The sequence below is a fragment of the Acomys russatus genome, chromosome 5 (assembly GCF_903995435.1).
Source record: "Acomys russatus chromosome 5, mAcoRus1.1, whole genome shotgun sequence".
NCBI classification, from domain to species: domain Eukaryota; kingdom Metazoa; phylum Chordata; class Mammalia; order Rodentia; family Muridae; genus Acomys; species Acomys russatus.
Window position 1 is genome coordinate 47,064,354 of NC_067141.1, and position 72,089 is coordinate 47,136,442.

At 42.4% G+C, this 72,089-nt stretch overlaps 1 protein-coding gene across 1 annotated transcript; it reads left to right on the forward strand.

The window, feature by feature from the left end:
• Positions 1 to 41,102: 41,102 nt before the first annotated feature.
• Kcnv2 (potassium voltage-gated channel modifier subfamily V member 2) lies at positions 41,103 to 53,058 on the forward strand. The gene is made up of 2 exons (XM_051147118.1): positions 41,103 to 42,500; positions 52,777 to 53,058. The coding sequence occupies exons 1-2, from the start codon at positions 41,103 to 41,105 to the stop codon at positions 53,056 to 53,058; spliced, it is 1,680 nt and encodes a 559-aa protein (XP_051003075.1).
• Positions 53,059 to 72,089: the final 19,031 nt, after the last annotated feature.

Here is a 72,089-nt window from a genome sequence, read left to right on the forward strand (position 1 = left end):
ACAGGATCACTCCTACAGTGTTACAGTGATGATTATTTTTTAAGTAAGAGTTTGCATAAAATTAAGAATTTTTTTTCTTTTTGAGGAGTGTGTGTGTGTGTGTGTGTGTGTGTGTGTGTGCGCGCGCGTGCATGTGTGCTTATACATGTGCTACATACAGCACACAGGTAGAAGTCAGAGGACAACTTGTGGAAGTTGGTTCTCCCCTTCCAACATTTGGATTCAGAGGACAGAGCGCAAGCTGTCAGGGTTTTCAGCAAGTGCCTTTACCCACTGGGCCATCACTGGTCATCATCATGTGTGCTTTATAAAAGATCCATCTTTTTAAATGAGTAACATGAGACAGCCATGGTTATAACGTATAGGCACTAAGGGATGTTCACACACAGCACATTCTTTGCAACAGGACCAGATGACTCAGCTCCAGGATTAACATGCCAATATCAGTTTTGAAGACAGATATGGCCTAGGGCAACGATCTGCCCTGAAACTTTTGAAGCATTCAATTCGTTTCTCATTGCATGGAATAAAAAGGCCTTGATACTCCCTGTCACCTGAGTGCTCTCTTCCTCATTATGCACTCAGTGGTGCACAGCCTAATCACTCTTCCAAACACACAATGTCAGAGAGAGAACAGCACCAGCAGTCAGGGGTGGGATTGGCACTCATGGGCAGGTCTTGCTAGTCCTAGGAAGCAATGTTAGAAGGTCACTTATCACCGTAATGAAGTGAGACTAAATAAGCCTGTCACACAATCGTGTCTGAGTACACACAAAAGTGACATCATCAGAATCACCACCAGACTCTCTCCCGACTCTTACGAGTTTCATAATTGTCACAGTGTTGGCCATGACTCGTCCTTTCTGCCCTCTAGAGCAAAACTGTAGATGCACAGTCAGAACTGCCCAAATTCCAATGGTACTCATTTCAGAGCATGCTCTTGCTTCTGGGAATTCTCTCTCCAAACCAGTGTGTGTATGCGTGTGTGCGCGCACGTACACACACACACACACACACACACACACACACACAGTGAGACCCTGTCCTGTGGACCCCTTTATACCTTGTTCCTATTCTTCCACATGTCTATCCTCTTCAAAGCATTTTGAGTCCAAGTGTGTTCCTGGCCTTTGGCTTCAGAGCACTGACAAATGGAACAGTATCTTTGTTTATTGGCTATGTACCCCTCGAGAGGAATCACACAGAGTTCAGCTGGTGATCCAGAATGGCACTATTGCCTACTGCCATTACTGAATCCATTGCTTATTTTTGCACAGTTGTTTTTAAGCCTGGCTCACCTCTCACTCTCCAGTAACATCAAAGCTCAATGGAAACAACATGAGGAGCTGCCCCATATCCAACCCCCTCCCCGTCAAAGTCCAATCAGACTTCTCCTCCATCCAAGGAGCCCAGCAGAAACTGCTGTGCTTCAGTCCTACCATGTGGCAACTGCTAAAATTTAATGAGGGACTCTCCCTCCCTCCCTCCCTCCCTCCCTCTCTCTCTCTCTCTCTCTCTCTCTCTCTCTCTCTCTCTCTCTCTCTCACACACACACACACACACACACACACACACACACACATACACACACATACACACTTTGTGAGTGTAGGCTCATGAATTGAGGTACGGTTCCCAGTGTTGCACTGTTCAGATATGGAGCTGGGAGGTGCTGGGGGTAAGGAAGACCCCGACTAGCTTGTGATTCATCCTTGATGCTGTAATACATCGGCGTTATCAAGATGTGGTAGAAAGCAGGAAGAGAGGATGGTTTGGAGGAAGTGATCGTTGGGGTGTGCCCTATGACCCTGGGCCTTTGTCATCTCTTTCATTTTCTAGCTTTCAAGTTCTGCTGCCCCACTCTATGCCCAGAAACAATGGTGCCACCCAAAAAAAAAAAAAAAAAAAAAAAAAAAAAAAAAAGTTCTGAAACCTCTGACACTATGAAGCAAAATACACTTTCCCTCCTTCACACTGTTTCCCTCAGGTGTTTGTCACAGCCATGACAAGGTAACTAACAACATCTGTGCAGCCGCCCTTGCTGACTCCCACTTTTGTTTAACTGTGAGAACACGCATCGAATCTCATTACCGGCGGGGCTGTTCCGTATGGTAGATAGCTCCAGAACTCTCGGGAGAGAGGCTTTTCTTTGACAACACGAAGGACAATTATCCTTCTCTTGAGCAATTGGTCTGTTTCCATCCTGTAAATCTCAGAACGGTGAAGCCTCTCTTCTCAGATGGCTTCTTCAAGTGAGCCAAATGCACCGCCAAGACGCAGCTTTCAGCTGTCTGCTCCCATGCCGGCTCCCTTTTATAGCTTTGCCATTGCTTTCCTTTCTCTCCTGTGTTGAAATTATGGGGTTTTGCTACATTTTATGACTTGTGTAAACTACTTCAATTTTTTTGTTTACAACTAGGTAGACTGTAAAAAAAAAAAAAAAAAAAAAAAAAAAAAAAGGAAGAGGAAGAGAAAGTTGAACTCCAAATCGTGCTATACAAATTACAATGTGGGAAGTACACATAGAAAATAGAAAATGAGTGGGATGAGCTGGACCCTGGAGGTCAGGTGAGCAGAAGAGCAAGGAGGGAACACCCCAATCTGGAGAAGCAAGACTCCCAACTGAAACCAGAACATCACAGAGCATATGGCAGGGGCAGAGAACATGGCGTCAGGAGACACTCCCGACTACCGTGCACTGTACGGGATACACACAGGTGGGATGGAAGAGGAGCTTAGAAACAAGAAGAGGGAGTGTAGGCTCAGTGTGGCTCATCTGTGGCCTTTGTATGTGTTTACCAAACACAGTTGCCCTGTCTCTCTGCAGATCAGGTGACAGAAAGAGTGCTGTATTACTGATCTGCTCTGGCTGTCATAAAGTATCATATAAGAGAGGAATGTGTTTCCTCACACTTCAGGAAGTTAGCGGCCCAAGCTCTAGGTGTGAGCAGGGCTGTTTCTTGAACCTCCCCACACCTTTATGGATAGCCCGCTTCTTCCCTGTACCCTCACATGACCTCTCTTAGTGTGTCTGTGTTCTGATCTTCTCTGATAAGGACACCAAGCATGTGAAACCACTCTTGGGGTGTCATTTACCTTAATTGCCTCTTTAAAGTCTTGCCTGTCAAACACCAAAGGTACAACCAATCCAAAGCAATATAGTTCCAGCTATTAAATGCCCGAAGGTTTAAAGTCAGTAACTTCTAACATCCTGCAAGTCTAGGATGGGTTCCAGAAAGTCACAGTCTTAAAAAACAAACGTCCTCAACATTGAAATATTAAAAGTACCACAATCTTATGGGAGCGCACACACATGCTTGTGTGTGTGTGTGTGTGTGTGTGTAGAGAAGGAATTACCCACGCAGTATGACAACAATGAGAAGTTCAGGTAAGAAATATATCTATTACACATTCCTTCTAGCCCCTGGATTGCCTCCGCACAATCACAGTTCTTTACTATCTGTATAACATCTTTTCAAAGGACAACTGACTTTTTAGTTCTTTGCAGGCTTCATCCCCAAATTTGCCTTCTACTATTTAAAATTGTCAATACTATTCTTGTATAATTTTCCATGCTTTATATTTCATCTTTCCATCATTTCCAAAATTGCACACACATGCATACAGTAAGACTCTTGGAGAATTATAACTTGATTTATAGGATTTTTTTTTTGAAATTTTGTCTCATTGAAAGCGTATTACTACAATGGTACCTCTATTGTGCAGAGACAGAATCGTACTATAGCTCAGAATGGCCTGGAACTGTTATTTAATACTGTCCTCAGATGTCACTCTTCCCACCTCAGCCTCCTGAGTGCTGGGATTGGAGACATGCACCGCTATGCCCAGCTCACCAAAAGCACCAAAACTACCAACAAAAGAAGATGTGTTCTTCGTCCACACATGCACATGCACATTTCAGGCTAAAAATCTTCCACATTGCAGTTTCACCTCTTTGGACAAATGGAATTGGCAATGGCAGCCCAACACAGTTCAGGGGTAATCATCAAAATGCAGAGCATTTCAGATGGAGGCAGACTTACAGGAAGATGTACACGATTAATACCCATCATAATACACATGTTTGCACTTTGCTTTTGAACCTGTGTCCTTTTTGGGGGGCGGGGTTGTTTTGTTTTGTTTGTTTTGTTTTGTTTTTTGGTTTTTCAAGAGAGTTTTTTTGGTTTTTCTGTGTAGTCCTGGCTGTTCTGGACTCACTTTGTAGACCAGGCTGGCCTTGAACTTACAGAAATCTGCCTGCCTCTGCCTCCCAAGTCCTGGAATTAAAGGCATGCACCAATATCTTTATGAATACATTTCACATGTTTATCACTGAGGCCAAGAGGCCATTTTAAGCTCACATGTATATATTTGCAATGACATGTATGCTGTTGTCTATTTTGTTGTGTAAAATATTCTGCCATGCTCTTTTGTTTCTCAAGTAAATCCCCATTAAAATGTAAGTAAATATCTATTAAATAATTATTTAAATTTATTAGCTCTAGAATTCTATTTTTAAGACTTTCATCTATTGAGATTTCAACATTTGAGAGGCTTTTGACTTTGGAAATTGGGGCTCATACCACTTTAAAACCTGCCTCCAAACCTAGTTACAACCTGAGGTTTTGGAGAGAACTTCAATTCAGCCCATAGGAAATTCTTGGAGGATCTTCTGGGAAGGCCACAAAGCACGTGACAGCTAAGACAACTAGGCTAAAATGGAAACTGCACTTTATCTCTGTGAGCCTTGGCACCTCCTGATGAAGTGCTGGGGTGAGTGAGTGGTGTAAAGGAGTACTTCCCACTGCCCTTGGCCCCCTAAATCAAGTAGGGTTCCTGTTTTCAAACACTGACCAATATCAAGAGGAAAGGGTGAACTCAGGCTTAACATAGTTGACAAAAAACCTTTAGTGACTGTGATGATAATCAAAACCATGTAGTTTGTTATTTATTTCTCAATGCTTTGAGAGATACAGGGCATGCAGTGGCTGCTTATGAGTTTGCAATTTCTCCACCACTCACTTGCAGAGACCACAGCCCACTCTTTCTTTTTTAGGTTTGTTTAATTTATTTTATTTTATGTGTAATAGTGTTTTTCTTTCATGTTTATCAGTACACCATGTGCATACCTGGTGCCTGTGGAGGACAGAGAGAGGTGACAGATCCCCTAGGACTGGAGTTACAGAAGGCTTTGAGCTACCATATGGATACTGGGAATCAAACCTGCATCCTCTGGAAGAGCAGCCAGTGCTTCAAAACACTGAGCCATCTCTTGGCCCCTGTGACTTGGATGATCATTGCCTGTCTTTCACAGACTCCTGACCATCTGCCTGGGATAGCCAATTGTCCCTTTAGACAGTGTTGTAGTGGAGATCAAATTCCGGACTTTATAAGTGCTAATCACACACTTCCAGGACCTCTACTCCAGCCCTGAATTCTCCCTTTTTAAATTCTCTGATGATGTTTCAGAAGCTGATCATAGATTCTGCTGAGCAGCATCTCAACCTCTGCAGCTGAATCTGCACCATCAGTTGGGTTCTCTGGGTCACTTGTTCTCAATAATATCTATAGGAAAACGCTGGCTGCTTTTTTATGTGATCCCAATTTCCACCGGCCATCCAATGCGAGACTGAGTCCCTCTCCCTCTCTTAACCTGAGCTTTAGCTTAGCTTTGGCAGCTGTGTGTGCATCATAGGAAGGCTTTCCCTCCATGGAAACAACATTTCCAACAAAATCCCCAAACTGCAGCTAGCTCTGCACATGGGAAGGAAATGGTGCATTCTTTGTAACAGGATGGATCACTTCCTGTTATAGATCCCAGTGGAAACCAAGTGTTTCCTTCAGAATAAGGCACATCTGTGACATTGCTATACTACCCACTGAATAATTCCTTTCCAGAAGTAACTAAGATGTTACAACAGCATCACCTCAGCATCAGGTCTGTTAGATTAGCAACGTACGTCCTCTTCCTGCCATTACAGTATACTAATCCCTCTGGGCAGACTTTTGCCTTTCTGCAATACTCTGTTTAAGTAACAGCTCACGAGTTAACTACTTTTCCTAACCATACTGCCCACTGTAGATTCAGCTGATTGATGTTACCCTTTATTGTTCCAAATGAATGTTTTCTCTTCAGATACATATGTTATACACGCACAAAAGTGGCAATCAGATCCAACTCTAGAGGGCTTACATTTGAGAAAGAGTAACTGACAGCTTTAAGTAAAAAATTAAAGCTCAGACCATTCTAGTCATAGCACTCAAGGCTGCACAGCCTGGGGGTAGGGAGGGGGGAAGACTGAAGAGAGCAGATGCCCTGGAGGCATTTTCAGTAATCCAGCCCTGTGGTGATTGCTTAAATGCTTGACCCTTTCAAAGTTGGGAAAGGAGGGGAAAAAAAGGACCATAGACAAAAGAATTTTAGAAAATGACGAGAGTCAAAGAAGGGGGAGCAGTCACATGGGTAAGCAAAGGCCATTGGGAAGCGGTGACATATCCAAAGTGGTGAGCTACAAACTTTTATGACCTTATAGGTCACCTGCTTTAGTTTCAGTTGAAGACTAAGGACTTTGCGGTTGACTCAGTTTCATAGGATTTGGTCGCAGACTCCACACCCCCATGTTACACTGTGAGGTCACAATGTGTAAGATACTCCTAAGAGAAGCTGTTGGCCTTTCAGCATCTTTCCATGAGTTGCCAATGTGATTAGCTTTCTGGCCTGTCCCCACTTGGATACTGATGAGCTGAACAACTATGATTTACAGTGTCATTGACTGCTCAGCATCACCTCCTGGCTAACTCCACTGACTGGGTGACTCTGATTTAGTGATATTGCCCTTGTTGATGGGAACAAACAACCACCAAACGCCTGACACAGAAATAAGTCAATCACTTCCATTTCGAGAGAAAAAAAAAACTAGGAAAAGACAGGTCATATACTAAAGTATACACACACACACACACACACACACACACACACACACACACACACGCACACACGCATGCACGCACACACACACACACATACACGCACACACACAAATACCCTCCTCACCCTTACTAAGCAATACAATAAACATCTTTCTTCCAGGAAAACTTATGTGGTAGGTCCACTGTACAAGGACAGATTTGGCCCTGAGTGTTCCGGGGTGAAGGAAGGCTGGTGAGCATTAAAGAAAGCAGATACTGCCTCTCACATTCTGTGACCTTGGCTGCTTCGCAGAGATTCAGTTTCCTCACCTACAAAGCCAGAATCAAAAGGATTCCTTCACAAGTTGTAAAGAAGATATACAATCATTCTGATAAGCTGGAAAGGGCCTTTAAAAACAAACAGTGGCCATTATGGTCATTTAAGAGAAATAATATTTTAAGATAAGCCATTTGGTCAATGAGTATTTACCTTGTTCTCTGCACCAGGCAATTGCACATGAGTTACCTCTTTGTATTCCCATATCTGCTTTGTAGTATAGATTTTATTTTCCTGGCTCAGACAGGTAAAACTCTTAGCCTAAAGTCTTTTGGCCATAGTTGTCATCCCAGGCCTGTTTTCCTCCAAGCTGCTAGATGACAGGTTTAATTAACCATGTTTGGTGCCCAGGCCAGGGCATTTTTAGAGACTTTGCTATTTTTCTAGGCTTTTGTGACTTTGTTGTTTCCTGGATAATCCTTTGAAGACAGTCTAGGTGTTGTATACATTCCATTGTCTCTCACAGGGAATTAGACATGCATTTACATGAGACTCAAGTCCCCTTACAAGCAAACTCCCGCCTTCAAAATATTTAAAAGAGGACTCTGAGAGTTCTTCGCATTTGGATCAGGGCAGAATCAGGACTAATATTTAGACTATGCATCTGTCTCTCTACTGATAGGTAGGCAGGCAGGCAGATAGACTGATGAATGGATCGATTAGTTAGGGCTCTTCAGAGAACCAAAGCCAATACAATTGATGACATATACATACAGAAATTTATTAGAACTGGCACAAATGCTTAAGGAGACTAAGCCCCACCATCCACTGCAATCAGTAGAACACGGGAAGTTACTTATGGCATCCTAGTCAAGTCCCAAGTCTGAGAACCAAGGGAGTTGGTAATGTAAATCCTACATCAAAGACCGGAGAAGACTCATGTCCCAGCTCATTAGACAAGCAAGAAGAGAAAGGAGCCCATTCCTTCTTCTCTTTTTGTTCCATTCAGGCCTTTGGTAGATAGATAATACTCACACACACACACACACACACACACACACACACACACACACACACACTGGGAGGCTAATTTTCTGTACTGCATTCACTTGTTTAAAGGATTACCTCATTTGGAAGCCTTCTAATAGACACATCCATAAATGAAGTTTAATCTGGAAACCTCATAACAAAGTAAGCTGATAAAACATAAAATTAACCATTACAGCAGCTATAAGATATTGTGATCTTATATATATAAATACATAAACTCACTAGGATACTGTGTGTGTGTGTGTGTGTGTGTGTGTGTGTGTGTGTGTGTGTGTGTACACCTGCTGTTTATCTTTCTTTTTGGGCATAACATTTACGACATAGACTTTGAGATCATTTCCTAAAGTGAGAAGGACCACAAACCCTCATTATTTGTTTGTGTGGCTAATATATGTCCTTGTAACTTCTATTAGTAACATCTTCCTGTTTCCTTCCATTTTCTATAGCCAACTCTTCATTTCCTATGAGTAATTGAAGTTACTGAGCCCTGGCCTTTCTAATCCAGCTACAATCCTACCTTTCTCTTTCACATGAAATGAAAGAAGAAAGGAGTCGCCACAAAATATGTTTGTAAATTATAGCACTGGAATACAAAAATAAATAACAGCTCCCCAAAGAAGCCATGTGAATGTGTTTCTGGTCTTAGAGTTCTTGTTTGTAATCACTGTACTCTGCTTCTTTTCACTAATGCAATCTGAGGACCGTGAGGAACAACACTGCCTAGAAAGTAAAATAGAGAATCCCGGGGCTGGGGCAAAGAAAATGACTTGTCTCAGCCCCTGTTCTCTTCTCGTGAGGAGACACCATGATCAAGGCAACTTATAAAAGGAAGCATTTAATTGGGAGCTTGCTTACAGTTTTAAAGGGCTATTCCATAATTGTTACGGAAGCAAGCGGATAGGCATGGTGATAAAGCAGTAGCTGAGAGCTTTACATCCTGATCCTCAGGCAGCCAGAAGAACGAGAGAAAACTGGGCCTGGCATGGACTTCTAAAATTTCAGAGCCCACCCCCAAAGACACATTTCTTCTACCAAGGCCACACCTCCTAATCCTTTTAATACTTTTCAAATAGTTACTCCCTGGTGGCAACAGATCCAAATGTATGAGCCTTGGGCCCGTTCTCATTCAAACCATCTCATTCCACTCCAAGGCCCCCAGAGGCTTGTAGCCATTTCATAATGCAAAAGTAATTTAGTCCAACTTCAAGTCTCCATAGTTTTTCATAGTCTCAATGCTGTTTGAAATTCCAAAGTCCCAAGTCTCTTCTGAGACTCAAGGCAATTCCTTAACTGTAACCTCCTATGAAGTCAAAATCAATAAGCAGATCACATACTTCCAAAATACAATGATACAGAATATATATATTACCATTCAAAAATAGAGGAAAGTAAACATCATGAGGAAATACTGGGCCAAAGCAAGACCAAACATCAGTTGGGTAGACTTCATGCCCTATACCTTCATGTCTGATGTCAAAGCACTTACATAAGGAAGATGACTCTTCCCTTCCAGCATTGCTTACTTCAGCACATTTTTTTTTTCTCTTGGAATGGCTCTACTCCTTGTTACCAGCTCCCGCTTGGCAGGAATCCGACAACTCTGGCATTTACAACAACTCAGGGGTCTCCAGTGCAACCCAGGCTTCTCTTTCACAGCTTCACCCAATGGGCTCTCCATGGCTCCCTGCATGGACTCCCTCATACATGCCTGGCCTCAGTGGCTTTCTTTAACTATGGAGAAAATTCCACAAACCTTTTACTCCTATATACTTCTTGACTCTAAAGCCAGAATCACATAGCCAAAGCTGCTAAGTTCTTCTGCATGCTGGGACTGAAATCTAATCCCTTCCTGAATTATATTTCTATAAGCTTTTCATTATTGATGGTTTCCTTTTTTTACCTTAACTTTTCCTTTTAATTCCTTTTCAGAAGATGTAAGCTTAGCTGGATAGGGTAATGGCCTGAGGGCACTGCTTCCTTTATTCCATTTAGCATCAAGCTCTTCTTTAAATTTTTCATCTCCTTGAGCACAAGACTTGACAATAACATTACACTCTCTGGTGCTCTTTTTCTGTTCAAATTATGTTTTGCATTTTTAAAGCCCACTTGATCCTTTTCATTGTAGATCTACACAAGAATGATCACTTATAACATGACACAGTCAATACTAGACTGTCTTGAAATCTCCTTTACCAGTGACATTAGACTCTTCAGTTTAGCCCCAGACAGATTTTTATAACAAGGCCATAGACCAGGGACATTCTATGCCAAAAATATCACAGCCCCTTTGAAACATCTTGAGATGGGCCCTCACAGTTACACATTGCTCTCAGCACTACTATCTTCCATGTTCCCACTAGGATGGTCCATTAAGCCCCACTTAAAACATTCCATCCCCTTTCCAGCCCCAAATCTCAAAGTCTTCCCATATTCCTCCAAACAGCAGCATGATTAGGTCTGTCTTCAATAATCCACTTCTGGTACCCACTTCAGTCTTAGTTACTGTTCCTTTACTGTGAGAAGGCACCATGACCAAGGCAACTTATAAAAGGAAACATTTTCTTGGGCTTACTTACACTTTTGAAGGATTAGCTCGTGACTAACCTGGTGAGAAACAGAGTCCTGGAACAGTAGCTGAGAGCTTTATATTCTGATTTGGAAGCAGCCAAGAGAAAGCAAGAGAGAGAGAGAGAGGAGGAGAGAGAGAGAGAGAGAGAGAGAGAGAGAGAGAGAGAGAGAGAGAGAGAGAGAGAGAGAGAGAGAGAGAGAGAGAGAGAGAGAGAGAGAGAGAGAGAGAGAGAGAGAGAAGTGGTGGTGGTCTTGGAACATCAAAGTCCACCAGTAGTAACCTACTTCTTCCAATAAGGCCACACCCACTCCAAGGCCACACCTCCCTCATCCTTCTCAAATAGTTCTACTCCCTAGTGGCTAAGAACTCAAGTATATGAACCTATCTGAGTCATTCTCATTCAAATCACCACATGACTGTTTAGTAAAGATTCTGCTTGGGATCATGAAAGAGTTTTGGAAATATATAATCATGATACATATTATGAATATGTGTATCATTGAATTGTATGTCTAAAATAGTTCAAATATTATGTCTTATGTTATGCATATTTTGCCACAGAGGGAAAACAAACAACAACAAAAACATCAAGATGCTATAAAATAAATAATAATTAGTACAGGTTGAGAATTCATAATCAGAAAAGTATGAAACATGAAATTGTAGGATAGTTTTTACATGCTGACATGACATTACAAATAGAAAGTTCCACACCATAAAACTTTGTTTTATGCATAAAATTAGTTTTTAAGTTATACAGAATTTTCTTCAGGCTATCTGTATCAGGCAGAGATGAAATTTTAATAAATTCATGTCTGCCTTTATATGTTAATGCTTGCACACAGCCTCCATTCCTAGACTATCTCAATATGTATATGTAGTATTCTGAAATCTGATTCCAACCATTACATGTAAGGTGGCTCATCCTGTACTTGTGTTATAATTCCTTTAACTTTTCCAAGTCTTGGTAACTCCACTCAGAATGGAATTGATAGCAGCAACCCTGGGCCACTGTGATAATTAAACCCTAATGAAGAGAAAGCCCTTGCCCATCATGAGATCACTGTGATGCTCTGCTTGTGGTCATCTCTCTCTATTACTAACACTAATAGTCCCATTGTCTTACTCTTCAATACTTGTTGTTGATAAGGCAGATATGTGCATGATTCACTAGATTTTATTTCACATTTAGCCTATTTGTTTTCAAAGCTGCCATTTTAAGTACAATTTTACCATCTTTAACAAGTAGAGCCAATAGAAAATTGGTGTTTGGGAAACTATCTTTAATAGGTACAAAAGGCAGACTCACTTGGCCCAAGTTACTTAAGTCTGAAGAACCAAAGCAGGCATTAATTGGGGTCACCATTCATTTTGAAGGTTTCCTTAAGTCAAAAGATGAATGTTCATTATGGGGCTGGCAAGTAGGCTCAGAGGGTAAGGGTAGTCCTCGTTAGTCTGTTGTTGCTGTATGTGTTGACTTGACACAAGCTAGTCATCTGGGAAAAGAGAACCATAACTGAGGAAATGCCTCCTTTAAGGCTGGCCTATAGACAAGCCTGTAGGACATTTTCCTGATAAGTGATTGCCTTGCAAGGGCCCTGTCTGCTATGAGTGGTGCCACCTATGGGCAGATGGTCTTGAAATATACAAGAAAGCAGGCTGAGTAAGCAGTGAGGAACAAGCCAGTAAGCAGCATTCCTCTGCAGTCTCTGCTTCAGTCCCTGCAGGTTCCTGCCTTGAGTTCTTGCCATGACTTCCCTAGATGATGGACTACAACTGGAAGATGAAATAAACCCATTTTCCCCAACTTGTCTTTGTTCATGGTGTTGTATCACAGTAATAGAAACCCAAACTTAGACAGGAGCTTACCTGAAGACCTCAGTTTGGTCCCTGGACCTATATATTAGAAAAAGAGAAGAGGCTCTCATAAGTTGTCCTATGACCATTCAACGTGTGCCATGGTGTGTGTGTGTGTGTGTGTGTGTTTATGTGTGTGTAATATTTTTAAAGCTTACTGAAAACAATCATCATCAATCCCAAGTGGTCAGCCCTAAACAAATACACACATGAATAACACTAAATGAGCTCAGCAGGCTGTATTTGTGTGTGTGTGTGTGTGTGTGTGTGTGTGTGTGTTCTTCTTTAATTAAAGAATAAGAAGTCATGAATTTAGAGGGATTAGGGGTTGGGGGACATAGGAGTTGCAGGAGGAAAAAGAGATATGGAAATTATGTACAGATACAGTACATATGTATTAAATTCTCAAAAGATACTTTTAATTTAAATATAAAAATAAAATAAAAGGTTATTTTATTTTACTAAAGAATGGTCATGATACTTGCATCGTTATAATCATTAGAGTCATATTTAAAGTGAAACTGCTTTTAAATTCAGAGCAAGAAAAATAAAGATTAATAGCACAAATACAAATTGTCTAAAAGGGTACAGAAATTTCCATTCAAGTTCTGGTGAGTTAAATGCAGAGGTGAGGTTGAGTGAAAAAAGTAAACAATGAGATATGAGTGAGAGAAAGAAAAAAGCCAAACAGAGCAGACCAGATAGGATCAAAGAAAATATGAGAAGTACAGAGAGACACATGACACAGAGAAAATGAGGAACATGGAAGACATAGACACTGACACAGAAAGACTGTCTGGTCCTGAGGCAACTTCAAGAGCCCATTGCTTTCATCACATTCTGCGACCTTTTCTCCTGGGTTAGGCATTGATGATGTGGCAGTCCTATTGTTGTCCTTGTGTTCCATGCTCCAGAGACAGGATAATTCATTCAAACACTCTAGGCAGAAAGATAGAGACACTCAAACCCTCTCTGACCCTGATTGCCACTCACAGATTCTATTGGTCTAACTCTGCCTTCTTATTCCTGGTTCTGCTGGGTCACATCATGCTCTTCCACACCTATGTACAAGAACTATTATTGCCTTCTCTTGGGAAACGATAGCAAGAATTGACAAATGAGATTGAAAGAAACTTAAAAGCTGTACATAGCAGAATAAATAATAAACCAAGTGAAGAGACAATCTGCAGAGCATAGTCTTTGCCATCTATTCATTTGAAAAGGACTTAGTATCTAGAAGATAGATGATACATAGATAGATAGATAAATAGATAGATAGATAGATATTAGACAGGATGCCCCAAATCATCTAATCAATCAATTAATTGGCAGATAAATGAATGAGCAATTCTGATAAGAAGCACATATGGATAATCAATGCATGAAAAAATGCTCAGAACCCTTATCCATCAGGAAAAATGCATACCAAACTCCACTGAGACTCCATCTTGCCCCACTTAAGAGTGGCTATAGTCAAACAATAAATACTGGTGAGCATGCAGTGGTAAGGAATTCTTAGATGCTGGATGTGTAAAGTAAATAAGCACATCCACTATGAAAATCAAAATAGAGGTTTCTAAAACAATTAAAAATAGAACTATCATATGAACAACCTATATGATATATGCCTGATATATATATATATATATGTGTGTGTGTGTGTGTGTGTGTGTGTGTGTGTGTGTGTGTGTGTGTGCCTGAAGGAATCAAGTCAGCATGCAACAGAGATGTGGACATCCATAACAACTGCTGTGTTAGTCACAGTAGCAAAGCAGGGAAATTGGTGTAGATACTATCAACAGATGAAGGGATAAAGAACACACACACACACACACACACACACACACACACACACACCACATAATGGTATTTTAACCAGTCACGAAGAGGAATGAGGTTATATCCTTTCCAGGTGATATGGTAAATGGATGGGACTAGAGATCGTCAATCAAATCAGGCCAAGAAAGCTAGAAAGACACATATTTTTGTCTGACCTTCAAAATGTATATTTAAGGTGTGTGTGTGTGTGTGTGTGTTTGTAAAACATACAAGAGACTTTATTTGGTGATAAGAAGGAATTGAGAGAGAGAGAACGAGAGAGGGAGAGAGAGAGAGAGAGAGAGAGAGAGAGAGAGAGAGGTTGAATGAGCAAAATAAACAATATACACATGCAAAATTATGGTGAAATCCATCTGTGAATCCACTGGGATGCTGAGTTTTAATTGTCCACTGGACATAATCTAGAATCACTTGGGAGATTCAATGGGGGATTTAGTAGATTAGGTTGGTCTGTATGTCTCTGAGGAATTATCTTAATTATGATAAATGAAGTGAGAAACCCTGCCCACTGTGGTTAGCACCATTCCCTAGCAAGAGGATTCTGAATTATCTAAGAAAGTCTAAGAAAGGAGAAAGTACACTGAGCGCTAACACACACACACACACACACACACACACACACACACACACACATTAATTCATCACTCTTTGGTGTTGACTGTGGATATGATGAGACTAGTTGCTTCAAGTTCCTGCCACCTTGAGATCCCTATGATGACATGCTGGAACTTGGAATTATGGGTCAAATAAACCAGTTGTTCTTTAAATTCCTTTTGTCAGGGTATTTTATCATAGCAACAGGAAAAGGAAAAAAGACATCCATTGACAGTAATTTCTAAGTGGCAATCTCCTTATCCTAAGCCTCTGGAGTTTTTTGTTTTGTTTTGTTTTGTTTTGTTTTTACTTATTATTATCATGTGATAATAAGTTACATTCCCAGGGCATGCACAGAGGTCAGAGGTCACCTTTGTGTAGTCCATTCCTTCTTTCCACATATCCCGAGTCACCAGTTTCACACTCCTAGTGCCTTCACCAGCTCTAAGCTTCTTTTGTGTCAGTTAATGAAACATCATTCAAGCAGTGTAAGCCCCACATAGGGGAATTTTAACACACTTTGTTCTTCTCTGATGTCAATGCAGGCTATCTCTCAATAAACACAATGTAAGTTGAAAATTCCATAGAATGACAGAGTATGTAACACACCCTACATTATAACTTAATGGCAGAGTACACCATGATGTATTGGTTGTTTCCTCTCAAGGTCATATGGTTGACATGGAGCTGTGGCTTTATACTGTCCCCATGAGAGTATCCACCTACATATTAATAGAGACTCTTAAATTTTTAAACCCAGAGTACAGTTCCTATAGAATGCTTAATGCTTTTGCATGACTGTATTCAGAACATCGTAAGTTGAGCCTCTCTATCTTGGGACCATGTGGGTTATAACACAGTTTTTCTCCTGCAAGAAATATCAGATTCAGCAAACTTCACTAGGGAATGAAGCAAAGCAATTTCTAGCACTGGGTCAGAGAAAGCAAAGGTCACAAAAGAAATGACTCGAAGCAGTAAACACCTGAGCCAGGCAGTGGTGGCTGCTGGGCTCTGGGGATTGTGTGTAGTGAAAGAGCTTCTGCACAGCAGAGGAGTGAAGAAACAGGCTACAGAACACATGGAAAGTCTGCCATCTATACATCTGACAGGAGGCTGATGTTAGAAAACACAAAGAACTCTAAATAGTAAAGTCTGAAAATCCCTCCCAACCCAACAGAGCCATCCAATCAGTAAATTGACACATGAACTAATGGATGATTCACAAAAGAAGTAAAAAAGAACCTGGAAAAGGTTCAACAACCGGAGATCCAAGATGGCGGCGAGCAGTGTGGACCGCGTTTGGAGGCTCCAGTGAACAATTCAGGGAATTGCACAGATTTCTGAGCCAGGAACACCGAGGTCCGAACATCATGGCAGCGGGAGTGCTCCACAGTTCGGAGGGACCAGGATGCGGAGGACCTGCATGCCCCTGCACACGGGAGGAGCGTGGTTTTTCTCTGATCAGAGTGGCAGCGGCAGAGGCAGCGGCACCAGAGGCACCAGCAGCGGCGGCTGAGGTTTGCAGCTCATAGCCTTCCGGTGGAGGTGATTGGTGTGGTGGCTGGTGGGAGTTGCTGCGGGAGAGGGGACTCGGGGCAGGATTTGGTCGTGTGGAGCCTTTGGACCCAGACTGGACTCGGCGGACAGTTCGGCCCCAGAGTCCCGGGTACTGGCCCGGCCCAGCAAGCAATTCTGCCTGAGGCACTAACTCAGCGTGGCCACAGCTCCCCTGCTGTGGCGCAGGCTTAGTTGAGCTCGCAGCTCCACACTAGGCACCACCTCAGCTCAGCGGCAGCTCCCCTGCGGTGACACAGTCTGGGCCGAGCACTTGGTTTCACCACAGGCGCTAACTCAGAGCAGCTGCAGTTCTCCTGCTGTGGCGCAGGCTTGGTGACGTGCTCAGTTCCATCCTAGGCACCACCTCAGCTCAGCGACAGCTCCCCTGCGGTGACACAGTCTGGGCAGAGCACTTGTTCCACCACTGGCGCTAACTCAGAGCAGCCGCAGTTCTCCTGCTGTGGCGCAGGCTGGACAGAGCTCTCGGTTCCACCAGCTCTAAGACTCTGGTTGGACACAGTGTGCAGTTTGAATCCAGAATTCCTGGCTGAGATTGGTGGTCAGTTCGGGCCCTGAGTCAATAACTGACCACAGCACGCACTTTGGGCCAAAAGGCCCTAGCGGAGCTTGGTGCGTAGTCCCAGCCCCAAAAATTCTGGCTGGACCCTGTGTGCATTTTGGGGCCAAAATCCCTAGCTGAGCTTGGCAGACAGTTCAGGCCCTGAGAATCTAGCTGAGTTCTGCCCGTGGTTCGGTCCCAGTGCTCCTGGCTGGACTTGGCAGGGAACACAGAAGGCTGTGGATACCTTGGCCTGACCCAACACTCATTCAGAGACCCAGAACAATTGCAGGATCCACAGCAGAGGGGGACTGAGGATCACTGGCTGTGAGAGACCAGAACAACAGGGCTAACCTCCTAACATCCACACCAGTGAAGCTTTGAGCTCGCAGCCTAGGGAAATTGTGAGAAAACAAGTGAATCTATCGTCAGACACCCTCCATTCAACTCTGGAAGCTACCCAACAAAAACAAAGATGGCAAGATGTCTAAAGGACAACGAAAAAGCATACGCAAAAAACCCCAAAACAACATGGCGTCTCCAGTTTCCAGCTATCCCAAAGAAAACAACCCAGAGAACTCAAATACAACGGAAATACAAGAAAATGACCTCAAATCCTTAGTAATGAGGATGATAATGGAGGAAACAAATAAAATTCGTAATCAAATGCAGGAAGATGCAGACAAACAGGTGAGAGACATAAAAGAAGCACATAGAGTGGAACTGGAAAAATTGCAGGAAAATGCAAACAACCAGATGAAAGAAATAAATAAAACGGTTCAAGCTCTGAAGACCTATAAAGAGGCAATGGAAGAAACTCAGGAATATACAAAAAATCAGATGAAAGAAATCAAAAAATCAGTTCAAGATCTGAAAATGAAAATGGATTCAATGATAAACACACAGACAGAAGAAAAACGAGAACGTGAGACCTCAGAGAAGAAGGCGAGCAACACAGAGGTGAGCTTTTCTAACAGAATCCAAGAGATGGAAGAACGAATCTCAGGGCTAGAAGATACAATCACAGATATTGAATCAACCATTAAAGAAAATGCCAAATCTGGAAAACTCCTGACACAAAACATCCAAGAAATTAAGGACACCATGAAAAGAAGAAATCTGCGGATAATAGGCATTGAAGAAAGAGAAGACATCAGACTCCAGGGCCCAGAAACTATTCTCAACAAAATCATAGAAGAAAATTTCCCCAATCTAAAGAAAGAGATGCCTATAAACATACAAGAGGCCTACAGAACACCAAATAGAATTGACCAGAAAAGAAAAACTGCCCGCCACATAATAATCAAAACACAAAACATGCAGAACAAAGAAAAAAATATTAAAAGCTGCAAGGGAAAAGGGCCAAATAACATTTAATGGTAAACCTATCAGAATTACACCCGACTTCTCAGCAGAGGCCATAAAAGCCAGAAGGGCCTGGACAGAGATCCTGCAAACCCTAAGAGAACACAGATGCCAGGCCAGACTACTTTACCCAGCAAAATTATCAATAAACATTGATGGAGAAAACAAAATATTCCATGACAAAAACAAATTCAAACAGTACCTATCCACAAACCCAGCTTTACAGAAGGTACTAGAAGGAAAACTCCATCCCAAAGGGTCAAGCTACAACCAAAACTACCCAGGAAATAGATAACTATCCCATGGCAAAAACACAACTACACAAACGCTCGACTGGAAACAACATCAAAATTAAGACTCTTAACAGTCACTGGTCATTAATATCTCTCAACATCAATGGCCTCAATTCTCCAATAAAAAGACACAGACTAACTGAATGGGTACATAAACAAGATCCAACATTCCTCTGCATCCAAGAAACACATCTCACCCATAATGAAAGGCATTACCTCAGGGTAAAAGGTTGGAAAAAAATTTTCCAAGCAAATGGTCACAAGAAGCAAGCAGGTGTAGCCATTTTAGTATCAAACAAAATAGACTTTCAACCAAAATTAATCAAAAGGGATGAGGAAGGACACTTCATACTCATCAAAGGTAAAGTCAACCAAGATGACATCACAATTCTGAACATCTATGCTCCCAATACAAGGGCACCCACATTTGTAAAAGATCTCCTAAAAAAGCTTAAACCACACATCGATCCCCACACAATAATAGTGGGAGACTTCAACACCCCACTCTCACTGAAGGATAAGTCATTGAAACAGAAACTAAGCCGAGAAATAACATCATTAACCAATGCCATGGGTCAAATGGATCTAACAGATATCTATAGAACCTTTCACCCAAACAAGAAAGAATACACCTTCTTCTCTGCACCCCATGGAACCTTCTCCAAAATTGATCACATCGTAGGTCACAAAGCAAGCCTCAACAGATACAAGAGGATTGAAATAATACCTTGTATCCTATCAGATCACCATGCTCTTAGGCTACAATTCAACAACAACAGAAATAACAAAAAGCCTTCACGTACGTGGAAACTAACCAACTCTCTGCTATATGACACTTGGGTCAGGGAAGAAATAAAGAAAGAAATCAAGGAGTTTCTGAATTTCAATGATAATGAAGAAAAAACATACCCAAATCTGTGGGATACATTGAAAGCAGTGCTAAGAGGAAAATTCATAGCACTAAGTGCCTTTAAAAAGAAATTGGAAACATCGCACATAAGCATCTTAACAACACAACTGGAAGCCCTAGAAAAAAAAGAAGCAGAAACACCCAAGAGGAGTAGACGCCTGGAAATAATCAAACTCAGGGCTGAAATTAACAAATTAGAAACTAAGAAAACAGTCCAAAGAATCAACAAAACCAAGAGCTGGTTCTTTGAGAAAATCAACAAGATAGACAGACCATTAGCCAAACTAACTAAAAGGCAGAGAGACAGTATTGAAATCAACAAAATCAGAAATGAAAAGGGAGACATAACAACAGACACTGAAGAAATTCAAAGAATCATAAGATCCTACTTTGAAGGCATATATGCCACAAAATTTGAAAATCTAAGGGAAATGGACGATTTTCTTGAACAATTTCACTTGCCAAAGTTGAATGAAGAACAGATAAACAAGCTAAATAGTCCCATTTCCCCTACAGAAATAGAAGCAATCATCGATGGTCTCCCAACCAAAAAAAGCCCAGGGCCAGATGGTTTCAGTGCAGAATTCTACCAGACCTTTAAGGGCGAGCTAATACCGATACTCTTCAAGCTACTCCAAAAGATAGAAATGGATGGAAAATTACCAAATTCATTCTATGAGGCCATAGTCTCATTGATACCTAAACCTCACAAAGACTCAACAAAGAAAGAGAATTTCAGACCAATTTCTCTTATGAACATAGATGCAAAAATACTAAATAAAATACTTGCAAAACAAATACAGGAGCACATCAAAGATATCATTCATCATGACCAAGTAGGCTTCATTCCAGGCATGCAGGGATGGTTTAATATACGGAAATCCATCAATGTAATCCACCATATAAACAAACTGAAAATAAAAAACCACATGATCATCTCCTTGGATGCAGAGAAAGCATTTGATAAAATTCAACACCCATTCATGTTTAAAGTTTTAGAGAGATCGGGGATACAAGGCACTTTCCTCAACATAATAAAGGCTATCTACAGCAAGCCAATAGCCAAAATCAAAGTAAATGGTGAGATACTCAAGGAAATTCCTCTAAAATCGGGAACAAGGCAAGGCTGCCCACTCTCTCCATATCTCTTCAATATAGTACTGGAAGTTCTAGCCAGAGCAATAAGACAACAAAAGGAGATCAAGGGTATCCAAATGGGAAAGGAGGAAGTCAAATTATCCCTCTTTGCAGATGATATGATAGTGTACATAAGTGACCCTCAAAACTCCACCAGAGAACTCCTAAAGCTGATAAACACCTTCAGCAAATTGGCTGGATACAAAATTAACTCAAAAAAGTCTGTAGCCTTCCTATACACAAATGACAAGCTTGCAGAGGAAGAAATTAGGAAAACCACACCCTTCACATTAGCCACAAGCAATATAAAATATCTAGGAGTTACCCTAACTAAGCAAGTGAAGGACTTGTATGAAAAAAATTTCAAAACTCTGAAGAAAGAGATTGAAGATGACCTGAGAAGATGGCATGATCTTCCTTGCTCATGGATCGGGAGAATTAACATAGTAAAAATGGCCATCCTACCAAAAGCAATCTACAGATTCAATGCAATCCCTATCAAAATACCTACACAATTTTTTAAAGACATTGAAAGTTCAATTCTGAACTTCATATGGAAAAACAAAAAACCCAGAATAGCTAAAACAATCTTGTACAATAAAAGGTGCTCCGGAGGAATCTCCATACCTGATCTCAAACTGTACTATAAAGCAATAGTAATTAAAACAGCATGGTACTGGCACAGCAACAGGCTGGTTGATTAGTGGAATCAAATCGAAGACCCAGATATGAATCCACACACATATGGTCACTTGATTTTTGACAAAGAAGCCAAATCCATTCAATGGAAAAAGGATAGCATCTTCAACAAATGGTGCTGGTCTAACTGGAGGTCTATGTGTAAAAAAATGCAACTGGACCCATATTTGTCACCTTGCACAAAACTCAAATCCAAGTGGATTAAAGACCTCAACATAAAACCAGAGACACTAAGCCACTTAGAAGAAAAAGTGGGAAAGAGCCTGGAACATATTGGCACAGGAGACAACTTCCTGAACAGAACACCAACGGCCCAGGCCTTAATGTCAACCATTAATAAATGGGACCTCATGAGGCTGAGAAGCTTCTGTAAGGCAGGAGACACTGTCAAGAGAACAAAGCGACAGCCTACAGACTGGGAAAAAATCTTCACCAACCCTACATCTGACAAAGGTCTAATATCCAAAATATATAAAGAACTCAAGAAATTAAACACCACCAAACCGAATAACCCAATTGAGAAATGGGGCTTGGAACTAAACAGAGAATTCTCAACAGAGGAGTATCAAATGGCTGAGAAACACTTAAAGAAATGCTCAACCTCCTTAGTCATCAGGGAAATGCAAATCAAAACAACTCTGAGATTCCATCTTACACCCAGCAGAATGGCTAAGATCAAAAATTCAAGCGACACCACATGCTGGCGAGGATGTGGGGAGAGAGGAACACTCCTTCATTGCTGGTGGGAATGCAAACTAGTACAGCCGCTTTGGAAATCTATCTGGTGCTATCTCAGAAAAATGGGAATAGGGCTTCCTCAAGACCCAGCTATTCCACTCCTTGGAATATACCCAGAAGATGCTCCAGCACACAACAAGAAACTTTGCTCAACCATGTTCATAGCAGCCTTATTGATAATAGCCAGAACATGGAAACAGCCTAAGTGTCCCTCAGTAGAAGAGTGGATAAAGAAACTGTGGTACATATACACTATGGAATACTACTCAGCTATTAAAAACAAGGAATTCCCGAAATTTGTGGATAAATGGATTGAGCTAGAAATGATCATAATGAGTGAGTTAACCCAGAAGCAGAAAGAATCAAATGGTATATACTCACTTATATCTGCATACTAGCCCAAGGGGCATGTCCCACAAAAGCCTTCACTTACCAGGAAACTGGGACAGAGGGGAAGGCATCCTATTGAGACTCTAAATGAGAGACGCATGGGAGAACAGCAAAATAAAAGGATCCAGAGGGTCCTAGAAATCTACAAGTAGAACAATATGATAGGTAGATTTGGGCCCAGGGGTCCCGCTCAAATTAAGCCATCAGCCAAAGACAATACAGGAGGTAAACTTTAAACCCCTTCCCAGATCTAGCCAATGGTCAGAATATTCTCCACAGTTGAGTGGAGAGTGTGATACGACTTTCTCACGTACTCTGGTGCCTCACATTTGACCATGTCCCCTGGAGGGGGAGACCTGGTGGCACTCAGAGGAAGGACAGCAAGTAGCCAAGAAGAGACTTGATACCCTATGAGAATATATAGGGGGACGTAATCCCCCTCAGGAACAGTCATAGGGGAGGGGAATAATGGGAAAATGCGGGGGGAGGAATGGGAGGATACAAGGGATGGGATAAACATTGAGATGTAACAAGAATAAATTAATAATAATAATAATAAAAAGAATGGATGCAGGGGGTGCACGCTATCCAGATGAGGTCCCCTCATCAGAGGTCTAGGGGAGGGAAATAGAGCAGAAGAGGGAGGGAGGGTGGGAACAGGAAAATAAGAGCGAAGGGGATAACAATCGGGATGTAACCTGAATAAATTATAATAAATAAAATATACATTAAAAAAATAAATAAATAAATAAATAAATAAATAAATAAATAAATAAATAAAAAGGTTCAACAACCTTAGCCATCGGGAATATGCAAATCAAACTTCAATGAGGGTCTGTTCCACCCCAGCTAGAACAGCTGTCATCAAAGAGAGAACAAACACTTGTGAGGATGGAGGAGCTAGGAGCCCTGTACATTGTTACTCATGAGGATGGAGGAGCCAGGAACCCTATACATTGTTGCCGGTGAGGATGGAGGAGCGAAGAACCCTGTACATTGTTGCTGAGATAGCAGCAGCCTTTGCAAGGGGTCCTAGGAGTATTGCCTCCGCCTGAGACTGGTCCAGATAGAAGTCGTCCCCCACCTCAAATAAGTACTGCGCCTGCTGGATATCAGCCATTCAAATGGGGATTTCCAGCAGTGACCTCACCAGATGTTATAAGACACTGTGAGAAAACAGGTACCACTGCCAGTGTTTGCGTCCAGGCACGCCACTAAGAACAAAACTGGGGAAGTCTGCTCGGCAAGGGAGGATGGCCATTCTCAGTGCAGCATGCTTGGTGCACACAGAACCCTCAGGTTATTGGTAAGCTTCCTAGTGAGTGTCCAGAAATAAAATCTGATGGTGGTGTTGGGGAGCCAAAACAGTAACAATTGAAATGGCAAAAGCATTGCTTGATTTTGTCACTGTCATGTTTTACAGTGACCTCTGGCCTCACGTGTATCCTAAGACCTTCAAAGGCCCACCTTCACTGCTTACGTGGGAGGCTGGGCCCACGGTTCATTCATCACCCTGCTACTTAGTAGCTCTGCCCATTGTTTTCTCCCTAGTCAAGGGGAATTTCAAACCCTGACCTCACAAGGGCTGTCAGAAGACAAATAAGAAGATAACATTGAGAAGCACTTTGACAAGTCAGACCCAAGATAACTTTGTTGAAGTTTTGTACTCATCGAGAGCACTGAGCCTGGGTCTTGGTGTCCTGTACCCCCTCATTGGCTGAACTCTCAGTCTTAGTAAGGCACACACTGCTGTTCTGATGCTCCTCCCCCCAGGGATGTTGAATCTGGATCCCCCACTGGTCCTCATCTCCTTTCAGACAATTTTTCTTCCATATGACAAAAGAGTCCATTACTATATCTTCAGTCACTCACATGAAATAAGTAAAGCAATTTGCAACTATGTAGCTCAAACTGAACTAACCACTACCCTGGACCACGAGAGTCCTCTAAGGCAAGCGGGGACCCATCATGTCAGTGAGATGCCCCAGTGGGATGGGACTGGCACGTGGCCATTTGGACATGCACATTCCACCTTCTATTGCTGCCTTCTGCCAATCATTAGTCTGCCACTTTCTGTATTGTCACATGGTACTTCATGAGGCCTTCTGTACTCAAATGTATCCCAGCACCCCTGTCACAGAATGACACTGACACACATCTGCTCAGCTAACATGGCTTTCGTTCGGGCCTGTCTATTGCACAGTAACCTCCATATATACTCAGTACAAAGGAAACAGATGGAGCATCCTGAAAATGCCTTTCAGTATATTCCAACACTCACAGGCTTATTCCTATCACAGTTTCAAAACAACAATGGAACTGAAGTGGGTAAATCCTTTTATCAGAGGAGCAAACTAAAGACAGAGAAGCTAAGCAACCAAGAGTTGGTCATAGAGTGTCTGGAAACAGAACTCAGATTGACAGGTTTGGTTGTTTACAAAATAATTGCCAGAATAGACTGCCCAAACAGTCTTTGTACTTAACTCTCAAAAACAGCAAAACAAAAACCCAAGTATTTGTCGTCGCCTTTGTGTTACAGCCTCCCCATCTTCACCAGATTCTAAAGAAACACAGCAACTCCCAACCCTTCATCCTCAACTCTTTTTCTTCTGCTTGATATATTAGTCAAAAAAAATTAAATCCAAAAAGTTTCTAACACAAAACAACCAGAGAATCTGGGACACTGTGAAATTATAGAAGAAAATTTTCCTACTCTAAACAGATGACTGTAAATGTACAAGAAGCTTACAAAACACTAAATAGATCGAACCAACAAAGAAAATGTTCTTGCCACGTAATAATCAAAACACTAAATCTACATAACAAATGAAAATATTAGACGCTGCAAGGAGAAAAGGCCAAGTTGCATATAAAAGCATACCTATTAAAATTACACCTGATTTCTCAACAGAGACTCTAAAAGCCAGAAGAGTATGGGCAAATGTCTTGTAGACTCTAAGAGACCACAGATGTCAGCCCTGTCTACTATACCCTGAAAAACTTTCAATCACCATAGATAAAAACCAAATTTTAAACAATAGCTATCCACAAATCCAGCCATACAGAAGATACTAAAGGGAAAACTCCAGTCCAAGGGAGCTAACTTCACCCTCCCCCCAAAAAAATTACAAGAAAATAAACAATTTCACACCAGCAAAATCAAAAGAAAGGACACACACATACACAAACACACACACACACTACCATCACCAACATCAAAAAAACAAGAATTACCGATCATTAGTCAATAATATCTTTCAACATCAATGGGCTCAATTCCAAAATAAAAAGACACAGTCTATACAGAATGGAATTAAAAACAGGACCCATCACTCTGCTGCTTATAAAAAAACATACCTCAACATCAAAGATAGATATACAGTACCTCAGAGTAATGGGGGAAATCTTTTTCCAAGCAAATGGACCCAAGAAGCAATCTAGTATATCCATTCTAATATCTAACAAAATAGAATTTCACCCAAAATTAATCAAAAGAGATGGGGAAGGATACTTCATACTCATCAAAGGAAAAATCCACAAAGATGGCATCTTGATTCTGAATATCTATACCCCAGATGCAAAGGCATCCACATTTGTTTTTTTTTAAAGTTACTTAAGCTTAAATCACACATTAACAGGGAAGACTTCAACACCCAACTCTTATCAATGCACAGGTAATCAAGACATAAACCAAACAGAAAAATAATGAACTAACAAATGCTATGACTCAAATGGACATAACAGGTATCTACAGAACATTTTTTCTCTCTAAATATTTTATTTTATTAATTTTTTGGAATATACATCTATATTATTACACATAAATAAAAAAATTATGTACAGCAAGAAGAACCACAAAACAGTCAGCAATTATATGAGTGTTACATTCATGGTGTGTTGGCTATTTGTGTTTGGGAGCCTTGTAGAAAACATCTTTTCTATCTTGGTGATTCTAAAATTCTGAATGAGAATCAATATCTATCATATCTCATCTCTGTCAACTTAAAACATCTATGTACACCTAAACACATCTTAACCCCCAAACAACTAAGATTAATTGTAAGACTAAACTATCTGGTCTTCAACCCCATCAGAGACTTGAGAAGGAATGAAAATTACTTGAGTGAACTGGAAGTCCAGGTTAGCAGCTTACAAAATGAGAAGAAAAATATGACAGAGACAGTTAGCTGCGTGGACAGTCACCCAAAACTCTCTATAACATTGGAGCATCATCTTCAGACTTCTGGCTGAATATATCTAACAGACATATTTGTGAGGCAGGAACTATTGAGACCTTGCTTACCTTGCCTTGGCAGAGTTTGGCTGTTTATTCTGCCTGCATCCAAGCTTGCCCATTCTTAGACAGAATTCTGTCTGTGACAGAAACAAGGACGTTTTATCCAGTGGCTGGTTTGCCACATTTGAAGCCATCTCCATAAGGAGGTTCTTTGATGCTTGAGGTAGACTGGGTGTTACCAGGAGTTAATCTGTCTTGTTGTCAAAGAATCTTTAAAATAATGACAATATCTTTAAATGCCATATTCCGTAGGTTTCTGTGGCTTTGAAGACCTTATCTAACTATTTTACCTTATCTATCTATAGAATCATATCTCTGTGTTATACCTAGGATATATATTCTTGTGATAAAAATCAACTGGTAGTTTTCATGACCATGATTTTTTCAACTAACAATTAATTTGTATTACTTAATTATCCTAAACAGCCTGCAATAGCACTTTCAAGGTATTGGAGTAAGCTTTGTATTATAATTCAGTTGTATGGGTTCAATACCTCATATTAGATGTAAATATATATATATATATAATGTGTGTGGAGAATATATCTTAAATTTGAATTCTATACCAATGTATCAAAATTAAATTTATTTTGCCAGGCATGGTGGTGAACACCTTTAATCCCAGCACTTGGGAGGCAGAGGCATGCAGATCGCTGTGAGTTCAAGGCCAGACTGGTCTACAAAGTGAGTCTAGGATGGCCAAGATAACATAGAGAAATCCCATCTCGAAAAAAAAAAATAAATAAACTTATTTTGTATCAATATACAACATTCCATGCCAATGAATTAAAAATAACCTTGTTAGTGACAAATAAGGCCTTATGTTGAGGAGTAGATTCAATAATCTACTTTTTGTCCTATCATCTCTATATATTTCTATATCCCTCCTTCTTTCTTTTCAACCCCTATCTCCATATTTATGAAAGAAAGATAAAGGAAAAGAGAGACATCCCTGGGTCCAACCTCATTTTCTCTCTGAATAAGACCAATAATAACTTATAAGCAACTCCAAATCAAAATAAGCATCTGTAACCCAAGAGAGCAAACAAAAACCTACCTAACCCTCCTTAAGGAAATGGAGCATCGTTCTCTTAAGGTTTCTATTGGCTGATTTAGGGTGAATTATACCTTTGTAGGGGCCCAAATAAAATTGAGGAGCATGGTTAATAAAGCCAGGAATAGCATTTGTGGTCCAGTTTCTAAACATTGTGAAATTCCAGGCTTAATTGGAGTCCTCTACAGAACATTTCACCCAAACACAAAAGAATATATACTCTTCTCAGCACCTCATGGAACATTCCCCCAAATTGACCATGTAGTACTCACTCACAAAGCAAGTCTCAACAGATTTAAGAAAATTTAAATGACCCCCAGTATTTTATCAGATCACCATGGATTAAAATTGGACTTCAATAACAACAGAAACAGAAAACCTACAAACTTACGGAGACTGAATTACTCTCTATTTAGTGATCACTGGGTCAAGGAAGAAATAAAGAAATTAAAGACTTTCTAGAATTCAATGAAAATGAAGGGACAACATACCCAAACTTGTGGGACACAATGAAAGCAGTGCTAAGTGGAAAGTTCATAGCACTGAGTGCCTTTATAAAGAAATTAGTGGGATCTTATTTAACAGCACACTTGAAAGCTCTAGAACAAAAAGAAGCAAACAAGGCCAAGAGGAGTAGTTGGCATAAAAGAATCAAACTCATGGGGAAAATCAATAAAACAGAAACAAAGAGAACAATATAAAGAATAAATGAAACAAAGAGTTGGTTCTTTGAGAAAATCACCAAGGCAGACAAGCCTTTAGCCAAACTAACTAAAAAGCAGAGAAATACTATCCAAATTAACAACATAAGAAATGAAAAGGAGGACATTACGAACAGACACTGAGGGAAACCAAAGAATCATTAAGTCTTACTTCAATAACATGTATTCCACATAATTGGAAAATCTAAAAAAGAATCTAAAGGAAATGGCCAATATTCTCAATTGATACCACATACCAGAGTTAAATCCAGAGCAGATAAAAAAAATCTAAATAGATCAATACCCCTAAGAAAATAGAAGTAGTCATCAAAAGTCTCCCAACTGAAGAAAAGCCCAGAGCCAGATGGCTTTAGCACAGAATTCTAATAGACTTTCAAAGAAAAGCTAATATGAATCCTCCTGAAACTGTTCCACAAAATAGAAATGAAAGGAACATTGTCAAATTTATGAGGGTGTAGACACCCTGATACCCAAACCACACAAAGACTCAACAAAGAAAGAGAATTACAGACCAATCTCCCTTATGAACATTGAGGCAAAAATACACAATAAAATACTCATACTGAATCCAAGAACATATAAAAAAACATCATCCACCATGATCAAGTAGGCTTCATCCCACAGATGCAGAGATGGTTCAACATACAAAAATCTATCAATGTAACCCACCACAAAAAACAAACTGGAAAAAAATATATGGTCATCTCATTAGATGTTGAAAAGCCTTTGACAAAATCCAACATCCCTTCATCATAAAGGTCTTGGAGAGATCAGGGATACAAGGAACATACCCAAACATGATAAGGAAAATAAGCAGCAAGCCAATAGCCAACATCAAATTAGATGGGAAGAAACTTAAAGTAATTCCACTAAAATCAGGGACAAGACAAGGCTGTCCACTCTCTCCATATCTATTCCATATAACACTTGAAGTTTTAGCTAAAGCAATAAAACAACTAAAGGAGATCAAGGATTACAAATAGGAAAGCAAGAATTCAAAGTATCCCTATTAGCAGATGATATGATAGTATACATAAGTCACCCCAAAAATTCTACCAGGGAACTCTTATAGCTGATAAACACCTTCAGCAATGTGGCTGGAAACAAAATTAACTTTAAAAAAATTCAGCAGCCATCCTATATACAAACAATAAATGGGCAGAAAAAGAAATTAGGGCAATAACACCTTCACAATAGCCACAAATAATATAAAATCCTTGGGGCAACTCTAAGCAAGTAAGTGAAAGACCTGTATGATGAGAAATTCAAGTCTTGGAGGAAATAAACTGAAGAAGATATCAGAAGATAGAAAGATCCCCCATGCTTATGGATCAGCAGGATTAGCATAGTAAAAATGGCCATTGTACTAAAGGCAATCTACAGATTCAATGCATTCCCGTCAAAATTTCAACACAACTCTTTACAGACCTTGAAAGAACAATACTCAACTCCATATGGAAAAACAGAAAATCTAGGATATCTAAAACAATTCTGTATAGGAAAAGAACTCCTGGCGGTATCACCATCCTTGATTTCAAGCTGTACTACAGAGCAATAGCAATAAACACCACAAGGTACTATCAGAAAAACAGACAGTTTGATTAATGGAATAGAATTGAACACCCAGAAGCAAATCCATACACCTACGGACACTTGATTTTTGACACAAAGAAGCCAAAATTATACAGTTGAAATAAGAAAGACTCTTTAGCAAGTGGTGCTGGTCTAACTGGATGTCTGCATATAGAAGTATGCAAATAGATCTATATCTTTCACCCTCACAAAACTCAAGTTCCAGTGGATCAAAGACCTCAACATGAAAACAGATACACTAAACCCAAGAGAAGGTAACTGAGGAATGGCGTAGAATGCACTGGCACAGGAGACAACTTCCTGAACAGAACACCAATAGCTCAGACACTAAGACAAACAATTATAAATGGGACCTCATGAAACTGAAAAGCTCCTGTAAGGCAAGTGAAAGCATCAAAAGGACAAACCTGCAGCCTGTAGAATGGGAAAAGATCTTCACCAATTCCCCATCCAACAGAAGCCTGATATCCAAAATACATAAAGAATTCAAGAAACTAGACATAAACAAACCAAATAACTCAATTAAAAAATGGCTCACAGAGCTAAACAGATAATTCGCAATAGAGGAATCTCTAATGGCCAAGAAGTACTTAAAGAAATGTTAGAGCAATTTCGGTATGATGTAAGTGTCTACTACAGTCATGCAAGTAATTCAAAATTCGTATTTACACAGGGTGATAAGTGGACTAAGTTGGAATGTCAACGCCCAGCTCCAAAAACTAGGGTTCCACTCATATTAAAATTATAAAACACTATTGTCTCAGTCTCAGCTAAAAAGGAGCGAAGAAAGATGTTGGTAAGGGCATCCTTCCAAAATAGCACTATAAAGAGTTCCTTGTTGTTTTTGCTTCTTTCCTTAGTCTCTCCCTTTTCCAGTAGCCTAGAATATGCATTCAGTAACCTTGCAGTCAGAGGCGAGAAGCCATGGACTCACTTAAAAGCAAAGTAGGAAGAGCAGGGATCCTTGGTGGCAGCCTTAGCAGCGTCTCTTGCCTCAGACTGCCAACTGGTGTGTAGCCCATCTTAAGAGGAAATGATGGCTATATACAGAAGCAGCTTCCAGCTTCACACACCATATAGAATCCTCAAGAATAAGCGCAATGCAAATTCTCTTTAAATTGATTTGACCCAGTCATAGTTTTGATGTTCTCACATAAGCAAGCAGTAAAACAAACTTTTGTCAAATTAGTTTTAGATGAAATTGAAAGTAAAAAAAAAAAAATTATGAGGGTAAGAAAAATTGTGACCTTTCTCGAAAGAATACTTATTAGTCATCAGCCTCTTAGGAGCACCCAGGCCAGGGTTGCACACTCATAGTTGCTATGTCAACTGTAATCTTTTCTATTTCGTGAACCCTTTGTTGACAACGTGCTAACGTGGTTTTTTCTTTGCTCTTCAGTCCCATATACTGACTTGCGCCATAGTTATTTGATCTCGGCTGACTGCTCTAAAATGTAAGCTGCATCAACCCAAGAACAATAGAACCATAAATACATTTGTTTAAGCTGTTATTTTTGCTTTTTTAGCATGTGCATCTCCCACACAGAAATTCATCAACTCAGCCTTTCTAGTCTAATCCCATGAACAACCCTCGAAATAAAAATGCATCTTTTAAAGCACTGTAGGAAAAAATGTTTATTGACACCACATCATTTTGCCATGAATGGCCAGTAGTGATCCACATTTAAAAAAAAAACAAACAAACAAACTTCACTTTAAAGTAAAAAAGCTGCATAATCCAATCTAGTCATCATTAATCTTTTGTGCTCTTTTCCCTTTGCCATGTTTACTAATCCTTGAAAGGTTTTCAGGGAACCGTTTTTTTTTCCAATGTTCTTCGCGTACCATCTGTTCCAGCACATTCCTTATATTCTTACTAGATTTCACAGATGCCACTTTTTAACTCAGCAAATCTCCTTGGGAGTATCATCTGGCTCCCATCACCCTACTCCAGGGAGCCCCTGTCACCACGGTAATGCCTGCATTAGAGCAGATGTTCCTCATTCTCTTTCATATTTCCCTGCCACAGTAGAATTTTTAATGCAAATTTTGAGATAGAAAAAAAAAACCAACCTATCTCATAGGCAAAAGCATTTTTGCAACTCCTTTCTCTTCTTTGCAGTCTAGGTCAGAGAGCACCTTTTTGTTCAGAGTAGAGACCACCTACTAAGGTCAACAGGGAGAGGCTGTTCTTCAGTAGGAAATAATCAAGACTTGGATTATGGAGAAGAAAGCCTATTTTTAAATGTATATGACCCTAAGTTGTGACTACATATGTAACAGCAAATGAGGGTCAGAACTATTCCAGGAAATTTGATCAGTGAAGGTAATTAACTTAGTTGACTGAGCCCCACTCTTTTAATGCTAGGCTTTGATATTTAAGTTGTTCTAAAACACCAGTTTAGGAACCACACCTTGTCCATGTTCCATGAAGGGTTAGCAAGACTGAAAACCACCTGGACAAAATTTGTGGACAAATGGATTGAACTAGAAATGATCATAATGAGTGAGTTAACCCAGAAGCAGAAAGAGTCAAATGGTATATACTCACTTATATCTGGACACTAGCTCAAGGGGCATGTCCCATGAAAGTCTTCACTTACCAGGAAAGTGGGGCAGAGGGGAGGACATCCTATTGGGACTCTAGATGAGAGAAGCATGGGAGAACAGGGAAATAGAAGTATCCAGAGGGTAATAGAAACCTACAAGAAGAACATTATGACGGGCGAATCTGGGCCCAGGGGTCCTGCTCAAACTATGGCACCAGCCAAGGACAATATATGCAGTAAACTTCGAACCCCTACCCAGATCTAGCCAATGGACAGGACATTCTCCACAACTGAGTGGAGAATGGGGTCTGACTTTCACACGAACTCTGGTGCCCCATATTTCAGATGTAATATGAATAAATTAATAAAATATATTTTTAAAAAAGAAAACCACCTGGACAAACATTGGGTGATTAAAAAAAAAAAAACTGAGGAGCTGGGACAAGCAATATTCTACAAAGATTTGTCAAGTATAAAATGGAAACCTACAATTTTTTTTCTTTTTGGGGGGGGGTTTGAGACAGGGTTTCTCTGTGTAGCCTTGGCTGTCCTGGACTCACTTTGTAGACCAGGCTGGCCTCGAACTCACAGCGATCCACCTGCCTCTGCCTCCCGAGTGCTGGGATTAAAAGCGTGTGCCACCACGCCCGGCTAATAGTTTTGAGATGGGGGCGTGGGTATGTATATGTTTCCACAAAAAGTAAAAAAACTATGGTTATCAACAAAACTTATAAAGGTTAGATCTGACCATTTAATAAATAAATCTTAAAAGCTACCTGGTTCTTTTTTTCCCTTTTTTTATTGAAAAATAAAATCATTCATATTACATCTCAATTGCTATCCCATCCCATGCATCCTCCTATTCCTCCTTCCCTCTCACTTTCACCCCATTCCCCTTCCCCATGACTGTGACTGAGGGGGACCTCCTCCCCTTGAATATGATGCTAGGGTATCAAATCTCTTCTTGGTAGTCTGCTATCCTTCCTCTGAGTTCCATTGGGCCTCCCCATCAAGGGCACATGGCCAAATATGGGGCACCAGAGTTCGTGTGAAAGTCAGTCCCCACTCTCCACTTAACTGTGGAGAATGTCCTGTCCCTTGGCTAGGTCTGGATAGAGGTTTGATGTTCACTGCACGTATTGTTCTTGATTGGTGCCATAGTTCAAGCAGAACCCCTGGGCCCAGATTCACCTGTCATAGTGTTCTTCTTGTAGGTTTCTAGGACCCTCTGGATTTTTCTATTTCCCCATCTCCTATATTTCTCTCACCTAGAGTCCCAGTAGGATGTCCTCACCTCTATCTCACTTTCCTGGTAAGGGAAGACTTTCATGGGACATGTCCCTTGGGCTAGTGTCCAGTTATAAGCGATGGTGGTGAGCGGGATGGACCTTGTTTAGAAACTGGAGTAATTGAGTCAGGGATTTGGACTATTTTCTCAACCAGGAACACCAAGCTTCCCACTCCACCACAGCAGGAGAATTTCACTGTTCAACAGGAATAAACTACAGAAACCCTGCACATCCCTGAACTCAGTGAGAGCAGGGACAAACTGCCAAGCAGCTGCTGAGGGCAACAGCTGCAAGCAGGTAGCCAGGAAGGCAGACAAGATCCCGCCTACCTGGTTCTTACAATTTGACATTGTCCAATAGTTTAGAGAACTAATGCCCTCTTCTGGCCTGTTAGTGCACATGCAGGCAGAGCCCTATATTATTTTAAAAAAAACAGAACAACTATAAAAACAAAACAATCAGGGAGCCAAAGAGGATAGACATTGCACCTGCCTGCCCGGAGAGAGAGATGCAGACGAAGAGGAGAGGAGAGGCTACAGGCACTTAGATTGGGGAGACACCAATTTACAGGCCGGTCCAGCGTACAGACCAGAGACACCTGGTGACCCATGCCATGGAACAGATACCAAAGGTTTATTCTTGTTTCCCTTTAACTCTTTTTCCCTCTTGTTCCCTCAGCTAGATTATATAATAAAGTCTAATTGTTAAAAAAAAAAAAAAGCCAACAACTTTCAGCTTTGTTGACTATAACCCTCTTTTCTCTCTTGGGCTGATTCCACTCCCTGTTAACAGCTCTCCTTAGCAGGTACCCCATGACTCTGGCATCTCCAAACATCTTGGGGTCTCCAAAGCAACCCAACCTTCATCTTCACAGCTTCATTTGGTGTCCTCCATAGGGACACCTCTGGCACACGCCTGGCCTCAGCAGCTTTCCTCAGTCATAGACGGAGACTCCATAACCCTTTCTTCTACCCTTGACTCTAAAGTTACAATCAGGTGGCCAAAGCTGCTGCTTGCTGGGACTGAAACACGGGCTCCTCATTCATAAAGTGAAATATTCATGTGGAAAAATTGTTCTCAAAGGATAAATGTAGAAGAACTGCAGTCTAGAATGCAAACTGGTAATCGTGATACATTCAACTCATCTCCAAAGCAGTCAGAAAATTATCAACAATTCAACAGAGGAAAAAAAAAAAAAAAAAGAGCAAAATGTATGAACAAATAATTCTCCAGAAAAGAAATACAACAGCTCTCAAATAAATGTTCAGTTATACCTGTAAACAAACAAACATGGTTTGCTGTGGACTGCAGGCAGTGGAGAGATACATAGCTGGCCAAAAAACTCTCAGTAATGAAGCACACGTCCAACATCATAAGGACTTGGGTTCGGTGACAACTACCCCCCCCCACACACACACACACCTGGCACAAAAACAAAATGAAATTTAAAAAAATTAAAAGTAGCACATATATTATAATTTGTATCAATAAAACTTCAGTTCCAAAAGTCATAATAAATTTTATCTACTGATAGAGGTTATCTATCTACTGATAGAGAATCTGAGAAAACTTTGATAGAGGAAAATTTGGCACTACCAATTGAAGTTACCAGTGTATAGTTTTTATCTTAATAATTCTACCTCTAATAATACATCCATTAGCCATCCTGAATCCATAGAAAGTAATATGCATATCACTTTTTTTTTTTTTTTACCATTTTTTGTTTCTAAGAGCAATGCAAAAAAACCAGCCTAGTTGTCTATCGTCAAGTTCTGTGTTCTCGTTTCTGTGATTAAAAAAAAAAAAAAACACACACTCTGATCAAAAGCAATGTTGGGGAGGAAAAGATAGATCTCGTTTACACTTCCAGGTCATGGTCCATCACTGAGGAAGTCAAGGCAGGAACCTTAAAGCAGGCCAAAAGCAGGCAGCATTTCCTCTAATCAAAGAAGTCTCTCCATTGCCAACGAGAACAGTAAGAACCATGGAAGATGCTGCTTGCTACCTGGCTTCCAGGCTCAGGATTAACCAAATTTTTTTTGTACAGCCCAAGGAATGATGCAACCCACAGTGGGCTGGGTACTCCGGTATCAATTAGTACTCAAGACAGTCCCCCAGAGGCATGGCCATAGCCCAATCTGATCTAAGAAACCCTGCAGTTGAGACTCCCATTTCAGCTAACTCTGTTGTGCAAGGTTGACACCCCATTTGGTGGACTTTCAAAATGTGTTAGTTATGTTAATGTACTGAAAAACCTTCAGGATGTATGGCTACCTGAAAAAAAAAAAAAAAGCAGTGTATCATGTCCTATGATTGGTGTTAATGGTGAGCTTATCATCTGATAAAGAAGGGCAGATGTTTGTTTGTTTGTTTGATTGTTTGTTTGTTCTTATTGCATGTTCAAGAATAATAGGAAGGATGGCCAGAAAATAGTAACAGTGTTTGCTTCCTTGGGAGTCACCTGACAGCTAGAGGCTGTGGTGGGAGAAGGGACTATTTCTACTATAATAACCCTTTGTAGCTCCTAAAGTTTTAACATGAATATGTATTAGCTAATCAAAACAAATTGAATTGCAAAGTCAACTCCCTGCTCAAAACAAATCTCTTTCTGCTCTGTACCTCAGCTGTTCCCTTGCTCTTTTTGTCAACACCCTTGCAGCTGTGGATTGCCAACAAGAAATGGTGAGCTCTGCATCCCTCTGTCCCTCCTATGTCTCCACTCCAGCATTTGAGATGTTCTGAAACCCTCTCCCTATACTGGACATGGTAGTGCACGCCTTTAATCCCAGCACCTGGGAGGCAGAGGCAGGCAGATCCCAGTGAGTTAGAGGGCAGCCTGGTCTACACAGCCAGTCCAGGACAGCCAAGGCTAAACAGAGAAACCCTGTCTCGGAAACGCCCCCCCCCCAAAAAAAGAAAACACTCTCCCTAGAAAGAAGCCTCACTCATTTGAACAAGACCTTGCAAAATTCTTTCAGTCAGTCCTGGGATTCTACCTTGAAACCTGTCCTTATCTTTTAAAGCACTGTTTCTCAACCTGTGGGTCATGATCCTTTTGTGAGGGATAAATGATCGTTTTATAGGGGTCCCATAAGACCATCAAAAAACCCAGATATTTACATTATTATCATAACAGTAGGAAACGTACAGTTATAAAGTAGCAATGAAATAAATTTATTGTTGGAGGGGTCACCACAACATGAGGAACTGTATTTAAGGGTTGCAGCATTAAGAAGGTTGGAAGCCACCATTTTAAGGGAAAGGGGAAGAGAGAAAAGTGAGAAAGTAAGATGGTGTTACATGAATCACATGGGGAAATTGGGCTGTGTGAGTGGAGGGAAATGAGATGTTCAAGGTCTTGTAGGTTGTGTGACCCCATAACTGTCATGCTGGCCATGCCACTAGGACAACAGTATATCTTGCCTGGCAGGTTGATATGGTTTTTGATGGGAGAAGGTGATGCGTGCTCCAAAGGGAGCAATTTCATGCCTTGTGCTGTAATCCTAGTCAAAAGCCCATGGCAGGGGCTGGAGAGATGGCTCAGAGGTTAAGAGCACTGTCTGCTGTTCCAAAGGTCCTGAGTTCAATTCCCAGCAACCACATGGTAGCTCACAACCATCTATACTGAAATCTGGTGCCCTCTTCTGGCTTGCAGGTGTACATTCAGGCAAAACATTGTATACATAATAAATAAAGAAAATCTTTAAAAAAAACAAAAAAACAAAAAAACAAAACAAAACAAAAGCCCATGGCTGGGAAAGGTTATTGTCCCTGGAGTAGAACCTGCTGTTGTTATTTTGCCTAAATGATTATTTTGTCAAATTGCCTTCCAAATATTTGTGCTTTACCCAGAGACCTGGGATGCTTTCAACCTCTGTCCAAAAAGCTTTTGGAGGGGAGAGCAGTCGATGGCGAGACACACAAGCATTGAAAGTGCTGAGAGTAAGAGAGTGGGTCCTCAGCTCTAAGTAGGACAGCTAATTAATCCAACCAACAAGGCTCAGGGAACATCTCGGGAAAGAAGGTGGAGAGAATGTAAAATTGGAAGGATAAAGAGGAGTGTGGGAAATGCTGTCTTCTGGACCTGGCATGGCTAGCTGTCACGATAATGAATGCTTAGGGGCTGTGGTTACCTAGATACAGTCTACATAAGATCAAGCCAGACAGAACTCCAGCTTAGACTGGGTAGACAGTCTCCAGGCTCCACCTCTTATGGATGAGCTATTGGCAATTCAAAGTCGACAAGGGAAAGTGAATCATTCTTTTTGGAGGATGTATCCACTGATCCATTTCCCATCATCTCCTGGATTGCCCCTACCCATACATATACAGGCAGTGCTAACTGTATTTAGTGGGCATGGTGGTTTTAATGAGAAATGTCCTCCTTAGGCTTATGCACTTGAATGTTTGGTCACCAGTGGGTGGTACTGTTTGGGGAGACTGAGGAAGCACAGCCTTGTTGGAAGAAGTATGTGCAGGGGGTACTGACTTTGAGAGTGTGTAGACTCCTCTTTTAATTTGCTCTGTCTCTCCTTCATGCTAGGGCTTGAAGAAGTGATCTCCAAGCTTTCACTTCTGACCCCTCCACATTCCTCCTCCTCCTAAATGCTTTCTTAAATTTAGTTGCCTACACGTCCTCTTGATAGGGAGGCCTGGTGGCACTCAGAGGAAGGATAGCAGGCTACCAAGAAGAGACTTGATACCCTATGAGCATATACAGGGGGAAGAGGTCCCCCTCAGTCACAGTCATAGGGAAAGGGAGTTAAGGGAAAATGGGAGGGAGGGAGGAATGGGAGGATCCAAGGGATGGGATAACAATTGAGATGTAATATGAATACATTAATAAAATATATATTTAAAAATTACAGTAAAAAATTTAGTTGCCTTAGTCATAGTAGTTTATCACAGAGATGGGAGAGTATATAGTAAATAATAATAATAATAATAATAATAATAATAATAATAATAAGAAGAAGAAGAAGAAGAAGAAGAAGAAGAAGAAGAAAAGATATAACGTGGAAGGGGTCATGTTGGGGTAACAAAGAGAGGGAAATGGATAGCAGAGATGATGTTCCATTGCATACTTCTATGCATGTCTCAAAACTAAGGAAAAGGGTGCAATAGTGGCACAAAACTTGTGGAAACCATTCAACATCTGATTCAAGTTAAGGCTCACTCCATGAAATGTAACCCATATCCAACACTGCTTGCCTTGCTAAAAACCTGAAACTTCATAGGCCAGGGATCTAGGGGAAAACCCAATACTATTGCTTTGCTAAAAAAAAAAAAAAAAGTAGTAATAAGATGACTCCGAACAACATTTTGCTATACTCATAGATCTGTGCCTTGCTCAGCTATCATCAGAGAAGCTTCCTCCCGCAGGAGATGGAAAGAAATACAGAGACCCACTTCCAGACAATATGCAGACCATGAGAGGCCTTGGAACACCCAGTTCTAAAAGGGATGCCTCCATCAATTCCCTTCCCCTCGGGACTCAGGGAACTGTACCAAAGAGGAGGCAGAAGATGGTAAGAGCCAAAGGAGATGGAGGACACCAAGGAATCAAGGTCTTCTAGACCCAGGAAGATGGTAGCACATGTGAACTCACAGAGATGGTGGCAGCGTGCACAAAGCGTGTATGGCTCTGCACCAGGTGGGATCCTAGAGGTTCAAGGAGAAATGGGCACATGCCCTCACTCCTAACCCGGAAGCTGTCTCCCGAGAGGCACTAGCAAATGAAAACTTAGCTTTCTCTAAGGGAGACTCAATGGGGGAAACAAACTACTCTTAGGGGTAGGCCCCATGCCCAGCAGTGGATGGACAACACAAAACTATCTCTGTGTTGTATTTGGAGGTCCATTGTTTCATAACCTTAAGATGGGGCATTTTGTTTTTCTGCCTTACAGATCTTTTGTGTATACATATTATGGCTTCCAGTTTTGTGTTTTTATGGGATTCCTGTGTGTGTGTGTGTGTGTGTGTGTGTGTGTGTGTGTGTGTGTGTGTGTGTGTACCTATATGTATTTCTGGTGCTTTTCCTTTTGGTCATTTTATCACATTCTGATTTGTTTGTTTTTGATTTATTCTATTTTATTATCATTCCTAAGATGCCTGTTTGTTTTCTAAGGAAAAACAGAAAGGATGTGCATTCCTATGGGATGGGAGGTGGGGAAAAACTGGGACAAGTAGGGGGAGGAGAAACTGTAATCAGAATGTATTGTATTTAAAAAAAAAACTATTTTCAACAAAAAGGAAAAATTCTAGAGGATTTAAATAAAGGACCATAAACTGACTAGTTGCAAGGTACACTTTCTGTAATTTTCACGATAGGTTTCCGAGGGCAGAGGCTTCAAACTCAACACTTTAAGGATGAAGACAGAGGCATCCATGTGTCTACCTAACCCAGTTATTTTATCTCAGCACACATACCCTAAGCACTTCCCCAGGGCAAGGCTGACCGACATTTTTATTAGCAATAATCTCTGCCTTCTTCTGATTATCTGGAGATTTAAGACCACATAATCACCCTCCACGTCAGAGGTGGGGGCTGTGGGGGAGGGTGGCAGAACTGGCTAAGAGGCCCCAAATCCCTCCTAATGCTTGCTTCTTCCGTATCAGCAAGATTAGAGCACTCAAGTGTCTCTGCGGAGAGCGTTCAGATCCGGCAGGCTAGCCTGGACTTTTTCAGGCCAGAAGAAAGAACAGCTTTGGGGGTAATTGATGCATGCCTAGGCCCCAGTACGCTGGTCTCTCTGACCCAGCCTAGGGCTCACTAGCTGTCCTTCCAGTGACTGTGAGAAGACCAGGGACCCTAGACACCAGGAGAGACAGGAAAGTGGTCTGAGACCTACAGCCATGCTGAAACAGAGCACGGAGAGGAGGTGGTCCTTGAGCTACAAGCCCTGGAGTATTCCGGAGACTGAGGGGGTGCCCAACACGAGGAGCAACCAACACCGCAGGAGCATCTGCTCCATGGGAGCCCGCACTGGCTCTCAGGCCAGCATCACACCACAGTGGACCGAGGGCAACTACAATTACTACATTGAGGAAGATGAGGACAGTGGGGAAGACTGGAAGGATGACCTTGCAGAAGAGAACCAGCAGCCAGAGTGGCCCGTGGTTCCGCTGGATGCGCACACTGACACTCCAGTGCAGCTCTCCATTCTGAAAGTGAACGTAGGCGGCCACAGCTATCAGCTGGAATGCTGTGAGCTGGCCAACTACCCCAAAACACGCCTGGGCCGCCTGGTCACCTCCACTAGCCGCAGCTGCCAGCTTGGCCTCTGCGATGACTATGAAGCACAGAGGGATGAGTACTTCTTTGACCGTGACCCTGCGGTCTTCCAACTCATCTACAACTTCTATACATCAGGGGTACTGCTGGTGCGGGATGAGCTGTGTCCGCGCAGCTTCCTGGAGGAGCTGGGCTACTGGGGCGTGAGGCTCAAGTACACACCACGCTGCTGTCGCATCTGCTTCGAGGAGCGGAGGGACGAGTTGAGTGAGCAACTCAAGATCCAGCGGGAGCTGCGTGCTCAGGCGCAGGCAGAGGAGGCTGAGGAGCTCTTCCAGGACATGCGCTTCTACGGGCCACAGCGTCGACGCCTCTGGAACCTCATGGAGAAGCCCTTTTCCTCCGTGGCAGCCAAGGCCATGGGAGTGGCCTCCAACCTCTTCGTGCTCATCTCTGTGGTGGCCCTGGCCCTCAACACGGTCGAGGAGATGCAGCACCAGGCGGAGGAGGACGCAGGTGGTGGGGACCCGGGGCCCATCCTGGAGCACATGGAGATGCTGTGTGTGGCTTTCTTCACTCTGGAGTTCCTGCTGCGCCTCGCCTCCACCCCCAACCTGCGACGCTTCGCACGCAGCGCCCTCAACCTGGTGGACCTGGTGGCCATCCTGCCTTTCTACCTTCAGCTGCTGCTCGAGTGCTTCACAAGCGAGGACCAGAGGCATGTCAAGGGTTCCCCACGGGAACACGACCTGGAGACCGTGGGCCGCGTGGGCAAGGTGGGACAGGTGCTACGCATCATGCGCCTCATGCGCATCTTCCGCATCCTCAAGCTGGCACGCCACTCCACCGGCCTGCGTGCCTTTGGCTTCACGTTGCGCCAGTGCTACCAGCAGGTGGGCTGCCTGATGCTCTTCATCACTATGGGCATCTTCTCCTTCTCCGCAGCGGTCTATTCGGTGGAGCACGACATGCCTGGCACAAACTTCACCAGCATCCTCCATGCCTGGTGGTGGGCGGCGGTGAGTAGCACGGCGCTTGGGCTTCTGCAGCCTTTCTCTCAGCACAACACATTCTACTCCCCACACTCCCCCACGCCCCTGCCAGCACGACCTCCTATTCTTTAGTCATTAGCCTTGGCAGGTTTGTCTCGATCTTTCCTGTCTTCCTAAAGGATAGAGCATCTCTTCACCACATGGTTACCTCCAAAAACCTGGATGGATGTTATAAAGTTGGAACAACATCAAGATAGTAGTTTACAAAAAAAGAGGAAAAAAAAGATTGTGGTTTACTAACTGAATTTTATACATGGTCCTAATTTTTTTTAAATCCATATATGATCCTAAAATTCCTTGGCAGAGAGCTGGCTAGGTGTTGCGTGAATCCTATAATCCTTGCAATGAGGAGAGAGGAGAAACAGGAATCCAAGGATAGTTTGGCCAGATACCCTGCATGTGAGTTAGAGGCCAGCCTGGGTTACCTGAGGCCTCATATCTCTCTCTCTCTCTCTCTCTCTCTCTCTCTCTCTCTCTCTCTCTCTCTCCTCTCTCTCTCTCTCTCTCTCTCTCTCTCTCTCTCTCTCTCTCTCTCACACACACACACACACACACACACACACACACACACACACACAGACACACACAGACACATACACACAAGAAAGAATGAAATGAAAAAAGAAAGAGAATGAACAATAACAAAAAATTTTTAAAAGATAAAATGTGAAAAAAGAAAAGTTTGACAGGCAGAATTAAGAAAAGTGAAAAATGATTCAGGTTTTGTGGATTCAATACGTCTCATCATTGCTCAGTCACCCCTTAATGGACACTTAGTGTCCTAAATGGTTTATAAAACTAATATCACTTAATCATCACAAAGAAATGTCTGCTGTCACCATTTCTTTTTAAGAGGTCAAGAAATAGCTTCATTTTTTTTTAACTGACCCACTAGATACATTACAAGGAAGATTTGGCTGAGCAACATTAATCTTGAGCATTGCCACTTGTTCTAGTGAGGTCTGAGTGTGGGCAGATGCTTCTCACACTAAAACTACTTCTAAATGCCCTGCAGTTCTTCCAAGACAGAGTGTAATTGGCCCATTTTATAACCAGAGGCACTGGGGTCCAGAGATCATGGGTGTGGGCACTCAGCTAGAGGTGGCAACTCCAGGGATAAAATACAAGTCTGGCCTAGTCTGGCTTCCAGTCCTTGCTCTGGCTGTTTCTTGAAAGCTCTAGGTCTTTGTCACACCTGTGGCTGTTAATATCCTAGTTATTCGTATCCTTGCCTTGAGTACTTGACACTTTATAGTGATTCACACCCATTTCCTTCAAATCCCTATTTCTGGTATACCAGATGAACCCTTGAAAGATGCTAACCAACTCACTTCAGATCAGTGAGTAAGCCTGTAGGTATGAGAAAGAACAGCGTAGATCCTTTTTCTTCTTAAAGCTGACGGTAACGTCTTTAAAGACATTAAGCAAAAACGTAAAAGAGCAGATACTTACAACATTAACATTGACCATATCAGCACTTAGTCTGGTACAAAATTCTGAGATAAACTAGCCCCATGGCTACTGACAGAGCAGTGTATCCAAATGGACAACTTAGAAGGGGCTAGCCTCTAACATGCCAACAATTAACCATGACTCTGGGTAGCTGTGAGAGTTCAAGCCATTGTTCGCCTCTCTCAGCATCTGTAGAAGAGGAAGTTGGACTTGAAGTACCCTGTAGTTCAGTGAGTCTTCCCTCCCTTAAGTAAGCTGAACTTTCCTCACTGAGGAGGTGATAGCAGGCTCTTCTGAGCAAGCCCGGCAAAGGCTGCTGCTCTGATCAGTCCATCTGGTATTCAAGTGATGAAAGGTCATCTCCATGGTAGATAAACCATGTGTACAGATGGAGTTCATGGAGGATGATTTGTCCCCGGCGAGTGACATTTACTTTGGAGGTGACTAAAATGGGAACAGCAAATCCATATGCCGATGGTATAATACAAAGTTTTAAAGTCAAATTTTTCATCCATCCAAAGATTTTGAAAGGCTATCGAGTATAGGCAGCAGTACTATGGGACTTTCAACTAGTTTTAACCCACAATATCTGTGTTATGTTAACTATACCAAATATAAACATTTTATTAATTTTTGCCTTTAAATGAATTTTTCCCTTTACAAACATTTCTGATGTTAATGCTCACTGGTCATTTAATTTCCCATACTGATTAGTGAAAACTGAAGATTTTTTTTCTTTTTGTTAATGAATTCATTTTATTCAAAATCAGTGCTTTATAAAAAGTAAATTTTATCACAAAAGTTAAATCACCATTCATTTTTTTTAATCTGTGAGATAGTTTACCTATTATTGTTTTTAACCAGTGTGAGAGGTTTGAGGGTGTAGAACTCTTATCTTTATAAAGCACCATTTTTACAAACTGATTGTCACATATTCTGACTGCCCCATTCACCAGCCTTACCCTATACCAATGACCTCTACCAATTTTATTCTTAGATGTATATGGCACAAACTGTTATGAAGTACACAAGCGACTGGTAGCTGATGCTTTCTCCCTGTGCAAACCTGAGAGCACAGTAGGAACAATTCCCTTGATTAGGCAAGGACTGTGGTGTTCCCCAGAACTGCTGCTATGAGCTCGGCTCTTCTTGATACTCTGATTATCTTGCATACTGTGTACTTAGGCATTTTATTATCAGGGAGCAAAGGAGGAAGGAACAGCATGAAATGATATATACTAAGTGTCTTGGTTCTTAAATATAGTTGTAAAAGGAGAGGATGGTAAATATTAAGAACGATGTTTTGTGTAACCCACAAAGGTCCACCCTTTTCACTGAGGATCTGTAGTGTGTCCGGTCATATTCCTAAACACTAAGTGTTGAACGGTGAGAAGGGGAGGGGATCTTTTATTATAGTGTTTACATTTCAGTGCAGACAGAAACATAATAATTTTTTATATCAGTGTTGGGAAACATATGGGATGGCAGGATAGAGAGCAGTTGTCATGGGAGACTCTCCTTCTGATGGAATGACACTGAGATCAAGTTTGAACCATGAGAAGAAATTCACTTAAATCCACATGACTTAGCAGACGTAAGAATCTGAGAAGTGGACAGTTGACAGTAAGTAACATGCTAATTAAAATGTTAAAACAAAAACAAAGAAGTGGTATCTTAAAAGTAACTGGCCTACAAGTATTTTATTGATCATATATTATTGAACACAACCCCCAAATATATATGTATATACACACACATATATGTTTATATATATATATATATGTATGTATATTTATTTATTTATTTATTTATTTATTTATTTGCTTGTTTATAAATAATGTGTGCTACAAGTTACTTAGTGCCATAGCAGTGATGCATCACAACCCATGCTCACACCCAGTGGCTTCAAACATCAAGCATTCATTTAGTGCACGAGTATAAACACAAGCCACTTCATCTAGGTTTGTTAGTTCATTCTTTTAATCCTAGCACTTAGGAGGCAAAACCAGGCAGATCTCTGTGAGATCGAAGTCAGCCTGGTCTACATAGTAAGTTCCAGGCCAGGCAGGGCTGCACAGTGAGATCTCCTCTCAAAAACAAATAAATGCTTGTGAGCAACTAGGGTGATCTGTTTAAACTAGAAGTTCTTCTCATCTGGTGACGCCCACCCTCATGTCTGACAGTCTATCTGGATGAACGATGGCATGAAAGATACGACGAGGAAACGGGGCCGCATGCCCTTCATCCTTCAACAGGCCTGTCTCTGAGGCTGTGGCAAAGGTCAGGTGAGAGAGCACCAATCTAATTATGCAAGCACTCTGTCGTATCACTCCTGTTCATATTTGCTCAACTTGTTGGGCTGTAGCTATCAGCTCAACCCAAAGCAAGTCACACGACCATATTCAGGCAAGGGTCAGGGCAGGTCAGCCCAGCATAGCAAAGCTCTGTGCGACTAATAGAAAACACCTTGGTGATAGGGAGATACAATAAGCTAGGTCCAATAACGCGATCCTTCTACTGTGGTCATATATTATTACACCCACACAGTCACACATGAAAGTGTCAAGATGAAGTAAAAAGAAACATGATAGATATTTTCTTTTCCTCCCCCCCCCCTTTGACGTAGGGCCTCACAGTATAACTCTAGCTGACCTGAAGCTCACTATACAGACCACTGTGGCTTTGAACCCACAGAGATCCACCTGCCTCTGCCTCCTAAATGCTAGGGTTAAAGGTGTGCGCTCCCACACCTGGCTATGATCGATAGTCTCTTATGCTACTCCAGAGCTGCATTCTTCGTACCTCACAGGAGACACAAGTTCTGCTATGTACTGTTTGCTCCTTACCAGAGCACATAGAATAAGGCCGAAGCTGATCTGCTTTTAATATCTTCCTTCTCCTAATGCCAAGCATCTCTCAACCCTCAGTAATTCAATGCAGGGTTTTAGGAGGCTTTGTTATTCAGAATGATTTTCATTCTTGTGCAGATCTTACATCTGCAAGAACAAATCCCCCATGTAGCCTTACATCTGCAAGGGCTCACATAGTAGTATGGGATGACAGGGCCTTCTCATCTGCCAAATGCTGGTTATTTATGAGCATGGATGTAATAAGAAACACATGTAACATGCTAGCCTACAGTTAGTCTAATAGCTACAGCTACCACATCTAACTAGTTGATAGTCTTTATCACATGGAAGCAATAACCTTTGATTCCAGGTCCATTTCAGGGGAAATTAATACAGAAGTGATCCCTTCTCTACCAGGGGGAAAGAAAAATTGTGAGATACACAGGAGGGCAAGTTTCTGGCTGCAGATCAACAGGCCATGCCTGGAGCACTGCCAGGCATGTGGGGGTTTTCCAAAGTGCCCATAAATACATCCTACGGGGCAACAATAGCTCTACGATGAAGCTGTAACTCTCAGCCCCCTGAGTGGGTTTGTTTTCCAGTAAAAAGGCCACTTGGACCTTCAACAAACCATTTTCTTTGGACTCTTCCAGAACAAGTTAATTGTAGGACTCAAAGAGGAGACAATGGCATAAACTCGTCACTTCGAAAACACCCCAAAAAGGAAACTTATCTTAAGCCAAGGCAACAGATAACTGTGCCCCTCAGAGCTGGCTCCCATCTCTCTTTTTCTAAATGATACTGCCATTTCCTTGAGAATAGTTGGTCTTTACAGATCACTGAAATTTATTCTAATTCATTGCTTGGAAAAGGCACATGTGTGAAGTGAGTTAGGTTACATTTGGGAAGAAAATGGAAATCAAGGTAGGCGTTTGCTAGGAAGAAAAAGACGCGCAGTTATTAGGAGGGTGGAGGAGAAAACAGAAAAAATGGAGAGCATAACTGTGGCCTTAGGACAGGAAGAACAAACGGAGATGGTAGTATTATCAGACTTGGGCCTACTGAGGAGGGCCATGGTATAGCCATGGAGCAGACTTATATGGTGGCTACATGAGGCTTATACATGAGTGCTGGGAGTTACAAACTATCTGAGCCTGATGATGATGGTGGTGGTGATGATGATGATGATGATGGTGATGGTGGTGGTGGTGATGATGGTGATGGTGGTAGTGGTGGTGATGATGATGGTGGTAGTGATGACGATGGTGATGATGATGATGATGGTGATGGTGGTGGTGGTAGTGATGATGGTGATGGTGGTGGTGATGGTGATGGTGGTGGTGGTGGTGGTGATGATGGTGATGGTGGTGGTGGTGGTAACTATGTCAACAACAGAGACCCATATCTCCTTTCTATCCCTGAGGCTCCCAAACAAGTCTCTGCTCTGAAAAACAACCAGCAAGGGAAACTGGAAAATGCAGCCTGTAGAATCCCAGGTACAGAATCACAGAAAAGGGTACCAGGCTCAGGACTGAACTGGACCACCTGTACTATCAGGCACAGAAAGAGTCAAAGATCTAGCTTCTTCAAAAACTATTAAACATGAAGCAACAGCTCAAAGGCACTGTTGTTTATTTGTTTGTTTTGTTATCCTAGGGGCCCTGCTTTGGGAGTTCACCCCTATTGGGTCTCAAAAGCATGTTCCTCCTCTTGTTCAAGATGGCTTCAGTGGAATGTGATTGAGTATCAAAGGGATGGAGAGGTGTGAAATAAGCTGAAGATGCGTAGAGCATCTTTATGGTCTGCCTTCTGTGGGTAGGTTGAGAGACCCCCAACTTGCATCCATGGTTTTGTTTTAGCTTCGGCAAATGTCCTCCTTTGGGTGCCACCTACACTCGTGGTGAGACCGTGGCATACTGTAAGACCAAATGAAAGTCACTGTCCAAGGTTAACCTCATCCTTACTCCACAGTATTTTGAGGAATTTCCCCAGAGTGGTTGCATTCAGTATTTTTTTTTTTTTTTTTTTTTGGTTTTTCGAGACAGGGTTTCTCTGTGTAGCCTTGGCCATCCTGGACTCACTTTGTAGACCAGGCTGGCCTCGAACTCACAGCGATCCGCCTGCCTCTGCCTCCCGAGTGCTGGGATTAAAGGCGTGCGCCACCACGCCCAGCTGCATTCAGTATTTTGATGCAGGCAACTAATAAACAAGACTAAGTATCGGGATAGGTACAGCATCTTGTAGCCATCTGAACTGCTTTGTTTTGTTTTTAGATTGTAATCCTAAAGAGGAATGTTTGCAAAAATAAATAAATATTTGTTGTCACAGTAGCATGGATAAGTAGCCTTTGAAGGACAGCATACACTGTTGAGTAGTTTTAGGAGGAAAAACAGTCAGCACTCAGAAGGGGTGCTCATGATTTTCCTCATTAGCTGTATTTCTTGGAATCATGCTTCCTAGATGCAATGAGTTGCTGGCTGCCCAGGCATCTTATCTTTACCTCATTCTTCATGAAGAAACAAGCATTGCTTGTTGAAAAAGAAATTCAAGTGTGATAATCCTATTTAGAGGAAATCCTGATGCTTGGCAGGTCAGGATTTATTGATCAGTGAGCAAGCTGTCAGGGGAAGGTCATGCTCTCAGTCTTGAAATTGAAAACTAGGGGAAACCTGTGAGTTTTCAGAAGAATGGTCAGCTTCCAGGATAAGACTGGCTAGACAGGCAGTTTTGCTAGAGTTTTGGATGAATCGCAGACACTTTGGTCACATTTCCAAGCTCATCTGCTAATGTAAAAACTCACTCAGTGAGGTCATTTGAGTCAGTCTGGGGCCTTCAGGATTAATACCATCTATAAAGATGTGATATAGCTTATGTAATCTTCCGAAACTTCCCTAAACCAAGAAATCCTAAGCCCTATCCCAGAGGCGAGGGACAAGAACAAGGCTACGACCAGGTATAGTGGTACACACATATAATCCTGGCCTCAGGAGGATCTTTGTGAGTTCATAACCAGCCTGGTCCACACAGTGAGTTTCAGGACAGCTCCATAGTGAGACCCTGTCTCAAATACAACAACCACCCACAGACAAGGTTACATATTGAATTAAATTATCTACAAAACAGACACCAAAATAACTCTACCTGTTGTACATACTCTTGAGGACCAGACCCACATAGCCTCCTAGCAAGAGAGGCCTTTACTCTGAAACTAGAGATCCAAGATATGCAAGATTTTTCAGACCTGATTTTATATATATATATATATATATATATATATATATATATATATATATATATATGATATTTATTCCTGTTTAAGGTAAATCAATTTACTTTTGATTTTTCACTCAAAGTTCAGCCAAAAAATAAAAATAAAAATGACATAATTAGCTGAGTGTGGTGGCAATCATCTATAATCCCAGCACTCGAGGAGGCAGAGGCAAGCAGATTTCTGTTGGTTCAAGGCCAGCCTGGTCTACAAAGCGAGTCCAGGACAGCCAAGGCTACACAGAGATACTCTGTCTCAATTAAAAAAAAAAAAAATTTTTTTTAAAGCTGCACTTATACTGTCATCTCAAAAAGAAAAGAAAATATAAACTGAAAAGGTCTTGATAATTTATGAGAAACAAAACTTAAAAATCATAAGGTTGGGAGAGAAGGTAAGCCAGTATGGAAATTAGCCAAAAGCTTAATAACAGCACTTTGTTTTAGTCACTTCCTTTCCTCTATGTCTTCTGAGCCCCTACCCCACCTATCCACACTATTGGCACCCTTGTGTGTCTGGCTAACTGCAAGGCCCTCTCCTTTGGACCTGTAGCACGTTCTCAAACTATTCCTTCCTGTCACTTGTCTCAGGAACCGAACTCTTTTCAGTGTCCTCTGCAGAAAATCAGTTGACCATGTGGTCATCCTGGAGGTATACATGATGGTGTTAGTGATGGATGAAAACTATGGCTCAGCTCACCCACCTGAAGGGAGGTCTGACTCTGGTATGGCCAGAGACAGGCATCTATGCAGACACACAGGTATGTGTACGGACATGGAGAATAACAGAGGTGTGGCTTGGCCTCTGCTGCTCACTACATTTTCAACCAGAGTGCGGGGAAAAAAATGTCTTCTACCAGCGCCCTGAAATCTCCTTTACCTAGTGCTTAGCCAAAGTCTGGAGGAGCCCATGTTTATCACCTGTAGGTCAAATAGCGACGAAAGAGGTCAAGTTCCTGCTGCAGAGCATAATCCATTAGCATTTGTGTTTGCTTCCCTTCATCTGGAGTCAGCTGTAAGACTGGGTCCCTCAGGTGTCCCTCAGCCATGTGCTCCCACAGCCTGGAGCTAGACACACCTTCAGTTCCTATTACAATCATGCACGGCAGGTACTATTATTACATAGGTACCTATTATGTCAAAGACAGGAACTGAGGCAGAGAAAATGTAGCTGCTTTGCCCAAAACTTGCACAACTGTGAGGTGGGCTTGGACCCAAGAAGTCAAGGGTGGTCTTGATTTCTTTAACCCTGTCTATGCTGCCCTGCCTCTGCCATGCTTGCTTGTGTTCTTCTACGGTGGGGAAAGGTCATCCTCTTGTCAGAGCAATGAACCTTGGGGCCTGCCCTTCCTTGGAGGCACACTTTCCCATTCTGAGGGCTGGATGCATCTGCGGCTCTTATCAGTGCCACTGGCTTTGCCCAGCTGCCTTATTTTTCCATTTCATTCCAATCAATCAACCACATTTGAAAGTTCAAACTAACCCTTGCGTCATCTGCACAAGAGGGCTCACATTTCTGAGCCAAAGGCCATCTTGCTGTGGCAAGGGAGTGACTTTGTAGATCACTGCCATCTGTTGGAAGACCAGGACAACCATCACACAAACCCAAGGAGCAGCAAGTGCCCCAGGAGTTGGGCAACAATGGGAAGATTTTATCACTGTGAGCAACAGCTCTGTTTCAGAGGCTTCTAGTGACTTAGTCTGGGGACTAATGGAAGCACGTGAGGTGTAAAAAAAAACGGTCCCCAGGGGCCTTCCCTGGGGTTTTCTCTGGGTGTACTAAGTGATAACTACTCCCGTGGGGATCTACGCTTAAACTGGAGGCTTGTTAACCGAAATAACCTCTAATTAGTGGGATTTAAAACAGTGTGACAAGAACGATGAAAGGAATTTCCTGAAGGGTGAATATGTTTTTGTTCTATGAGGTCTCCTGAAGGCCCCTTTCACAGAGCAATGGGTGTGTTTCTCTCGATGAGTATAATTAAAGCGTCTCCATTCAAAAGCCAACTGAACTATACAGCAACTCCGAGCAGCGTTATAACTGTCTCCTTTTAGAGATGAGGGGAGCGCAGTGGAGCTGTTCGGTGCCCAGGGTGACTGATACTGTGCCCACTGTTTTATATGTAGTTTTGCATTCCATCTTTACCAGAACCCTGAGGGATGTTCCTAGCATCTGAATGTACGCCCCATGATCTACCATCTGGGAAGGGTCAGGCTGGTCTTAAAACACTGTTCTGATTGCTTAGAAGCTCATGCTTTTTCTCAGACGTTCATAATGAATGAACATGAATCCAGGAAATGCCCCTCTCCTAACTCCGGTCCCGGTTGGAAGAGGTGTGGAAACAAAGACAATTATGGAACACATTCTGTGATGGGAATTGAACATATGTTACATAAATGCTTGTTCCCAAAGCTCTTTAAAGTCTCTCTATTTCCCTGTGCTGCATTTAAAAACATGGGTGTACCTTTGTCAGGATTTTAACCAGTCTTTGAGCTCCACAGCATGCGTCCTTTCCGAGGCACAGTCCTGCAGGTAGCTTTGAAAGCTGGCTCCCTTGGGGAGCGCTTAGCAATTTCTCTGTGCACCTACAGAGTGACAGGCCTCTGTACTTCAGGCTTCTCTCCCTACTTCTTTCCCCTTTTGGCTAACATTTGCATCCTGGTCCCCTCCTTTTCAGGTAAGCATCTCCACTGTGGGCTATGGAGACATGTACCCAGAGACCCATCTGGGCAGACTTTTCGCTTTCTTCTGCATTGCTTTCGGGATTATTCTCAACGGGATGCCCATATCCATCCTCTACAACAAGTTCTCCGACTACTACAGCAAGCTCAAAGCTTACGAGTACACAGCCATCCGGAGGGAGCGGGGAAAGGTGAACTTTATCCAGAGAGCCACGAAGAAGATGGCCGAATGTTTATCCGGAAGCAACACACAGCCCATCACGAGGCAAGAGAATTAATGCTTCGTTAAGACGTGACGGCCGGTAGAACCCAGGAATGTCAAAGGTTCATTGCTTCTTTTAAAATTATGGTCCCCTCTGGCAGCAAAGGGGCATGGGAAGGCAGCACAGAGAAAGAGCATCCGGTTCAGAGTTCAAACTCTAGGAATGTTCATTTGGGCCCAAACTCGAAATGCCTCACACTGCTCTTTAACTGGAGTGTGTTTGTGTATGGTGTTGGTACTGGAAACGGCTCCAGGGAAGGGACAGCTTAGATGCCTCTTTTAGCTTCTCACGGCGTCTAACTTGATACGTATTTTTAGACTCGAACTGACTGGAAATGAATGTTCCTAGAATTACTGTGGGAACCCAAACTTGGTCCAGGAAATGTGCCTATATGTGTGAATTTCTCCATTACTGAAAGGAGCCCCCCACTGTCTTCACTCTGACTTCTATTCTTTGTTTTCCAGAAAAAGGGTAGGAGATCAAACGTGCCTTTTCAACAATTGCTGACTGTGTGGCACGCACTGAAAGAAAAGGCCTCTCTAGACTGAAGGGTGGAAACCAGTGCCCTCGAGTCATTTCTCTCCTGGAGACCTTTCCTTTTAATTCCTTTCTGGGTTCTCCAGGCTACTTGAAATTGAAGGCTTATTTGAACAGAGTACACAGAGATTTGCCCCTGTAACTGGAGCTTGTGACACTATTGAATTCCTCTTAGGATATAACTGTCCCATCTGAAACATAAATAAGTGTGCTACTGACAGTGGTAAATGCTAGGATGATACATACAGTACATAACTTCATTTTACCCTCAATATGTCCTAAACTAGGTGCCGTGGTTTTTCTAGTTAAGGAGAAATGGAAGTTTAGTGGGGTTAAATGATCTAGCTGCATTCACCTAAGCCACTAAAATCGTGGGACTGGGCTTTAAGCCTAGGTTCATCTGATGCATGAGGCTGTGTTGGAAGTCTAAATGTGTGGCTCACATACGCTATGACAAAATCTCCGAAGGATGGATAGCAGTGCACCATTCTAAGATGTCTAAAATCTAGGAGGCCAAGACATCTGTGCTGGTTACTTCTTATTGTCAACTTGACACAACCTAGAGTCATGGGAAAGTGAGGACCTCAATCAGAGATTGTTCCGAGCAGCGTGGTCTGCGGCCATGGCTATGTCTGTGAGGTTATCTTGACCGATGACTCAAGAAGTCTTGGCTCAGTAAGTAAGCGCCGGTGCTTACAGAAGATCACTGTTTAAGGGCTTAGCGCACTGTGGGTGACGTCATCCCTAGCAGGTGGGCCTAGGCTATAGAAGAAAGCTAGATGAATGTGAGCAGGAAACAAGCCAGAGAGTGAGGCAGCAGGCATCATTCCTCCATGGTTTCTGCTTCAAGCTCCTGCCGTGATTTCCATCAATGACGAATTTCAACCTGGAAACGTAAGGTGAAATATACCTTTTCCTCCCCAAGTTCCTTTGGTTGTGGTTTCACAGCAATGGCATATTAGAAAAGTGTCTTACTCTGTTTTGTGAGGCTGTAACAGAATAGTGTAGACAGAGCAATATATTATATATATACATATATGTATATATGTATAAGTGTGTGTGTGTGTGTGTGTGTGTGTGTATACATACTTATTTCCATCAGTTCTGGAGGTTAGAAGTTCAAGATCAAGACACAGGCAGGTTGGGTTGTGGGTTCAAGCTGTTCTTTACAGCCAAGATGGTGCCTTATTGGTTACTCTACAAAGAGTTTGTCTTAACAGAGCAAAAAGCAAGCTCACCAAATACTGCTTCCAAGTATCTTATAAGGGACTTGATTCCATCACTCGTAATTACCCCTCAGGACCTAAAACCACACCCAGACAGCAGGCCCTTCAGCCCAGGGAGTCTTCTCTTCCCTCTCCCCAACTAAAATGAAGAGGAAGTTTGAATCCGTCTCCTTGCCAAAAGTAACCCTGTGAAATGAGTCAGTTCATCTATGCACCTACCACACCCAGCAGGACAGCTGTCCTTCCCCCCAGCCCCAGCCTTCTACCCTCCAACTTCAGGCATTGATTTGCAGATGAAATAAAACTTGTGGGGCATAGGGACCAGGGAAGGCCTCCCTCTCCTATAGACAAGACAACCTGACCCAGAACTGCAAGGCAGAAGAAACTTCCTGAGAGAGAGGAGTAGGGGTGCATTGGGGAGGGGAGAGGGCACTGATAACAAAGTTGGAACTCTCCAGGTCCCCGGGAAGGGATCTAGTCAATAGCAACAGGCCTCCTCCCAGTATCACTGACCACATCTGTTCAGACAGCTGTGCACTGCCTTCCCCAGGGAGTCAGAATGGCAGGGAGAATGAAATTAACACACACACAAGAACATTTTGTGAGCTTCATAGTGTACCAGTTACAGGAACATTGTTGAATTTAATATTTTGGTTGCTTTATGGAGGTTTCATTGGTCATTCACAAAGGCTTAGTCACCATGCAGTTGCTCTTGATTTTAAAGCTGATTCTTGATTCTGCAATATACTTCACAAAGTTGAACCATATGTAGTTGACGTTTTCATCAAACATGACTGAATACTGGCAACCTCATCTGGCATGACCTAATAGTTATAAGGTTACAGTTTCTCTCAACTTGTTCCCACACTGTTAACATGGAAATAATAGTGGTGTTTTCCTCAAGATTTTGATGGTTATTAAATGACATTGTGTATATTGAAAACTTTAGCACCCTGGCACATGGTATACATTAAATAAAGGTAGATCCTTGTCTTTCTCCTCCCACTCATCATTAACGTCATTTCTGTTTTGTGGCTGTACAGGAAAACTTCGTAAACTCAGTCAAATGTTCTTCTCTGTCATCAAGAAGAGGGCCTAGGCTCTGCAGGATTCAGTAACTGATCTAACTGAGATGACAGGGAATGAAGGAAAAAAACAGACATACAGACACATGTCCAGAAAGCTGGGATAGGGTGGGCCAAGCACTCTGATGGAGGCACAGCAGCCTGAAACTCAACACATTGCTTTTATACATCTCTATTGAGGTGGTGGGTTTATTGTATACAACTGGAGGAAGAGGAGGAGGAGGAGGCAGGTTTAGCTAGTCTTGGTGGAAGGTTTATGAGCGAGCAGTCTCCAGCTGCAAACATCCAGAAGGAACCTGTAGCTGAACCTTTATGTACAAACTGTCAACATTCACACAAAAACCAGAAAAAGGCTTTGCTATGCTGGTGGGTCTGATGTATTGGGCTGCATGGCAGGGCCATGTCCATGCTCATATCAAACAATACTCATTCACTCAGGACCTCCTCTAACCCCTACACAGAGAAGGCTCTTAGCAGAAGTTCTCAACCTTCCTACTGCTATGACCCCTTAATATACCAGTGCTGTGACCCTTTAACACAGTTCCTCATGTTGTGGTGACCCCCCAAACCATACAATTACATCACTGCTACTTCATAACTACTGTTATGAACCATGATATTAATATTGGATATGCATGCTATCTGATATGTGACCCCCCCCCAAAGGGGTCATGAGCCACAGGGTGAGGATAGCTACTCTAGATGAAGGCAGCTTTTGAATTTTCACCACCCAGGGCTGTGCACAAGGTCCCAGACCAATATGTTCAAAAGAACTTTCTGTGGTGATGAAGATATTGAGCCATGCTCATACAATGGCCACCAGCTTAGATCACAGCTGTTTCCTCTGATTTGCCTCAAGGGGAAAAGTGATGTCTTTGCAAGAAATTTTTCTTAGAATTAAAGGAACCGTTTAGTTTATCACTGCCAAACAAACAACAAAATGATGCTATTCCAAAGATTTTAGATCAAGGAAAAATGGATTTCAACACTATTGACCTCTAAATGCTGGTGACTCGTGTGACCTAGAGCAAGATGAATAGGGTGCCTGAGCCCAGTGTTCCTCCCTCTCCCATTCTCTGGTGGCATTTATAATAGATTTACTCTCCCCTGCTTAGCTGTGTGGCCATGGTGGTCGGTCTCTGGTCTGTATAGCCAGATTCCAAGTCCTCTTCCAGGATACTAGAGATGGGAGGAGAAAGCTGACTTCCCACAGCTTTTGCTTGGTGACAGGATTTACAGGTCCTCTGCAGAACCTTTCCCTTCTGCCGTCCTTCATGGTAGAAGTGGAAGTGTTTCCTCACTGTTCCTTGTCCCCTAGTGTCTCACTAATCTTGTTTGGTCCTTCTCATCTTGACCTAACCTCTGTAAAAAGAATGTTTATTAAAATTGCCTCAGTTGTCTCCTTGACTATGTCATCATTTTCTAGATGAAATCCTGATTGATGTAGCTAGTGTATTTTAAGAAAAATATAGTTTATATTGTCAGCAGAGCCATAACATATGGGTTTCTGTTTGTTTGTTTGTTTGTTTTTTGTTTTGTTTTCTATTGACAGTCTCACCTACCCAGATTATCACCTCAGGCAGCCCTCAACCTTAGAGACTAAGAGGCACATCTAATTCATAGACAATCGGTAGAACAGGGATGAGTGGTACCTCAAAGTGCCTAAATGATTTAGCCCTCCTGTCAAAGGCCTCCAGCTCTGCCCTCTACGGAACAGTTTTTCCAATTATTCAATCTGTTGGGTCATCACAGCTCTTGCTGTTTGTTTGTTTTTTTGTTTTGTTTTGTTTTTTGTTTTTTTTTTTACAAGCAAAACCTCACTGAGGTCCTCTACCCAGAGTGTACCTTTCGGTGGCCACCAAGGTCCACATCATTCACAGATACTTCAGTTGTTCTCGAATATGTGTATGAAGAATGACATTTCCCTGCCACAGTCAAGTCATATGTGGCCAAGCAGCTTGCTTCAGTCCAGCAAATAAATATGTATTACTTCTCATAGAAGAATTTAAGTACTGGGTCGCTCTCCCATTCCCCTTACTCTAGGTGAGAGTGTGGCTGGTTGGTTTTCATTTTATGACTGGGTGTCATGTAACCTATCCTGATCTCAAACTTACTATATAGCCAAAGATGATCTTAAAATCTTGATCCTCCTGTGTCTACTTTCTGAAGCAACATGTAAGAAAACATCATCAAATGATGATCTCACATCAACCATCAGAAATTACCAGAGCAGCCTGATTGAGAGAGAAACGCAAGGTAGCATCAAACCGAAAGCTCACAAAATGTCCAGCAGAAATCAACTGGGGAAGCTTAGGCCTTCAGCTGCTTCCCTGGGTGACTTCTTTAGCTCAGCATGAGCTTCCCACTCGCTATTCACACTGAGAGCCATGGTGTAAATGATGGTAACTGGTGGGAGAAATGCTTTACACAATATTTTTAACACCTGTGTCTATTTGCTGGTTTTTCTCTCTCCTGGTTACATAGCTCAACAGAAGGGTTTTAGAGGAAACAATTGAGGGCTTTCTAGTTTTCAAGGGTCCATTTTTTTTGTTTGGTTGGTTTTCTAGACAGGGTTTCTCTATGTAGACCTGGCTGTCCTGGACTCACTTCATACGCCAGGCTGGCCTCGAACTCACAGAGATCCGCCTACCTCTGACTCCCCAGCACTGAGATTAAAGATGTGCGCCATCATCCTGGGCTCACTTTCAACAAGCCATAGCACAGGACTATTTACCTATATAATTTACATTAAAGGGTCAAACCCAGGGCTTTCAGGAGTGTTAAGTAAGCACTCTGCTAACTTAGCCACATCTCCAGTCCCATGTCTAGGTTTTGTGAGGTGAGAACAGAGGCCACAATGGAGCATCCATCAGGAAGAGAGGGCTCTGAGGAACTGAGTAGAAGCCCAGGCTGACTCAGTTAGCCATGCAGTGGAAACAAGAAACCCACCTGGCTTGGAAAGCACTGCAACTTGGAAGTCATTCCTTTCTGCAGTAACAGCCTAAGCATCTTGATACATCTTGATGTTGTCTTTGTGCATCCAGGGTCACAACAGAGAGTTGATCTGAAATATTTTCTGTGTTCTATGTGTTCATGCTCCCCGATTATTAGTCTCCCACATAATGTCAGATGATAATGCTGCCTAAAAGGTTGCTTTGAGATAATGTCCTCCAGATATGACTGTGATGTGGCACACGTGAGATCTAAACACTATAGTGTCCCAAACAAGACCTGCATAATGACCACACTGATCAACGTGGCAGCGGGTGGGGGTGGGGTGGAGAAATTCCACAAGGCTCCACCAGGAAATGAAGGACTCCAGGCATTCAGTGGCTGCCAAGGGAGAGGGAATCTATATTGTCTAGGTGTGAGGCCCCTGATAGTTTATCTAATCTCAGTGTTTGATTCTGAACACATGTACATATGAGCTATACTGAATGGTAAGGTGTCCAATGCCCGTCGTATAACAAGCATTTTTCTAGATTGTGCGCCAGTGAGTACATTTAACAATACATGTAAAACATGGTAAACATTCAAATTTATGGGCACTATCACTCTCATGCATCATTGTCATTGCTATGAAGGCTTAGGAAGGCTCAGTGAGAAAGATACTGTTATCTCCACTTAGCAGAAATGGAAACTAAGGCACAAAGAAGCTATGTAATATACAAAACTAATGCACCAAGTATGAGTCTAAGTGTGACCTAAATCCAAGTCATGTGCCTTTCCTATGGTCTCTACAGCTGCTTGACAAATGCTACCAGAATCTGGTGGTTCAACGAGAACAAAACTCATCCCTTGTTCCCCCACCTACCGCTGTTTTGGGGCAACTTGTTGAGAAGGGAGAGAAAAGCGGGTTCCCAAGGGCCAACACCTCTTGAAAATTAAACTTGTCATTCAAGAATAGGGTTATGTTTTTGTACCAGCTTCATGATCCAGTACCGAGGAGTCTCCCTCCTTTCTCCATTTTCTTCAAGGCCTCTGAGCTCACCTGTCAATTATTTCTATTTCATAAGTACCACAGGACAAGGGGCCAGTGCCAAGTTTCCCAGCCTGACTCATCTCCTAGATGTGCAGGGTCCAAACAGAGGGAGGGAGAGAACCAAGACACAGTGGACCCATCACCTGACCTCCACACGTCCCACTTTCCTCCAAGCCATTTATTTCATTAAAGTGCAAATGCTCAAGGGAAACTCAGGAGAGGGGACAATTTCGTTATTCCTATGTCTTGGAAATTAAAACTCCTTCTAAAACATAATTTGCTTTGTTCTATGAAAAAAGCTAAGTAGAGGAGAAAAGGGGTCAGAAGAGTGGGAGTAATAAATTGATAAGCAGAGAGGATGAGAGGGAAGGTAGAATAAAGGAAACAGACCCCATGTCTCCATGTCATCAGCACTATGTGAACATGTCACCGGCTTTTAAAAGATTAACTGGTCCACATTGTGAATCACCACTACACCGTCAAAGGCATTCTATGTAATTACTTCCTTGCATCCCACTAGTACTCCCTAGAAAAGCCTCAAATTCAATGTATACAAATGTAATTCATATCTGTGGAACGTCTTGAGATGGCGCAGAGTAGTGAGACGTCTACTTGACCTGTGTTCAAAATGCAATCTTAGAGCTTGTTTTCCACACCCACACAAATATGTATTGATAACCACACAAGTTCCAAGGCACCTGCTGTGGCATTGGCTTATTGTGAATAAAATTCCTTGCCCTTAGAGGTTCCATTCTAAAGGAATAAATAAATATAAAGGGAAATGTGTAGCATCTGAGTGATAAGCTCAATAGCAAAAAAAAAAAAAAAAAAAAAAGTAAACATATTAGGGTAGATCCCAAGTTTAAGTGAGATATTCAGGGTGGGCTTCTCTGTGAAGGGTGACTTGAAGAAGAAGAGATGAAGCTGGAGATACACGAGAAAACACTAAGTATTTCCCACAAATACCCTGTGGGAGAGCATGAACGTGCCCAGCCAGAGAGAGGCCCCTGGAACTGAAGATCTGCAGCCAGCTGTGTTTTGTGAGTCATAAGGCCTGCACATCTGTGGCTATAGCAGGAGAGCCATGAGTTCCAAGCCAGCCAATTACTTAACTAGACCCTGCGCCCACCTTCCCAAAGAGATTTATGGCCTATGTATATGCAGGAGCAATGCAAAGGTGTAGGAAAGTTTTTTTTTAAAAAATCTCGGGCTGTAGAGATGCCTCAGAGGTTAAGAGCACTGCCTGTTCTCCCAAAGGTCCTGAGTTCAATTCCAAGAAACTACACGGTGCCCTCTTCTGGCGTACAGGTGTACATGCATTCAAAACACTGCACTTGATAAATAAAAAATAAAGGCAATAATTCATCTCCTTTGATTAAACTGCTAAAAATAATAAATAAATAAATAAATAAATAAATAAATAAATAAATAAATAAATAAAATCCCAGTACACTCAGGATTATTGAAGTTCAGAGGCTGCACAGAATGAACTGGAAGAAACAAAAGGAATGATGAGAAAAGTAGGACATTTGAAAGCAACTTGGTTGGTTATTGAGTCACATTGAGAGTGAATGTCTAAAATAGGGTAACAGACAAATCCATCAAAGGTGAGGTTGGAGATGAAGGGTATTGTGACTACATCGTGGTAGGCATGATAGCCCTCAAGTATTACAGAGGAACAATGCCGGTGAGACTCACAAAGACTAGGTCACCCTCTCCAGGGAATTAGAGGGAGGGTGTGGAGATCAGAAGATGATTGTGACTGGGAGGGGGAATCTGAGGACTTGCCTTTCAGCTTGGCTTGAACTGTTAGAAAGGAAGGGTGCAGAATGATCTAGAAGCAGTAATAGGGAGTTACAAGGATATCTACTTACTCCAGGCTGAGTAGGCAGAAGCCTCTGAATAGAATAGCACCATTTCCTGAGAGCGCTACAAAATACACGAGAGGTTCACAAAGGGGAGCAAGGAAGAGTTAGGGCCATTGGTCTGAAGATGCTACCATGTCCTACAAGGCAAAGAATCCCTCCACAAAATGAAGGCTTGTCCTATCAAGTAGTGCCTCCTTTTAGAACATTAATACAAGCTGGGTGGTGGTGGTACACACCTCTAATTCCAGAACTTGGGAGACAGAGGTAGACAAAATCTCTGAGTTCGAGGCTAGTCTACAGAGCGAGTTCCAGGATAGCCAGGGCTACACAGAGAAACCCCATCTCGGAGGTGGGGGGAGTGTAGAGCAAGGGGTCAGAGCACCCAGCATGAAAAGGCAAGATGAGGAATGCAGATGCACTCATGGGTGACTGACATTGTGTTCCAAGGAACACAACAGAAGGGCTGTGGACTGTGGAAAGTGTACGTTGTTCTTAGAGGAGATGTGGAAATTAGTCCAGGGGCTGAGCAATTATACATCTGTCTAGGCTTTTTGTGTGGCTGTTACAAGCATGGAGAAGAGGTGATGCGATGGTCCTACTAGGCTCAGGGCAGATGGCAGTATGGAGAAGGTGGGAGAGACATGTTGCCCTGGATACATGTAAACAGAGCCCACGATGGAAGCAGGGCACTAAGGCACTATGGCAAATTCTCTGAAGTACCATGGCTGATGTTCCTTCTCTGCTCTGAAGGAGACTGTAAGACGAAAAGCTTTCCATGGACCTCCCAAACTCCTCAGTCCTGCCACGTCCTGCTGATGTCCTTAGGCATGACACGTAACCTTGCTGAGCCTGCTTGTCAACTTGTATGGTGGCCCAATAAAACTCATTTCTCAGGATGAGACAGTGTCTGTCTGACATCCAGAAGACAGTCCAGCGTGCTAGCTGCTTGACGTTGTGAAAGCTACAGCCTACAGCTTGGGTTCCACAAAAAAGCTTAAATTCTGCCTCTGCTTCTTCCCATGGGACCTATGCTGGTATTTAACCCCATGGGGCCTCCATTTCCTCATAAATATGATGGGGAAACCATACCAGGTAATGTTAAGGAAAATATAACAAGCTGAAACTTCACTTTCTCCTTGTTGGAAGAGACTCAAAAACAGCTTTTTCTCTCTAGCTATTTCTACCCCAATCATCAGTCCCCTCTGCTCTGGCCCCACATTCCCTTGTTTTAGTGGAAAGCAGGAGTTTCTTTAGGATGGTTCAGAGCTGCTCCTCAGGCCTTGAGAGGCTGGAGGACTCAGCTTCACAAGGTAAGATCTTGTTCAACAGAAATACAACAGAGTCTAGAATGACACTGGACTATGTATAGCTCGAGTCTGAGGAAAGGAGCTGAATGGCATGAAAAGAGGAGAAAGAAGGTCTGGGTTCCACAAAGAGACACTTACATAGTATTCTGAGCCGGAGGAGGCCATGTGCAAGACTGAGTTGGGTGTGGCACACACATATGCCCTCAGCATTTAGGAGGCCAAGGCAGGAGGATTGCAAGCCTGGGTTATATGTCAAGACTGGGAAGAGAGGGGAGGGTAGAAGGAGATGGAGGTGGGGAGTGTTATTGGAGGACATTACATTGTACATTGAAGAGTACAAATCTTGATTTCTACCACTGTCCTATCAGGCTAGTGGCTGTTTCTATAGCCGGAAGTCAGTGCCACCATGTCACATCATATACACAGCAGGTGTTTTTACCCCTTTTCTCTTTCTTGTTTTTGGTTCAGCATAGCAGACCACCTGTTCTGCGACACTGTGAGCTAGCTGCAGAGTCAACATTGCTCTCTACCTGGATTTCTCTAGAGGTTAGATGCCCTTTCCACTGCATGTGATGACAGTTGCCTGCCCTGAAGCTGCCACTGTGAGTAGCTGGGGTGAGGTCATCTGTCACCTCATGCCTTCTGCATGTCTTGCTTCTGTTTACCATCAACATTCTAATTCCCTAGCTCTCAATGTCAAACCCTTGCTGTGCCCTCAATGGCTTGTAATTTAGAGCCAGTCATTCAGGCCTGCTCCTGGTTCCAGCTGTGCTTTCCAGTCTACAGAATACATGAACACCACACGGAGAGAGACGTTCCGCCTGCTTTCACAGCCAGGATAGACTCAAATCCCTCTGAAATTCTGAACTTGAATAAGGTGTCTCTGCCTAGTATTAAGTAATGGCCAGCAATGTGAAATTAGTGCAATCTATATCAAATATTGGATGACTTTGAACAGGTCAATTTGTCCATCTACAAAACGGAAGGAAATTACTCTCTTAGCAAAGACCATATGAGAGAATGGTTTACATACTGTAAAACACAGGGCAAGCACAAAATTCTGACAATGAAAATGATGTATGCATTTATACATCCCTACAGCCTGCCTGGCAGTAGACATGATACAGTGTTTCTCTATTAATAGGCCCTCCTCCAGACGCTCAAGTGATGTCATTAATGTTTGTCTGACTTCTGACCTGGGTCCAGATTCCACTTTCCTCCTAGGAAGCCCCATCTATCCTGAAGCTAACCCTCTGGCCCAGTGGCAACCAGAGGCCACTGTGCCCTCAGCTGTGCGTGGCAGAGACAGGACTGAGACCACAAAGCCAGTCAGGGTGACCTCACAGAATCATTTGACAACTTCCTTTCTGTAGGTCCTGAAGATGCCAGGACATCCTACAGACCTGGGATAGAACGATAAGAAACAGGATGACTGAAAAGCCAAGAAAACAGGGTCCCTTCCATCCTTCTCCAAGGGCTTCATGTTAATACCAATCTCCAAGTCAGGGATTACTGGAGCAAGGCAATGCCCAGATGCAAACAGCTGTGTACTGCTCAGATTTCACCCCAGGCTGCCTAGCATCCTGTGATGTCATTGCCTACCTGCCACTGGGCATGGCCCTGACCAGGAGTATATAAAAGGACAAACCCACTTACCCCTCTCTCTTCCTACCTCTCCCTCCACTCTTTTCCCTCTTTTCCTCTGTCTTTGTCTCTCTTGGGCCCCCCTTCCTTCTCTCCCCATGCTCACATAATAAACCTCTCAATATCATATCTGTTGTATGGCACATATTTCATATTTCATATATCATTGGTATTTCATGTATCTCTTGCCTTTACATAAGAGCTGCAGTTTGAGGTTCATAATGGATTGTAATATGTCCTCCTCAAACCCACTGGGTCCTTATTCCCTGGGTCTGTGAACACAACTCAACTAGGGAAATGGTCTTGGAAGACCATCAAACTAAAATGAGGCCATTAGTATAAGCCCTAGTCTCACATATCTATACTCATAAAGGAATAAGAAAATTTCCCCTAGTGAATACAGGTATGGAAACAAGAAGGCAGAAGGAGATCAGGTGACAGGTCTCTGGACCAAAGAACAGCAATGATTATCAACAAGTTCCAAGAAGCCAGAGAGAATCAGAGAAACATCCCACTCTGTCCCCAGAAGCATCTGACCCTGCTAAACATGATCTAGGCCTTGCCACTCCAGAAATGGGAGGCAACTTTCAGTTGTTTAAGTCATTTCGTCTGGACTGCTACACACAAGAGCATTAGCTCAATACCTTCAGCACAAAGCCATGGAGTCCCACACCTGATCTGAACCTCTGCAGCACCCCTCCTACCATTCACTTGCCATATTAGGTCACCATGTCTTCATCTGTTAAATAAGGAAAGTCTCCACAATATAATGCCATTGAGAACCAATGGACAAAGGCGAGTATCCAGTTACAATGCCTGGGACAAATGACTGAAGTGTCTATTTAACATATCAAATTGGACTTGGCTGCCAAGTGCCACATTCTCCCAGCTGGTTACAGGGCCCTCTTGCCTGGTATACACCACCTACTAAACTTCTCCAGCCCAAAGGTTGGGCTTCCATACCCCTAGGTGTTCTTCCCTATAGAATGCAAGTGCGTGGGTTACCTGGCCTTTTCACCTACTCTCTTCTGGGTCTCCTGGCTGCTGCACCTGCTTCCCTTCTCACCCCTCTCCCACACAGGACCACTCTAACCACTCTAGACTCTTCTAGATGTCAGATGTCCTGCCTCTGGCTATGCTCTCCCTTTTATCTACAATAAACTTTCTCCTCTACCATACCTATGAGCAGTCATGGTCTCTTTTATTCCTCTTTTTCACTTAGCCTGTCTCCAGCACCCACTCAGCAGTACAGTGTGGTTATGATGTGTCGACACTAGTTTTTAAACTCTATTTTATTTGGGGTATTTACTGCCTCTACCTCCCTTCTCTACCTCAATCCCTTCCATCACTAGGTAGGAGAGAAAAAAGGTTAGTGGAGAGGGGGGGCATGGAGCATTTTACATCTCCCAGCTGCTTAGGGTCATTTGAAGCATCTCTTTCTCTCTCTGGGAGTGCCGTCCTCCAAGTGTTCCTTGAAACCATCTCTCCTTCTGTCTCCTCCAAGTCGCCCCCTTGAAATGTCTTTCTTTGTCTTTTCCAGCCACCACCTCTCTCTCCCTCTCTCTCCTCCTCTCTCCCTCCCACCCCCCTCCCTCTCTCCCCTCTCTCTCAAGCTCTGGTATTCATTCCCCTCAGAGCCCTCAGAATTAAACTAATTGCAACTGGCAAAGACCAAGCTCCTCTCCGTGCTGCATGAGGCAGGCCATTACCAGCTGGCAAAGACCACGCCCTGCACAAGGCAATTATCAGCTGTGGAAAAACTAAAGGCCAGACTAAAAAGCCACACTTGGGACTAAAACAAAAGCATGTTTACACAACCTAACTGAGTTTGTAAGGAAAGCAAAGCTTCCATTAGAATGATTACCAGAGATGAGTGCTTATCTCAAATTCCTTCACACCCCTCCTCCCGCCCCCCTCTAAACCACTCCATGCCTCACCCTCCAAACCAAAGGACCTGCTTCCTGCCAGGCTGTGTGAGGATACCTAATATGACGCTGTGGAAGAAGAGACTCCAGTGTATGCTTCCATTGCTGGACAAACTCAACAACTTTAAACTCTATGCTTAGCTCACGGTTGTGTAGATGAGAAACCTGAGGGGCGTGGCTAGATAAGCTAGGATTTACCCAGAGGACTTCTGTGGGCCAGCTGCTTCCTCTGGAGCTCGCTCTGATTCCTCCAGTTCTTTGCAGTGAAGGTCTTTGTTCTTACTACCCTCAGATCCTGCAGTGGGATCTTCCCGCTCCTGGCTGCTCTTATGGGGCTCTTGAGATTAGATTAAGCCTGCCTGGATAGTCTCCACGGGCCCACTGTTAAACAAATGGTTATTCAAAACACTTGTTCAAAGGCAGGCTGGAACAGGGCATGGTGACTCAAGCATAGTATAAGCACTCAAAGGCTGAGACAGGAGGATTGTCATGAGTTCCCATCCAAGCAATATAGTTAGTTCCAGGCCAGCCTATAATGCAAGACACCGTGTCAACAACAAACAGTAACAAAAGACGTAACAGTGCAGAAGATTATAGTAGAGAGGACATTGCACTATGGAGATGGGCGTGTAGTACAGTATGGTGGAGTTCTGTAGTAGGGAAGAGTATGGGGCTCAATTCTTCACGAAGAAAACTGGACATTTATAGCAAGGGACAGTGAGTGGAAAGTCACTGAGACAGAGGGAAGGAGGATTCTGGCTAAACCTACCTGACTGGATTCCTGTTCTGACCTCACCTGGAGGTGGTGGAGGATGAAGAATTCGGTCAGATATGGGGGATCGTCAGGTATCAGGAGTAGGAGTTCTGGCTAGACTCACTCAGCAGGGCTGGCTTGGTTGGGCTCTTGCCGGCCAGAGGTAAGGTTTCATTAAGCTGAGACTAAGTCACATGGGACATAGTTACCCAGAAGTGACAGTCACAGGACAAATGGGTTCTATTCCTGCCTCCACCAGTGAGGAGGTGAGAAGCCCTGGTACAAAAACATCATCTTTCTTAGCCACAAATTGGTTTTAATTCGAGTAGTCTGCTCACAATAAAACCATATCTCCTTAACTCTCATATGATCTGTCTCCTCTTTGGGTGTTACAAAAAAAAAAAAAAAAAATTAAAGAAAAAACTCTGCAACAACAAGATGCAGGGTTACTGGCCCTCAGTGCAAATTAAATTGGCTGAGAGCTTTAAAAATCTTCAGGTGGTGGCCCTGGGTGGGCTCGATTTGATTCTGATTCCAAAGTAATGGTGGGGGAGGGTTGGGGGGTTAAACATGCCTTTCCTAAGCAGAGCATTCGGAGAAGGGGGTGGAAGCCTTTGTTTGCACTGAAAATCTTTCAAGGGTGGGACAGGGCTGAGGGAGAGGAAACTGCACTGAAGAGAGTGCGCGCCAGGCCAAGGTTGCCCTCCAAGCCACATAACTTCAATTCTGTATGTTTGCCTCCTAATGGAGTCTTTAAGAGTAAATGGAGGACACAAGTTATTAAAAGTATTTATACAGAACCCAAACACTGGGTTCCTGGCCATGGCTCTCTGGGCTATGCCTGTCTGGCACCAAGTATAGGCTCTCTGTCTCCAAGAGCAATGGATGGGATGCATCTCTTTGTCTAAGTACCCCATGTAGGTGAGCAGGAGTCTGCATATATTAACACAGTGGGTGTTATTACAATGAATCTACACATAAGAATTAGGTAATGTGAAATTTATGTCATTCAATAGCAACAGCAAGATAGTGTACAATTAATTCCATTCTTTGTCATGACCTTGGTGTACCAATTTCCCCTTGTAGATTTCAAATCCATACACTTCAAATATGCTGGGAAGAAATGTGAAAAATCTTTGAAATAAGCCAAAGTATTTCTGGACATGCTTTTAAATTTTAATTTTATTGTTATTATGGGAGTATGTTTGCGCATGTGTGTGGGATGTATGTTTAAAGGCACACACATGCCACAGCATGCATATGGAGGCCAGGGAACAACTTACAGAGTTGGTTCTTTCCTTTCAGCCTCAACCATCTCCCTGTCCCAGAGCTTCCTTTAAATACAATGCAAGGTATTTAGAGGATTCTTTGAAGTTATCCAATTCTAAAGAGGTCTGTACCTTTCACCTCCTTTGACTAAGGAATCTGATGGGATGCAACAATCCATAACGGAGACCCTAACCTTATTATTGCCATGTAGATACTGCAGTTTTGTGCTCATTAGCAGGTATTTGTAAACATTCTCTCACAAAACATCTTTCTGACAAGAGAGCAAAGGTGGCCTTCCTATATTTTGGAGGGAAAAATATTTATTTCTTTCTTTATTTATTTTCAAAGAAAGTAAAGGGAGTCTTGGAATGCAGAGGCACAGAGGCAGCCAACGGACTTAGCTGTTGAGGAACGTGGCCTGTTTCAACTATGTGAGTGAGAGCATTTTCAGAGACGCGTTGCCAGGAACGCAGGAATAAAGCAAACTGCCATCGGAACAAGGTCAGAAGGGAAACCATTTTCTTGAATGTTTCCTTGCTTTGACAGTCTTGCTACGTAAGCCAGGCCAGCCTTGAACCCCTAACTCCATGTCTGAGCCTGCTGACTGCTGGGATTATCAGGGTGCCTTACCCTGGCCAGATCTTTCTTATTTGAAAACTCCAATAAACCCAGATTTCTAGCCTAACCTAGTTATCATGATAAAAAACTAATCATTAAATATGTATGGGTGGGAGAGGTGTGTTTCTTTGATAGATATAAAAATTCTAGACATCTGTATCATGATGTTAACTTTTAACTCCAACTTAGAACTGTGTTAGTCACAGTTCTCCAGAGAGGCAGAACCAATGGTTGTATTCATAACTATAAGAGGATGCATTGGAGTCACTTAAAACACCTAAGGCTAAGTAGTCCTACAATGCCTGCGTGCTAGCTGGGGAGCTGGGCAGCTAAGCAAGCTTGGTCTAAGAAGTAGACATCTCAGAACAAGAAGACACATGATGCGGCCCCAGTTGGAAGCTGAAGACCAGTGAGCATCTTGGAAAGTGGCTGGTGAAAGCCCCCATGCAAAGCCTGAAACGTGTGAAATTGGATGTCCACAGGGACCTGCAGTGGTAAAAGTGGCATCCACTCAAGAGAGGGTTTGGTATGTGTTGACACAGGCGTCCCTTTTCTGTTTTGTAGTCTGTCTCTGGCCCTTCAGTCCTTACCATCCACATTCAGGCTGGGCTTTCCCCACCCAGTTCATTGACTCACATGCCAGTCTCTGACAACACACCCACAGCCCCACCCAGAAGTGTGCTTTACCAGTTTTCTAGGCATTTCTCAATGCAGTGAGTTAACAGCAAACAGCCTTTCTCCGTAAGGCTGGAGATCCTGTCATAGGAACTGAACTAAATATTAATTAGGTGGCAGCTTTTATAGTACATGACTCATCAAAATCTACATCAATACACTTCTAGTTTGTCCAATTTTGGGTAAATTGATCTTTGATATTGCTAGCGTTACTCATAAGGCAGGTTCTCTTAGGGACAAGCCTCCATGTGCTGCCACTCTAAATGACTGTTAATGTTTTTTGCACTAGAGAGTCTTACTCCAGCACTCTTCTTATTTGTTTCAAGTAGTAAATCTCTCTCTGCTTTCAACTCGGGCTTTGCATTAACCAAAGAGTGAGCCCTTCGTGTCATGAAGGTCTTCTATATCGGGGTAACCATCTGCTTAAGCCTAGAGATTTTGACTCTTATAAAAGTGTTTTCTATATTCTACTCATAATTTTTGAGTCCATTTCCCTAAGAGAAAGAACTCCTGTAGCCATCTCAACACCTGGGAGCACTGTCTGTGCATGCATTCACATGTGTGCACATGTGTGCACATATGTGCACATGTGTGTAACGAGATCAAGCCCTGTTTCAAACAATTGTATATGGATTACAAGCAATTATCCTAGCAAATAATTATTAACAGGAAACCTTTGGATTTTTTTTAATCTCAACTTTTAGATGCAAATATCATCTTCACTGTCATACTGCAGTAAATTGCAATTTCTCTTCACTATGCCGTTTCAACATTCTCAGTTTTTTTGTTTTCTAAGTTGCTTTGGCTTAAGCACTAAGGACTGTATGTCTTCATTTAATTTTTTTCATTTATAGTTTATGTGCATGTACGTCTGCGCATCATGTGCATGTAGTGCACTCAGAAGCCAAAAAGGGCATTGGATCTCCTGGAAGTAGAGTTACAGATAGTTATCAGCCACCACATGGGCACTGAGAATCAAACCTGGGTTCTCTAGAAGAATAGCCAATGCTCCTAGTTGCTGAGCCATCTCTTCAGCCCCAAATGAAGTGCCTTCATTTTAGCTTTAAAGTCTGTATATATTTAACTAGAAAACTGATTAAATCGTGTTTTGATTAAAATAATGGGCTGGGGGTATAGGTTGGTGGAAAACCACTTGCCCAGCATGTATACCATAGTCTTAGGTGCAATCCAAGTACAATAATACCTAAATTTTATTTCTGATGCAGTGGGATAGATACAATGTACAATTTATCATTGTTTGCACTGACTGTGTAAATACACAAATAACTCACATACTATAGTCAATACATAGAGGGAAAATCAGTTGAGTTAAAATAATCCATTGATATTGACATTAACTGGAAACTCTTAACTGCTAAATAAGAAAAACAAAAGTGCCCAGCCCACACATTAGTCCCACAATAATGTATTAAACAATGTAATAATTAAATGAAAATCATTCCTAGCCAAGAACAGTGGCACACACTTGTAATCTCAGTACTTTGGAGACAGAGACAGGTGGATCACTTTGAGATCAGCCTGGTCTACATAGCAAATTCCAGGCTATCCAGGGGTATACAGTGAGAACACGTCAGAAGAAGAAAAAGAAGAAGAAGAAGAAGAAGAAGAAGAAGAAGAAGAAGAAGAAGAAGAAGAAGAAGAAGAAGAAGAAAAAGAAGAAGAAAAAGAAGAAGAAGAAGAAAAGAAAGAAGAACAAGAAGAAAGAAGGAGAAGAAGGAAGAGGAGGAAGAGGAGGAAGAGGGGGAGGAGGACAGGGGAGGAGGAGGAGAAAAAAGAAGAAGGAGGAGAAGAAGAAGAAGAAAGGAGAAGGAGGAAGAGGAAGAAGAGGAGGAAGAAGAGAGAGAAGGAGGAGGAAATTAGTTCAACAAAAACAATAAATATATGTTCTTAATGGAAATGAAATTTAAGTAGGAGAGAAGGGATGAGTTTTATTCAGTCTTGTTCCTCTTTTTGCCAATCATAAGAACCACCCTGACATACTTTGTGTGTTGATTAGTTTTATGTCAACTTGACACAAGACTCATTTGGAAAGAATGACCCTCAGTTGAGAAAATGCCTCCATAAAATTAGCCTGTAGGGAAGTTTGTAGTTTGTTTTCTTGATTAATGACTGATGTGGGAGGGCCCAGTCCACTT

Bases quoted from the DNA above. Each gene is read 5' to 3' on its own strand.
- Kcnv2 (XM_051147118.1), top strand. From the start codon at position 41,103: ATGCTGAAACAGAGCACGGAGAGGAGGTGGTCCTTGAGCTACAAGCCC. The intron at 42,501-52,776 runs GTGAGTAGCACG...CCTCCTTTTCAG, and splicing joins ATGCCTGGTGGTGGGCGGCG to GTAAGCATCTCCACTGTGGG.